The sequence below is a fragment of the Camellia sinensis genome, chromosome 4, assembly GCF_055761805.1.
Source record: "Camellia sinensis isolate YWXY chromosome 4, ASM5576180v1, whole genome shotgun sequence".
NCBI lineage: Eukaryota > Viridiplantae > Streptophyta > Magnoliopsida > Ericales > Theaceae > Camellia > Camellia sinensis.
In genome coordinates, this window is record NC_138964.1 from 102,676,198 (window position 1) to 102,748,286 (window position 72,089).

Genomic DNA, 72,089 nt, shown 5'->3' on the forward strand with positions numbered 1-72,089 from the left:
TAATCTCTTTGGGGTTCATAACACATCTCTCATGCTTAAAACAACACTTGGTTTGGTACTACTTTCCATTAGAGGACTTAAAGCTCACTTTTAGACTCAATGAACTAATCAATGGATGGTAATTAAAATGAAGTAATGAAATTGGGACTAAAAATGATGCAAGATAATAAGTAATTTGGTATTCAATCGGACGCTAATTGAACACATGGAAGCTTAAGGCATTTCATACTTGCTAGTGATAAAATGGTTCAAGTTTCCAAGGTCAACCGCTTCCCTTGATCAATCCATGAAAAGGAGGAGGTTTGAGACTCTTTTATTGTGTATTTATTGAAATTGTACACCTTGGTTCATAGGCCATCATGCAATGAAATTGCATCGATTGATGGCTTGCGAATTGAGCTTGCCACTCCTTTGAGCTGTTTGATGATAAGGAGGGGTAAGGTGTACAAACATCCCCTGAGGATGCTTTGTTTGTGCTCTGTTCGTCCTCTGTTGCAACAAGAGAAACCAAGCTTCAATGGCCGGCCGGCCACTTTTTTTGGCCGGTAGGCCACTTCTTTTAAATGGTAGGCTACCTTTTGTGGCCGGCCGGTCACTACTTCTGGCCTGCCAGCCACTTTTTTCAAATTGAGCATCAATTTTTTGGAGCAGAACAGAGCAGAGGCTGAGGTGAAAAGATGTTCTAACTGTGCAACAGAGGCATTCTAGCAGCAGAATAGTAGGCTTTTCGGGTGGAAATCCACACACGCATGAACATTCCTCGTTCCCCTTAGCCTACTTTTGGTTGTATTCATGTTGTAAATAGTTAGCTAATTAGAATTTGTAACTAATTAGTTAGTGTAATTAATTAGTTAGTTCCATAGAATAGTTAATTCATTAATTGGTTTTGAAATAACTAGCTAGCATAGTTAGTTTATTCTGTTTGTAATAATTGGTTAACTCGTTTTGTGATAGCTAGTTAATTATCTTAGCTAGTTAGTTTATTCAGACCCTCCTGTGCGAGGGCGCAATTGTAATAATCTGTATATCTTCTAAGCCCATGTATTTCTCTCTTTTATCTACCTGCTTATGATGGTTAGTTTCGGGCATCATGTTTCGTTTAACATCTCTCATGCCTTGCATGCATTGGGCTCGACACATCATTCTAACTTGCATTGTTAGTTAAATACTTCTTTGAAAATGTGCTTTACCACATGCTATCAAATTGATTCATGCGCCATATTAGTAGCCGAGCCTAGTAATTGCATATCGCATGTGTTGCATTAGTCACATTGCATAGTTAGGATCATGCATTTTTCTAACTCTTTTATCTTTTTGGCTTGGAGTACTAGGTGAGCTTTTATTTGCTTTAGCATATCGCATGAGTGTGGTTGTTACCATGTCAAAGCATGTTCACCATGAGGCTAAGTGCTTAAGTGATAAACTGTTTGAATGCCTGTGGATGAAGTCTAGTTGCTTGAATTGGAATTGTTTGATTAATGTACATTTGAGCCCACTTTTTCAAGTGGCACATTCACAAACTCTTTTAAAAAACAAACATTAAATCAAATGTTCCAATCTTTGCAAATTAGTCTATACTTGTGTGCGTCACATAGTAAGTTAGCCTAATAAAATCATAACAAGAGCATATAATGTAAATAAGATTCACATCATGATTAGTAGAGGTCAATCTTTGATCGGGCGAGCGGGGTTGCTCAACTCATGACCTTCCCCTCTCGTACCTAAGTTCCCGAGTTGAGAATATCTTGGTGATGACGAACACATGGCCTTTGGTAGAAGTCATGGGTTTCCTAAATTTTTCAAAAACATTTAGGTGGTGACTCTGTATCTGGAAAAACATTCCATTTTTGGCAATTTGATTCAAAATCGATTTTCCAAAAGATTTGCCGGATTGGACTCTTTGGTGTTTATCAATTTCATATTACACTTGTGAGATTAGATTCAGAACTGCGGGAGTCCGAATTGTAGGGCTTATCGTTTTCTGAAAGGAGCACGAAAAAAGCGAGCTACAGTTTATGGCGACTCTGCTGGGGATTTAGAGAACTTGACTTGAAATTCATGATGTGAAATTTTATCTACACTTATATGTTCTTACATTGCATTTACATTGGTGCGCTTAAATCACTGTGTTTGCTATCTGCTATTCCTAGACGGTTTGTCGGAGGCTTGCCCAAAAGCGTGCCAAAAGGCTAACCAGTCGTGGGCTCTACCATGTTGAGAAAACAACCTTTGGATCTGGACTACCACTGTACCACTTGATCCTTCTTTCACTTCTCGGTGTTAGGTGTGAGAGGTATATTAGGCAGTCTTGCTGAGGTACCCCTTTGACCATTTGGCCTAGCTGCATATAGTAAAGCCATAGAGACTGTTCCAAACTAGGACAAGATGCTCTCATATATACAAGATGATGTGATACCACTTGTTTGAATAGTAAAGCTGTAGATCACTCCAAAAGCTAGGACAGGAAAACCCTAACCTCTCATAGGGGCGTTTTGAATGCTTTTGTGCAAAACGTGAAATCTTTGGAAGTGTGTGATGCAATCTTTAGAGAGTCTTAATCTTGAGGCGATTCTTTTCAAAACTTGAGGATCATATCAAACTCAGAATTTGGGTCGAAGTCCAGGGGTTTGTGTTTGATATGGGTGAATTTTTAGCAAGACCAAAACCAAGGCAAAAAATTGTATCTTGCTTTGTTTTGATCAGTATACCTGGTAGGTTTGTTTTAATGGGGCATTTGTTTTAATGCTAGGTTTGTCTGAGCCAAAGAATGAGCAGTACCCAACCTAGCAAAGGCCCAATTTGACTCGGAAAGCCTTAATCCATCCCAGTCCATCCAATCCCAAAAAAAGCCACTTAGCAAAGGTCCAGTCCATCTAATCCCCAAAGGCCAGCTTAGAAAAGATCCATCCACTACCAAAAGACCCATTCAAAAAGCCCAATCTAGTCAAACCTGTCTAGACTAGTCTAGTTTAGATACATCAAGTATAACCGGGTTGAAATCCTTGTTAGTCGACTCTCAGCTTATACCCATCTATTTCCTAATTGCCAACTTAACAGACCCGTGATGACACAGAGTCCGGAAGAAGTTATGGCCATGATAGCGACGTTAAACCAGGGAATTGCTATGCAGGATGAGACCAATACTGAAATGCGACGCCCATCTGGGACATCTACTACACTTCCAGTCCTGGGCCCCTAGCCAAACTTTGGTCCACCTTCGCCAATTGAAGATTTACAGGGGCCAGATCCTCGAAAAGGGTTGGCTCAAGCTTGAGTTTTCAGACCCTTGGTGTAGCCTAATGAGGGGCTTTATCCCTTTGATATTAATGACCTCGACTAGACCTTGTTAAAAATTGCTAACCTTGAGAAGAAATTCAAAAAAGCATAGGGAATTAACTCCATTCCCGACATTGAGGATGGGTACACCGAGGCTCCCAGACAAATTCAAAATGCCACACATTGACCGTTTTGATGGGTCTGGAGATCCTATGGTACATATCTGGCTTTTCTTGGATGTCCTGAAACCGATGGGTTTGACTAAGCCTCAGAAACTCTCTCTGTATGGAAGAACCTTGTCAGGTGTAGCAGCCACTTGGTACTCCAAGTTAGAGGATACAGTGAAGCAGAACTGGGAGGATTTGGCTGAGGCATTTGTCAATTAGTATTCTTACGATACCCAAATAGAAATGACCACTCAAGAGCTTAAAGCAACCCACCAGAATCCTGAAGAACCTTTTGTGGAATTTGTTGCAAGGTGGAGAACAAAGGCAGCACAAATGACAGATCGGCCTTCTGAGAGGGAACCAAGGGCGGATAGTGGTACAGAACCTTTAGCCTGATATGTTACAGAAGTTAATAGTCGCTCCACTGTTCACTTCAAAAATTTGCATGAATTAGGGGTTCAGATTGAGAGTGCATTTAACAAAGAGATTATTTCCAGAACAAATGAACCAACAAGGAGGGTGTTTTTTGGGAGCACTATTCCCAAACCCACTAAAATCAATACCATTGCTGCCACTCCCAAAACTGTTGACCCATTTGCTAATACAAGCCCACAAACAGCCAGCCAACCCGAGCTAAAGGTAGAACTTTCACCGCCCTCTATATAAGCCTAACCAGCACACCAAAAGTCTTGATGAAAATAGGGTATCTCAAACCCCTTGATCCCCAACCCCTTTCTAACCCACTCCCTGCTAGACATAACCCCACCAAATACTGTACGAACCATCAACAGCGTGGTCATGGCACCGATCGTTGCTACCGTCTTTGTCATAAGGCTCAGAATGATAACCAGACGATAGCTCCACCTCAAGACCTCAATGTTACCACCAACCTACTTCTCATCCATGATCAAGTATCTCCTCCTCACCTTAACCTCATCCATACACAACTTCCTACGTTTAACCCTAGCATATACATCACCCCAGCCCATTTACCCAAGCCTAAGGTGTTCATTCCACAAAGTACCGATTTGTGCATGATGGATGCATCCAATCCAATTCGGGTATACCAAGAGCGCCAAATGGCTGAACCCACTACTATTGAGATGTTGGGAATGATTGAAGACCTTTAAGAAATGGTGGAAAATTTAACATTTGGGGTTTCGATCCCGTCATAAAGCTCCCCAATCCCGGGGCGAGCTACAATTGAAAAGGGCCAACCCAAAGCTATCTTAAGTCTGGGTGATGACATATCAACAACAAATGGGTCTTGCTTCGATATAGCCACCCAATCCCTTGGCCAAGCAGAAGCAAGTGGCAAGAACAAAGCTGGGACAAGTATTGATCGCTATGCACAACTTCGGCGGGCTATTAAGACTTTGAAAGTCAAAGGGTTGAACAAGCAGCAAGTGCTTGAAGTTGTTGTAAAGACTGTGGATAACACTTTTGTCGCTTAGGTTGAGAGTATTTTGAATAAGGGGGCAAACAATGGAAAGGGATGCTTTACCAGAAACACCCATCCTAATTTCAGTCCCACGCCCATGAATACCTGGCCAACACCTGCCAATCCCTTTAATAATATTTCTAAACCTAGTGCACCCTGCTCCCAAAAATGAACCTTCACCCAACTCCATATGAGCCTAACCTGTGCATTGAAGGTGCTGATGGAGAAAAGGTATCTCAAACCGCTCAATTCTTGACCTCTCCTTAACCCTCTCCCACCTAAACATGACTCTACCCAATACTGCACATTCCATTAGCAGTACGGTCACCATACTGACCATTGCTTTGGCCTTTTCCATGAAATTCAAGACTTGATTGACAACAAAGTCATCACCCCACCTAAAAATCCCAAAGTTGTCAACAACCCTCTCCTTGACCGCAATAGATTGCCACTCCATAACATAAAACCCACCTACAGCTTGCCAACAACCAACCATTACCCTAGCCAACACATCATACCCACCAATGAGCCCAAACACATTGTGTTCATTCCTGAATCTTCTGATTCTGATATGAGCAAAAGGAACAAAATTTTTGAAGAGATGGAAAGTTTACTTGATCTTGGTGAGTTCAAGCTTGATAAAGCAGTGATGCCAGCACTGGTCGTTGGAATGATGAATCTCAGTCTCAGCTAGGGTAATTGTCGAAAGCACTTGGGAAGGACCTTCTGAACTAGGGGCATGGTGTGAAAAAAACAATTGTTTCGGTTAAGAAGATGTGTGGAGACAACGTAATTGTGAGGTTTAGTCTGTGAGACTTAGTTTAAAAGTCTGAAATCAATCCTTTTGGGTGTGGATGTTAGTATTACTAAATTAAAGGCAAGTCTGGACCTTCTTGTGGGCTTCTTGAAGTTGTTTTGAAATTCTGCATATGGACTTGGATGGACTTGGAGAAGGAAAACCCCTTTTTTGTCTCAGAAATGCTTGTTTTCTTTTGAGTTATGTCCTGCAAATAGTTGTGTTGTGAGTTTTATTTTCTGTCTTCTCTTGTTTTGTTGCGTCAGTTGAGTCTTTCCTTTGAATCGCTCTCGTATACCCTCAGGTCCTCATCTTTATAAGAAAGTGGGAGTCAAATTTTTGATCATTTTCTTATGCCTATAGTGATGCATGTGTGACCCTTTACAAATAGACAAAGGCTTTGAATTTGTTTTTTGAATGAGATTCTATTAATAAGCTCGAATGTTGAGAAGGATCCTCTGAATGGTTTGAGTGAATTCTAACTTATCAGTGCAAAGTTATTCATGATTTCAAAAATTTTAAGCTGTTTTTTTTTGCAAAACTTGCAAAGATAGGTTCAAAATTGTGCGTGGTATTCTACATTGTCTTAGGGATTCTCTTCGCCATTAGGCAATCATGTTGGCAAGCACAAGGTGGCTTTTAGACCTGCAAGTACAAGGCAGATTTTAGACCTCACAAATCAAAGAATTTCTCTCCTGGTGTTTTCATTATTTCAAAGAGAAGGATAAAAAGAAACCAAAAAGAAAGAGAAGGAAAAAAAGAAGAAAGGAAAAAAGGAAAAGAAAAAAAGAAAAGAAAAAGAAGTAAAATCTCAAGCCAGGGGTATCCATTGGAATGAAATCCAAGCAACTGTGAGGAAGGTCACTTTTGTCTAAATCCGAGGAGGCCGATATAAGGAAGTACCACATTGCGAGAAGAATTAACTTAGCAAATGGAACGAAAAGAAAGAAAGAAGGCATGCATAAAAGAATGGAGAACCAAGCTCAAATCAAGGCAAAGCCAGTTCCAGTGTTAGGGTAAGGATGACTATTGATCAAATTCACCACAAGTGTTGTAACGTTATCCTTGAGAGGCTCGCTAGGCCGAAAAGCTGAAAGGGCAACCTAGGCAAAAGTTAGAGTATGAAAAATGAGAAATCAAAAAATATAGCTCGCAGGGTTGAAAACCTTGAAGGGGCGACTTTGGCAAAAGATAGAGCGCAAAAGGAGAGTGTCAATACCCGACTGAACCTCAGCCATGAACGATGTTGACCTGATTACTGCCAATACCTGAGTGAACCTTAGCCATGAACTACGTTGACTTGATTCTCATTTTTGGGATACGTAGGCAACTTCATCTTGAAGTTCGGTTTCAACCATATTTATCTCATTCATCTCGATCCAATCATCTTGCTCAATTTACGTTGTCAACTTTACGTCAATCCATGAGCTACACCGACTGTTGTGCATATCATATACTTGCGTTGGGTAAGAAGGAACTAGCTTCAATCAACAAGTGGAGCGATTTTCAATACTTGAACTTATTAGTAGAATCTCTAACTTGAGCAAAAAAGGGAATCAAAATTGAGTTTTAAAGGAAACATATGTAATAATAGGGGCGCTATGAATGATCAGTCACCTTTAGTCTTTTTTATGCTTTTGGGTCAGTTATGAGTTTTGTTGTATCATGCCTAGTATTTGCTTCAGTATGTGCTCTTTGTTGAGTCACCATAACGTGTTTGTTTTAGTCAGCGCTCTTCTTCGAGTCACCTTAGCGAGTCTATCGCTTAAATTCTAACAGAGTGGCATGGTCAAAATTCCATACACAAATGTTCGCTCTAAACTCAAAAACAAGTCCATGTGTGGAATTCATAAACAAGCTGAAAGTGCCCATACAAGGGGCATCGCATTCTTGATCATTGTAAAGTGTATATGAGGAATCTGTCACTGCTTCGGAGGGGACTAATGTAAGTTCTCAATAGGTCAAAAAAGAAGCATGAGTCTAATTGGTTGGCAACTATTCCAGGATCAGAAGATCCCTATCACACGTGCCTGCATAATGTTGAAAACAGTGGCCAGTGACTGGACACTAGGGGCAATTTTTAGTGCATCTAATTGGATCATCCATTGAACAAGGGGCATGAACCCAACCTTTCCCTCCGTTCACTCAGAGCCATTTGTTGGGCACTTTTCCTTGGATTAGGGTAGTTTAATCCCATGACGATTTTGATATGATTCAGCTTTCGAAAGTTGTCTCCGACCATTTTCAAAACTCTCATGGGATTGTCTTCTTCCCTTTGATTAATTCATGTGCTTTAGATTATGCCTGCATTCTTATACACTCTGGTTGAGTTGAACTGTATGATTGGTTACTCTTGCTCTTGACTTTGTTTTGCACGTAATAGAGTTTTGTCTAGTTGCCTCCCTTTGTGTTACATTTCAATGAGTTGTGGCAAGTTGCCCTACACTTATTTCATAAGGTATATGATGCACTACTCAATGTATTGCTCAATTCCCTCTGCATACCATTCATCTTACATCGCACTATTTTGTGCACCCTGTATTGCACTGTCCTGTGCACTTTGTATCACACTATCTTGTGCATTCTACCCTGTATCGCATGGTTTTGTGCACCTTGCATCGCACTATCTTGTGCATTTCACCTTATATCACACTATTTTGTGCAAACTTGCATCGCACTGTTTTGTGCATTTAACCTATATCGCACCTTCCACAACACTGTCTTGTGCATTCACCTTGTATCGCACTATCCTGTGCACCTTGAGCTTGCACTATCCTGTGCACTTGTATCACACTATCTTATGCACCTTGTATTGCACTATCTTGTGCACTGGCATAGCACTATCTTGTTCACCCTGTATCGCATTGTCTTGTGCATTCGCATGTATTTCCTGCATTCCACTCACATCGCACTGTCTTATGCACCCCTACATCGCACTGTCTTGTGCACCCTCACTCGCACTATCTTGTGCACCTGTATTGCGCTATCCTGCGCATTCACCCATATCACACTGTCTTGTGCACCCATTTAGCACTGTTTTGTACATTCACTTTGTATCGCACTATTTTGTGCATCTTGTATTGCATTGTTTTGTGCACCTTGCATCGCATTGTTTTGTGTATTCACTTTATATCGCATTGTTTTTTGCATCTTCCATCGCATTATTTTTGTGCCTTGTACCGCAGTGTTTTGTGCATTTTACTTGCTTCGCACTATCTTGTGCACTCATTGGGTCTAGGAAACCTTAAATCCTCTAAAGGAACAATTCCTTTGGTGTTTGTCATGCCCCAACGGCTACAGGTGGTTTGGTATAGCCACCTGCCTGTCTTTGCGATGAGTTCCTAGGAGTTTAATTAAGATAGTGGAAACTAGAGTTCGAATAACTGAGGCCTAGAATGCAAAGGTTCGGGATTTCTGAGACTAAACTATAGTTTAAATACCCAAGGGTGTATCCTTGGCTTAAAATTTGTATGGCAGCCCCATAGGTTGAGGTAGCTTGTATGCTCCTCAATTCTGGATATTGAACCAACCTTAGTCTGTCACCCTGTTAGAGAATTGGGAAAGTTGCAAACATGGCCAGGAAGAAAAGTGGTACCTGTGGTTTGGAAACGCAACCAAGAAGAAGAGGAAGATCCACCAGCATAAACTGAGTCATCACCAATTGCCCCTGTAAAGTACTTTCACTTCCTAGCTACTACATTGTATTTTATTATCTATTACATCACCTCTATCACATTGCACATAGACTTTATTGCATACATCTACTGCATTATCCATTTTATCACCTGCACCATTTCCGCGTTAAGCTTAATTTGGCATGTGCTCATACCTTTCCCTCGTTGAAACATGGTTCTGTCATGTGTAAGTACCCATGCTGCGCTGAGGCCAGTATTGAGGGTGTCAACACCTTTTCTGTGTTAGACGTGGTTTGTTTTGTGTCCATACCTTTTCTAGGTAAGATGTGGTTCGGCCTATGCCTTATTCACTGCATCCATTGCATCGACATTTGTCTTGTTACATTCAGCATTTAGGATCATTATCTTTCCTCAGCAGATCATTCATCACTTATATCATACCACCCAATTACTTGTGCTCTTACTCTTATTACGAAAAAAATAGCTTTGCATGTGCTTGCACCCCTTTTATGTTGAAATATGGTTCTGTTATGTGTAAGCATCTATGTTGCTCTGAGGCCAGTATTGAGGGTATAGGCACTTAGCCTGTGTTAGGTGTCGTTTGGCTATGCCCACTTTTTTTCTATATAAAATGTAGTTTGATTTGCATCTCCATTCCTTTATGGTATTCGTGTGTTTTGCACTGCTTGTGGTTTGATGATTTCATTACATTGCATATCATTTGTATTATTTCGCTACATTGTGTATCATTTCGCATTCTGCCCCTGAACTATGTTGTTTGATTCCTTGCAATGGCATACGTAGGCAACCCTTGGGTTCAACCAATTACATTTGCATTTTGTTTGTTTGCCCAAGTCTTACGGCCTTGTCAAAATGGGTCGTCTTCAGGCTTTGACATTCACTCACGTCATTTCATGACTTCGAGCTCTGTTAAAGAAAGGCAACGGTAGACACCCTATTTTTTACCGCTCTTAAGACTTGGGCGCCTCAAGTTGATCACCCGATGATGAAAATTTATGTTGTACAAACGTTCGATTTCTTTAGCAAGAAGAGCTCTAAATCCCAACCTTACACCCAATTTTTGACCAAAACTATTTTAGACCTTAAAACCCTATTTTCCAAAATATTTTTTTTAAATGATTCTACGATGTTCCGAGACTCGCATTTCGTTAAAAATTACACTTTTCGGTAAATCGACTAAGGACAAAGTGAAAATAAATGTAAGGGAGGTGAACTCTTTGAAAAATCTTTAAAAAAATCTTATTAAGAGGTTTGGAGTTGAAGAAAATTGAAAGAGAGAGAAGAAAGCTAGTTGGGGAAGAAGTTGGGCATGAAACCGTTAAGAGAGAACTGAGCAGCCTTCACTAAGATAGGTATATCATTTTTTATAGTTACACTTTAGTTGTGAGGCCACCACCATTGAAAAGTAGACTTCCAAAACTTCAATTTAGACCTAAGAATGACCTAAAATCGAGTCCGGATGATGAAGATATGCCCATTTGAAGTCGGGCCTAGAAGCAGATTTGAAGTCGGGCCTAGAAGCAGATTTTTGTGGCCGGCAGCCCACTAGAGGGGTTAACCACCCTTCTTTAGACCTTGTCTCTTAAGCCTTTGCATTTGTGTTTCCCATCTCTTCCTCAACCTTTTTTTGAGCTTTTTACCACTGAATTTTAAAGTTTTTCAGAGGCTAAAAATCATTTTTTGAGGTCCCAAAAATGGGGAGGTTAGCCTCCCCTCCTTGTGCTTGTTTACTAGCTTAAATTCCTCAATATTGTAGCTAACTTATTCAAGCTTTTCCCAGTGAATTCCAACACCTTTTTTGACTATTTTATCACTGTTTTAGGACTATTTTTAATTGTTCATTACATTTGAGCTTGGTATAGCATGCTTGTAGTGTAATAGTCCTCATAGGTTTGGTGGTTTAGGCCTTAGCCACCAACCTATTTGAGTTGATAGTGTTTATTTCAAGCTTTTCATACTTGTTTTCATCTCTAATCACCTCTGCAACCTCCCTCCTTTCTTGGCTTTTTCTTTGCTTTGAAAGTTGTTTCAAACTAGTTGTTTATTTAAGCTTGAGATAGAGGTATTGTGCTTAATGGTTTAATCCCTTTGGGGTTCATGACACTTCTCTTATGCCTAAAACAACACTTGGTTTGGTACTCCTTTCCATTAGAGGACTTAAAGCTTACTTTTGGACTCAATGAACTAATGAATGGATGGTAATTAAAATGGAGTAATAAAATTGGGACTAAAAATAATGCAAGCTACTAAGCAATTTGGTGTTCAATCAAACGTTAATTAAACACATGGAAACTTGAGGCATTTCATACTTGCTAGTGATGAAATGGTTCAAGTTTCCAAGGTCAACCACTTTCCTTGATCAATCCATGATAGGGAGGAGGTTTGAGAGTCTTTTATTATGCATTTATTGAAATTGTACACCTTGATTCATAGGCCATCATGCAATGAAATTGCATCGATTGATGGCATGCGAATTGAGCTTGCCATTCCTTTGAGTTGTTTGATGATAAGGAGGGGTAAGGTGTACAAACATCCCCTGAGGATGCTTTGTTTGTGCTCTATTGCAGCAAGAGGAACCAAGCTACAGTGGCCAAGAGGCCACCTTTTTTTGGACGGTAGGCTACCTTTTGTGGCCGGTCGGACACTACTTCTGGCTTGCCGGCCACTTTTGTCAAATTGAGCAGCAACTTTTCCGAGCAGAATGGAGCCGAGGCTGAGGTTAAAAATGTTCCAACTGTACAACAGAGGCATTCTGCCAGCAGAGCAGTGGCCTTTTCGGGTGGAAATCCGGGCACACATGAACATTCCTCACTCCCCTTATGTAGAGACCCTAATGTTTGGTAACTGCACGTGAAACCCTAAGCCTTAGGTTAATAGCATTTTCGCCCCTAGTTCCATAAAATTCTGTATAATGGCCCAATAAAGAATAATTTTAAATCCTAGAACACCACTTTATAATTAGAAATACCCTAACACTTGGCTTTTACCTCCTAATTTTTAAATTAATTCATACATTTTTTTTAGCCTAGTTGCATATTTACTAATTCATTGAACCTTTATTATTTATTTGAGCAAATACATAGCTATAAATACATTTTTTTAAAAAAATAGTTTTATTATTTATTTTAATTTTTAGTTGAGCAAATTAGTGGGAAAAATATATAGATATTTATAAGTTGCTTAGGCATTAAGTTAGAAGGGTAGAATGGTCCTTTTAACCCAATTCTCGGCCTATAAAATTGAGAAGCATAGTCTCAATTCTTCTCTCACGTTTTTAGCAGCTTAGGGAGAGGGTGAGAGAGGGAGAGTGTGATCAAGGGAAGTAGAGAAAAAGGGAAAAAAAGAGAAAAAGAAGAAAAAGTGATTCAAGAAGGTAAGAACACCTCTTCCTCTTGTCTTCTCCAATTCTTTCACCATCCCATCCTATTGTTTAGATGCCCTCTTGTGTTGCATATTAATGGGAAATAGAGTGTTTGGTGTTTATAAAAGTGTGGGTTTGAGTTAGTGACATTGTCTTGCAAATCTATCAAATTAGGCACTGCTATAACTTCTCAAATTTAAAAGAAATATCAAATTAATTTTTTTCTCAAATCTGAATTTATTGTAGGCTATTTGGTGTGTTTAGAGCTTGTGATAATTTTATTAGCCCCTAATTATGTGTTTTAGGGCTTGGATATTTTATTAAAAATATGGTCCTGAGTCTCTGAAAAACAGTTCACTTCTTGCAATTTTATAAAATTATAGAAAAATCATCTCATGTTGGTTCTTCTTTTAAATTTATGATTTTGAGTTCGCTTTCCAATGGAATTTATTTGGGTGAAAATCATTGGGTAGATTGAGAGGAAAGCTAGTTTTCCCAAAGGGTAACAAATCTAGACAGGTTTTTGAATATAGCTTGTTGATGAATTTTTGGAGGTGCTGTGCAAATTCTGAGAACTGGAATTGAAACTAGACAGGTTAATTGTTGTTTATGTGCAATTCAGCCCCTAATTTGACCTAGAAGTATTTTTCCCAAAGCATTCTTGTTAGTCCTACAAAACCGAATAGTGCTAGAAATGATGTTTTATTGTGTTATTTGTCTCTAAGTGTTTCAAGCATGCCTAATGTTATTTGCTTGCCTTACCATACCTATGTATGACTATCATGGGCTATATTTCCTCTCTTATGTTTGTCCCATGCCCTTCTATATTACCGAATTACCGAATGTGACTAACTTGCTTGGCAAAAGATCTAATAAATGGGAAATGGAAAGGGGTTGGCAATGGGTGACGTTCACCCTTGTGCTTCAGAATGATTTATGTAATATACATGTGAATGGGATTAATAGCAAATGAGTTAAGTTTTGCGCAAGTAGTCTAAGCAAGCCCCTAGGTTGACACGGATGTATTCAGACTCTATGCGGTGGTTTCATAGTATAAGTGAGCCCTTTGGTATGGTATGTGCAGGGTGTAAGCGAGCCCTAGGCACGATTTGGGTGTAAGTGTGCCCACTTGTTTGGCCGTCCCTTTTGAGGTCCATCAATGTCATTGACAGGTAAATAATCGGAGGGTGGGCATAGGTGGTAAGGTCTGCAAAGCAGCAAAAGAGGGAGTTCTGAATGGTCCGATGTTCAATCCTTGTGGTTGGGTAGAAGGATCTCTTTGTGGGATTCTAGATGTCTAGTCTAATTACTAATTCATAGAACGTATGTTATGTTACCCGATTTGCTATGTAGATGGTTGACTGGTTAATGGAAGATATGGGGGTGTGTGTGTGTTTTTACTGGGCATTCCAAGCTCATGGCGTGTCATGCCAGGTGAGGAAGCAGTTTACGATGGTGAAAGTTATCCCAAAGGTAACCAAGATGAAATGTTAGAGCCGTGATTCACTTGAAGACTTAGACTAGTAGTTTTTTTTTTTTTACTTTGACTTTTGACATGTCAGTGTTTGTAATCCTATTGCGGAACACAAATGAATTAACTATGGTATTAACTTTGCTTATATGTGTATATTAAGATGTTTGGTTATCTATCCTGTTTGAGTCCAATTATGTACTCTGGTTTTTTTTTTGGTCATGAATTCTGGGGCGTTACACCTTAGCCTACTTTTGGTTGTATTCATGTTGTAAATAGTTAGCTAATTAGAATTTGTAATTAATTAATTAGTGTAATTAATTAGTTAGTTCCATAGAATAGTTAATTAATTAATTGGTTTTGTAATAACTAGCTAGCATAGTTAGTTTGTTCGGTTTGTAATAATTAGTTAATTCGTTTTGTAATAGTTAGCTAGTTAGTTTATTCGGACCCTCCTGTGCGAGGTCGCAATTGTAATAATGTGTATGTCTTCTAACCCTACGTCTTTCTCCCTTTTATTTACCTACTTATGATGGTTAGTTTAGGGTATCATGTTTCGTTTAGCATCTCTCATGCCTTGCATCAATTGTCTTGCATGCATTGGGCTCGACACATCATTCTCACTTGCATTGTTAGTTAAATACTTCCTTGAAAATGTGCTTTACCGCATGCTATCAAATTGATTCATACGCCATACTAGTAGCCGAGCCTAGTAATTGCATATCGCATGTGTTGCATTAGTCATATTGCATAGTTAGGATCACGCATTTTTCTAACTCTATTATCTTTTTGACTTGGAATACTAGGTGAGCTTTTATTTGCTTTAGTATATCGCATGAGAGTATATCGCATGAGAGTGGTTGTTACCATGTCAAAGCATGTTCACCATAAGGCTAAATGCTGAAGTGATAAACCGTTTGAATGCCTGTGGATGAAGGCTAGTTGCTTGAACTGGGATAGTTTGATTAATGTACATTTGAGCCCACTTTTTCAAGTGACACATTCACAAACTCTTTTAAAAAACAAACATGAAATCAAATGTTCCTATCTTTGCAAATTAGTCTATACTTGTGTGCGTCACATAGTAAGTTAGCCTAATAAAATCGGAACAAGAGCATATAATGTAAATAAGATTCACATCATGATTAGTAGAGGTCAATCTTTGATCGGGCAAGCGGAGGTGCTCAATTCTTGACCTTCCCCTCTTGTACCAAAGTTCCTGAGCCAAGCCAATCTTGTTGATGACGGACATGTGGCCTTTGGCAGAAGTCATAGGTTTCCTAAATTTTCCAAAAATATTTAGGTAGCGACTCTATATCTGGCAAAGCAGTCCATTTTTTGGAAATTTGATTCAAAATCGATTTTCTAAAAGATTTGCTGGATTTGGACTCTTTGGTGTTTATCTATTTCACATTGCACTTGTGAGATCAGATTCAGAATCTCGGGAGTCCAAACTATAGGGCTTATCGTCTTTCAAAAGGAGCACGAAAAAAGCGAGCTACACCACCCCACCGAGAGATTGAATTCTCCATTAACTTAGTGTCCAGCACAACATCGATTTCCATGGCACCAAATAGATTTGCACCCGTTGAATTGCACAAATTAAAGATTTAGCTCCAAGAATTGTTGGATAAGGGCTTTATCCACCCTAGTACATCACTTTGTGGGGCACAAGTTTTCTTTGCTAAGAAAAAGGATGGCACGTTGCGACTATGCATCGATTACTGGGACTTGAACTATGTAACTATTAAGAACAAGTACCCATTACCCTGAATAGATGATATGTTTGACTAGTTAGAGGGGTTTCATTGTTTTTCTGAGATTGATTTGAGATTGGGGTATCACCAGTTGAGGGTTAAGGATGAGGATATTCAGAAAATGGTATTCTATATGCGGTATGGCCATTATGAGTTCTTAGTGATGCCTTTTGGATTGACCAACGCACCAGCTTTGTTTATGGATTCGATGAATCAAATCTTCTGTGAGTTCTTAGACAAATTCATAGTTGTCTTCATTAATGACATCTTAATCTGCTTACCCTTCGAGGAGGAACACAAAGAACACTTGTGAGTTTTAATTGAGTTGCTTAGAGCACATTAATTATATGTCAAGTTAGGAAGTGTGAGTTTTGGCTAAAAGAAGTTAAATTCTTAGGCCATGTGGTATCTAGGGAAGGGGTGACTATAGACTTATCTAAGATAGATGCAGTGCAAGATTGGGAACAACCAAAGAATGCCTTTGAGATCTGGAGTTTCTAAGGCTTAGCTGGGTATTATCGACGTTTTGTGAAGGATTTCTCTAGACTGGCCTCACCCTTAACTAGATTGATGAGGAAGGGAATTAAATTTGTGTTGAGTCAGACTTCTGAAAAGTCTTTTCAAGAGCTTAAGGTTAGACTCACCATTACTCCAGTATTGATTATTCCGAAGAGGGGTTTGGGTTATTCGGTTTCTTGTGATGCATCTTGGGAAGGTTTGGGTTGTGTATTGATGCAAGAGGTAAAAGTGGTAGCATATGGTTCACGACAATTGAAAACACATGAGAGAAATTATCCTACTTAAGACCTTGAGTTAGATGCGGTGATATTTGCCTTAACAATCTGGAGGCATTACTTATATGGGAAGAGATCTGAGGTGTTTTCCAATCACAAGAGTTTGAAATATCTATTTTCACAAAAAGATTTGAATTTGAGATAGATGAGATGGATGGAGTTTATGGAGGATTATGATTTCGTGTTACACTATCATTCGGGAAAGCCAACGTAGTGGCCGATGCTTTGAGTAAGAAATCCATAAGCAGTGTAGTTGGTATTGTCATCCGAGAATGGGAGATGTTGGGCGCTATTGGCGAGTTTGACTTGCATCTTGGCGAGTCTGTTGAGTTGGTTGTTTTGTTCACTGTAGTGGCATAACCTACTCTAGTGAGCAGAGTTATAGAGGCACAATAGTGTTATCATAAAGTAGAGGCTATCCGAGGGGAGATATCTAGTGGAAAGGTAAAGAAGGGTTTGAATGTGTATTCTGACATGAGTGTGAGGTATCTAGACTATCCTTTGTGCCAGAATCATGTAGGGAGGAGGTTCTTTGAGAGTTCCACCATTCATAGTACACCCAGGAAGCACAAAGATGTACCAAGATCTTAGTCGCCAGTTTTGGTGGAGAATGATGATGAGAGATGTAGCCTTGCTTGTTTCGAGGTGTCTTACTTGTCAAAAAGTGAAGGCAACCAACGGGTTTGTTGCAATCCTTAACTATAGTCGAGTGGAAGTGAGAGCATGTCATGATGGATTTTGTTTTGGGTCCTCCGAGGACTCAACGGGGTAAGGATGCCATATGGATGATAGTCGACCGGTTAACCAAATCAACACATTTTGTACCTATGCGCACGAGTTACTCAATAGATTATCTTGTCAACCTTTATGTTAAGGACATAGTTCGACTTCATAGGGTCCTTATGACTATTGTGTCGAATAAAGATCCATGTTTCACAGCTCGATTGTGGCAAAGCCTACAAAGTGCCTTAGGTACTAGACTGACATTTAGCATCGCCTATTATCCTCAGATTGACGGGCAGTCCGAGTGAACTATTCAAATTTTAGAGGACATGCTTTGGGCTTGCATTCTCCATTTTAAGGAATCGTAGGAGAGGCATTTACCTTTGGTGGAGTTGCCCTATAATAACAATTTTCAAGCGAGTATTGGTATAGTGCCGTTTGAGGCCTTGTATGGCCGACAGTGTAAATCTCCAATGTGTTGGGTAGGTGAGTGACGCACCTCTGTTAGGTCCTAAATTAGTCCAGGAAATGACGAAGAAGGTCACACTTATTCATAAAAGGTTGGTTTCGGCTCATAGTCACCAGAAGAGCTAGGCCGACCGTAGGAGGAGACCTTTATCTTTTGAGATAGGAGACCATGTGCTTCTAAAAATGTTACCAAGATGGGGTTTGATGAGATTCGGGAAGAGCGGGAAGTTGTCTCCTAGATTTATTGGGCCTTTTGAGATTTTACAGCGAATTGGGAAGGTAGCTTATCGTTTGGCCTCCCACCCCAACTTTCTGGGGTTCATGACGTGTTTCATATTTGTATGCTTACGAGCCTGATCCTTCACATGTACTGGATTGTACCGAGTTAGAGGTAGATGATAATGCCTCATATGAAAAGAGACCAGGTCGGGAGTTAGATACTCGAGATTAAGTCTTGAGAGACAAGACTATTCCATTAGTGAAAGTGTTGTGGAGACACCATGGGGTTGAGGAGGTGACTTGGGAGCATGAGACGGAAGTTTGTGAGAAGTATCCAAACCTATTTGTTAGTAATTAAGCTTTGTATTGAAAATTTCATTCATGTTGTAATATGTGAACATTCTAGATGTTTTTAAGACTCAAATTGCATATTATGTGGTAAAAAACATGATTTCTATCATAGTTATTGGTTTGATCGCCATTTGATTTAAATTTTGGGAACGAAATTTCTTAAGGGGTAGATTATAACGGTTTCGGTTTAGACCCGACCCATTTCTTGCTCTTAGATCTGGGATCCCATATCTTTAAATTGTTGTTTATGTCTTTCTCATAGTGTTGGTAGTTGGGTTGAGTGTTGTTTGTGTTCGAAACAAGTTGGGAGTTAGTTTTTCAAAGGAGTTGCTGCCTAGTTTTCTTCTTGTTCGCTCAAGCGGTGTTTCAGTCACTTAAGTGGTCTTTGAGATCTCCCAGTATTTTGTAGGTCTGCAAAACTCCTGGGAGTAGGGTGATCTTTGCTTGAGCGGTGTTTCTCGTGCTTAACCGGTCTTCTGTAGTCTGCAAAACTTCTATGAGAGGGTCATTGTGTGCTCGAGCGGTGTCACTTATTGTGTCTGACGCTCGAGCGCTATTTTGGTTGCTCGAGCAGTATGTGCGTATATCAGATTAGGAAAAGGGAAAATTTAATCACTTTTTCATTCCACTTTCTCTAAACATTCCCAAAATCCTAATTTCTTCACTCTCTCTCTCTCTCTCTCAATTTCTTTCATTAAAGCCCCAAATACTTCTAATCCATTGATTTCTCCACCCTAGTTCCTTGGAGAAAAAGGTAGAGCTCATAGAAAGCTTCATTCTAATCGAAGAGGATATCGTTTTTGGCTATGCCAAACTTCAACTTTTTCTCTCTTCTTCTTCTACTCTTGAGGTAGAGATTTCTTTAACCTTTGGTATGATTTTTAGACTAGTTATTTGCTCATTGACAGGATTTAATGATTTGAGGATTTTGGGTTAAACCTTGGGTTAAGCCTAGGGTTTGATTTTGAAATGTAAAAGATGGGTTTTCAAATGGGTTCTTGAGAAAGATTGTGGGGAGGTGTTTGTGGTTGAGATATGTTGAAATGTGAAATTTCTTTACTTAAATGTGATTTTGAAAGTAAAGGAAGTTTTGCTTAAAAATCATTGATATTTGGTTTATAAAAGTAAAGGAAAAAGATGTTGGGTTTTGAAAGGATGAAATGAATGTATCTGTTGATGATGAGGGTGGAGTTGGATATGTGATATCGCTTCACTTTGAAAATGATGAGATTATATCTTTTGTTAAAAATTATCTGTTGAATAGAAATACCTGTTTGGGCTATCAGTGGATGATAGCTTTGATTGTTGTAGAAATTACGTGAGGATTAGGTGAATTGAAACTAATTACTCATACATTTTGCATTGAGCATTGTTTCATACTTAAGCATTAAAAATATATTGTTTTGAGAAAATAGAGTAAATACCTTAGTGAATCTGGTTAGGAGGTGTGGTTGTGGTTATTATGTTGGCTTGTGTGTCCTTGGTGAAAGTCCAGAAACTCGTGTGGTTAGGTGTCGATCCTTCCAGTTTGTATCGATAAAATGGCTTTGGTAGTGCTTGTATAGCCTATTGGCAAACACATACCTAGAGATTCCCAGTGTTTTGTATCCCCTGCCCTGTTTCCTGATATAAAAGGATTTCTTTCATGAATTGATGTATAATTCTGGCATTGCATTGTTTTGAGATGGAAATGTAAAACATTTGAGAAATGGTATGCATATGCATTCACTTTATAATTTCATTAAGATTTATACATTGTGTTAAAATATCTCAACTGGGATTTAGCTCACCCTATGCGAAAAACAACTTTCAGGTGCTGATGATATGCCTCCACCAAGGACAAAGCTTGGGAGGATAGAAAGCCAAGAGCTTCTTTTTGTTTCTTCTGATGTAATTATTTGTGTACAAGCCTTGGGCTTTAACTGTATTGAGTTGAACTCATTTTGTTGTATCCAAGCATTGACTTGAAAATATGTAGCCATTAGGGAATAAAATTATTTGATTCCCCTTTTGTTTCGATTCATGTATACATGTCATATGCTATAGATTCAGGATCTAGGATTAATGAATGTATATATGCATATGTCATCTTTTGTGTGAACAATGAGTATAAATGGAAATATTAAATACAATGTTATTGATCAATTCTACGAGATATTATGATGTGGGTTATTGTTATTATTTTGGGGCGCTATATGCAGGAGGTGCTACTGGAAAGAGTGACTCTAATGTGGGCTACGCTGACTTTGGTAGCAGAGGCGAGCATGAGGATGAGGATAAGGAGGGCCTCTCTCAGGGTGCTTTGAAGTGCCCTCAAGGGGGTTGACTAAGTCCATGTCCTTTTTCTTTCTTTTCTTTTTGCCTTTTTTTTTGTTTTTTGCATTTTCTTTTTATTTTTAGAAACACATTATAGGATGCTATTAGGGGATGCCCCATATTTTTGTAAAAAATTTTGTACATTTTACATGGTAATGCAATGAAATCCAATTCCTTTTAAAATTTTGAGTATTTCTTTCAAATACCTGGCATTTTGTGTTTATTTTATGTATCTAGTAGAGACTCTTTTGAATAAAACAAAATTATAAGTCAAAACTGCTTGAACAAATAACCTAAGCGACCTAAAAAGTCTCAAACACAGATGCCAAAATGCCGCAACTATATATGGTATGCCATGCCCCTGAATAAGCCCAACTCTTTCACTCGCCGGAGATATGCGCACGCGCCATGCTTATGCGCACATACTAGACATGTGTGCATGCATGAGTGACCAAAATGTCCAGGTTTTAGGGTTTTGTTTCTTAGGCCGCCCTTGCTCTGTTTTATCCAATAAATACCCCACTTTGCTCGAAGGTTTCTCCATTCAAGTCTTTCTATTCAATCCCCGATACCAAATTCTTCATGTTTGGTTTGGAGCCATGTCTTCTTGAGACAACTTGTCGGCCTGGGTGGATAGTCTAGACAGCGCTAAGCGTGTCAACTTTTGCAGCTATGGCCTGAACTCCATATTTTAGCTTAGCTAGTTGAAGAGTGACTTGCCTTTCCTCAATGCCGTAGTTTGGTTCTGGGATCCCCATGTCCATGTCTTCCGATTTGGACAATAAGAGCTTTGTCCCACTTTCGAAGAGGCCATATTGGAGTGTCCTCTAAAGGCGGACTTGGTATGACCAATTCCTCTGACGAACTATCCCAAACTTCTTAGTGAGATTTGTGGGTTGCATCCCAGTGAAGACAAGGCTTGTGCTTGGAATGGTGATCTTTTATTCGTTGCTTTGATTGATAGGTTTACTAGTAGGCAAGATCCAGGGGACTGAAAGTTCCAAGAGATAGGCTGCTTTGTGCATCTGTCTATTAGCGCCATCATTGGTGGTGCCGAGTAATAGGGTAGCCAGTCCTATGTTGGTCAATGTAGCCAAGTAGGTTAGGAACGGAAAGAGCTTGGTTGGGTTGGTCTTGGCAGAAACCTTGATAGGTTTGAATGATGTTAGTGTCGGTAAGATCATGGAGTTTGGCAAGAGTCCATTATTGCTCCAGGTACCACCCATTTTGGTTTCTTATCTCACACATCTCTATTCTTTTATCCCTCTCTTCTATTCTTAGCACATCCCAACTTACTTTTTCCACTCATCTTACACCTCTCTATTCTTTTGTCTCTCTTTTCTTTTTCTCTTTTTTTCCATGTATGGCTGATAGACAAATTGAAGGTGTGGGCAGCTTCTACCCCTTACTCGGCAATTTCATACAATGCTAGGGCCAGTTGGGTGAGGATGGATTCTGTTGAAGACTGGCGTGGTTGGATGAGCTCTCGGACTTATAGAGACATAGCCAGGCATGGAGGCCCCCTTGGATCTTGCAACAATTGGGTAAGAAGATTCTTTGAGTACTACTTTGAGGGTTAAAGTATGGAATCATATCAAGACATAAGAGCATATGAGAAATAAAAGCTGAATGACTCTAACTTGACCCGTAGTTCCCTTAGTTCACAACTTTACCCCCACTTATATTTTTAGGTTTTCAAAGCTTTCTTCTAATGGGATTTAGTTTTTCAATCTTCGATTTGTCATGTACGAAATTATTGTCAATAAAATAACGCAACGAGGGCTTTTATTTTGAAAAATATTTGTGAAAAAAAAAGAAAGAAAAACACAAATCACTCACCCTTCTTGTAAAAAGTGATCTAAATGATAATTTCACTAGCTCACTAATTATATAGTTTCCACCATCGATTCTATAAGTTGTATGACCAAAAGTCACTGGATGCTTGAAAAACCTGGTACTTGATGTTGATGACTAGTGCCAATCTTCGGATTAGGCAAAAGTGGGTGCAATCATTCAACGACCTTCTCCTTTTGTGCCTAAGCTCCCAAACCTAGAATTTTTTGGTTATGACAGATCGGTCCTTTTAAAGGTTTCTTAATTCACCATTAAAAATTAAGTGACAAATCTTTGTTGATTAAAGCAAGTTAGCACAACATTTTGTGTGGCAATAGGCCTTAGACTCGAAAAAGGCACGGCGCTCATAGTTGTGAGGTCAAAATTTAGCATCCACAATTTGGCGTTGTCTGTGGAAACTTAGTCGGAATAGATGGCCAACGTTACACATAATGAGCAAGACCCAGAGGTTGGAGATGAATTGGATAGTGAGGAAGGAGAGCGCGCCGATCTTGACGGAAGAGATGAGCATGATTTGGGGACAACCGGGAGGAAGTTCAAGATGTGAATAATGCCACCAACGACTTAAACCCAATGGAGGAGGACGGCCTGACGAAGGGCAACAGAAGGGCACCAGAAGTTCAGAAAACATTGTATAGGATGCCTTTGGAGGATGCCCCATGCTTTTAGTAAAAATCCATGTTATTGTACATATCCAAAATTTTCATAATATATACAATGAAATCCAACATTCTTTTTGTCAAAATCTTTTATTTCTTTCAAATGCTTGGCCTTTTGTGCTTTTGTCATGAATCTGACAATGACTTTTGAACATGACTAAGAGAATAAAACAAAATTGCAACTCGAAAATGTTGTACATGCAACCTAACAACCTAACATGTCTCTAACATTGATGCCAAAATGCCCCTATTGTCTCTAAAACATCGTGTGTCATGCCTTGAATGAACTAATTGAATTGCCATGCCTGATGAAGATGTGCTTGTGCGCCAGTTGAACTATCTTGGAATTTAACGCTGCTGTGTTAACCTTCCAAGGTGAGTTTTAGGAGTATATGAGGGTTGCTCTATGTATTTTCCTGTTTGCTCAGTTCCTAGTGATGTCGACTAGTGTGATAGTTTAGCCCTATCTTGGTTGATGTGGCCAAGAAGGTTAAGGATGGGAGGAGCTTCGTTGGCTTAGTCTTGGCAGAAACTTTAACAGGTTTGGATATTGTTCACACTGGTAGGACTACGGACTTTACTGGGAGCCCGCTATTGCTTCAAGTACCACCCATCTCACTTGGTTTCTCATCTTTCACTTCTCTATTCTTTTATCTCTCATTTCTGTTTTTTCACACCCTAACTCACTTTTTCCACTTATCTCACACCTCTCTTTTCTTTTTCTCTCGTTTCCCAGATATGGGTTATGGACAAGTTAAACCCGTTACTCCGCGATTTCATATTATATTCGAGCCCAACTTAGTGAAAATGAATTCTGCTGAAGATCGGCATGACTCGATGTGTGCCCAGACTCGCAGAGATATTGCGTGGTGTTGCCTCTAGTTAGCACTTCCAGTTATGACTCGAGAGATGCTCCCTTTTCTAGGCATAGAGGTATTTGACATGACTAATATGATCTACTACGCCCCTCATCAAATTTTGTGGCAATTCGGGTCATTTGGGTTCCCCTTCATACCCTTCTTCTTTTGTTTTCCAAGCTTCACACTTGAAGGCCAATGCCAAAGCTTGGCAAGATAGGACGTTCATGGTGGTAGAAGTGGGTTCCAACCGCAAGCTATCAGGAGCATTCATCCAGTGATTTGAACACGAGATTTAGTGGGTCAAGATGCACAATGAGAGACTATTCAAGAGTATAAAGACTAAGTGATTCCTGACTTACGGTGCCCCTTTTTCCACTTTTGTTTAGTTTAGCATTTCCAAGACTTTTTTGAATGGGAATTAGTTAAATATGTTTTCATTTGTTATGTCTAGGATTATTATCAATAAAAAGTGCAATGAAGTTTATTCCCTTATTTTCAAAATTTTGTGTAATTGGTCAACCGAAAAGGAACACAAATCACTTACTTTTCTCTTTAAAAACAACTCAAAATACAATTTTGCAAACTCACAAATTAGATATTTCCACAATCGAATCCATGAGATGTACAACTAAAAATCCCCCAAATACTTAGTAGTTCCATGCTAGATGCTGATGACTGGTGCTGACAAGCTGATGGAATTTGGATGAGATAGGGCTGAACGTCAAAAGGAGGTTGCCTACGTATCCCGATGGTGGGAATTAGGCCATTCGTAGTTCAGGTTGAGATTCACTCAAGTGTTAACTCTTTCCTTTTACGCTCTTACTTTTGCCAAGGCCGCCTTTTAAGGTTTTCAACCTTGCGAGCTTCTATTCTTTTTTTTTATTTATTATTTTTATTTTATTTTATATATGCTCTAAATTTTGCTTAGGGCCTTTCGAATTTTCGGCCTAACGAGCTCTTTCAAGAATAGTACTTCTTTAGCTTGCCAAGTTAATAGGTTGTGTAAATTCTAACCCATCCCGATCCATCAGTACAACTGCTCTTGTTTTTTTTTTTTTTTTTTTGATAATATACGGCCCCATTCAGTTTGGCTTGTATTTTCCCCTTGGGTCATGCACCGGTGCTCGGTTCCTCTTTGAGCACTAAGTCTCCATCTTTCAGATTCTTGTCCTTCATCTTCTTGTTAAATGCATGGGCAATTCTGTGCTGATAATCTTGGACATGATACAATCCTTGAAGCCTCATTTCATCCAATAGTATCAATTCCTTTTTTCCATTTAGCCTTTTCAATTTGACGTTTAACCAACACTCACGGTGAAGAGATTTCGATCTTGAGGGGTTGGACAACTTCCATCCCAAAGGGCCAAGGAATAAGGAGTTACCCCAATTGAAGTCTTGACTGATGTTTGGTATCCCTATAGTGCAAATGGTAGCTTGTCTGGCCAATCTTTGTATTCCTCAATTGTCTTTTGCAGAATGGATGGCCTTCTTGTTCTTCTTCGTTGCCCGTTGTAGATAAACCTCTTTCTCTATGAAATTCCAAATGTCATAGAACCAAGGATGTCCATCTTGGGCTTAATCCACTACAGCAATCAACTCGTAGGCTGGTGCATACCTTTACTTTATGATGGTTACTCTCATTTTAATACCTTCAGGGATGTCAACAATAGAAGCCGAGGTAGCTAAGGCATCGGCGACCTGGTTATTCTCCTTCAACATGTGGGTGAATGTGACTTTCTCAAATTTGGGTAGCAAACAATCCAGAGCCTGGTAATATACTTTTATCATCTCTTTTTTTACTTTCCAATCTCATCTAGCTCGTGAGACTATGAAATTCGAGTCACTAACAACATCCCACCACTTAGCCCCTAGTTCAAGAGTTGCTTCTAATCCAGCAATACAAGCTTCATACTTTGCTTGATTATTTGAAACTTCAAAGTGAGACTTGAAGGACAAAGGCATATGGGATTCATCGGGGCAATAAGGAAGACCTCTATTCCATAGCCGGTTTGGTTTGAACCTCTGTCAAAGTACAATTTCTAGGTTTCCTTCACTATCTGCATGATTGCTTCATCGTGGAATAGGTATTTTGAACTTCCTTTTCCACTGACCAGTTGATTTGTCAGGAACTCTATCACTACTTTGCCTTTCACTGATTTTCTAGTGATGTGCTTCAAATCAAATTAAGCCAGAAGCAACAACCATCATGCTAACCTACCACTTAGTTCTGGTTTCTCAAATAGGGTCTAATCTTGAAACCAACACCATTGAGTGGGTGAGCAAGTAATGTCGTAACTTCCGAGTGGTCCACACTAGTGCGAGACAGGTCTTCTCTAGTGGTGTGTACCAAGTTTCATAGTCTAACATCTTCTTGCCAAGGTAGTAGATGGCCTTTTTACCTTTGCTTTTAACTCTTGTGCTAGAACACATCCCATGGTATAGTGAATAATGTTTTCTCTCTATGTTCTAGTGCCATCATAATCTGATTGTAGCCTAAAAACCCATCTACAAACAACAAAAGTGCATGTTCTACGGTGAAGTTTACTAACTCATCAATGTGCGGTAGCGAAAAATAGTCTTTTCGAACTAGCCTTGTTCAATTCCCTGAAGTCAATCACAGACTTTGATTCTTTAATCTTTCTTAGGGACCGATACAAGGACTCAACATTGATTTGTTTAGTTACCACTTGTTTTGATTTTAAGTGCCCAGTCAGGGCAAACTTTTCTCAATTTTTGCTTTATAGGTTTAGCCTCAGGGTAGAGGGATTTCATGCTATACAATCTCAAGATTAATTCCAGGCATGTCTTCATAAGACTACGCAAAAGCATGTTCTTTCATAAGAGCGACAAAGCACTCGCGTTCCTTTGAAGACAGCTTGATTCCAATCTAGGTCATTCGAGGATTTTCCTCATCTCCTTAGTGTATTGAAATTATCTCATCCACTACAGGTTTAGCTCGTCTTTCCTCTTCCCATTCAATTAAATCTTTTATGCTTTGAGGAATATCTTTCTCGAAATCAATTTCATTTGCCTTTTCAAAATTAGTAGGATTAAAACTATTAACTATTGGCACAACGAAGTATTCAGAATCACTCATTACTCTATGAAGTTGGGGGCCTTACATCTGACTCAAACTCAAAATAAAAGAATATTTGATTCCTACTCCTAGATTTATAAGCTTCGGGCCACTCGAATTTTGACGATGCGTGAAAATCCACGGATCGGATTCTGACTCACTAGACTCAAACTCACTATTAGATTCAGGCAAGACATTTTTCAATAGTCCAGTTTTGAGGTTGGTTGTTCATTGTGTCCACTATGTACTTGGTGACATCCTCTTCCAATACTCTGTTTTCCAGTATCATCACAGAAATGAAATTTCTCAAGCCAATGTGTTCAATCTCAGTACTCAAGTCACTCTCAAAGTTAACCTATGTTGGTCTGTCTTGCCCATTTTATAATTCAGTTGGACTTGGCTTTCTTTTGGATTGGATCATGCTTTTTATGTACTAGATGGGAAAAAGATTAGAAAAGTTGTTAAAGTATAAGATGTTGGTTTAAAGTGAATTGAAGTTTGGGATCCAAGGTTTGGGCGCTTACCCTTATCTCTTCCTAAGAGCCTTCTAGGCAAGGAGTAGAGGTGATGGGTGTCCCCCTTAAAGAATTCCCAATTTCCTGAGACAATAAGGAACTCGTCCCTAGAACCCTTGTTGGAATTTGGGATATTTGAAATCATTTTGAATGCTGTGGATCTGGGTTTGAAGTAGTAGGTGGTGGCACTCTTGGTGTTGAGGCTGCACATGGTCTAACAGTACTGGACGTCCCTAAGGGTTAGACAGTCATTATGTGGGCGACACAACTGGGCTATACCGTTAATGATCTTGAAGGTGTTGAAGGCTAATTACATCAGGCTCAGCCTATAGTAATGCATCATTTCTTGAAATAGAGTGCTGCGGGGGAACTTGACACTGCCCTTCAGGATGGAGACTACAGAGAAAGGCAAATAGTCATCCTTAGGTATGGTGGAGTCATTCTTAGTAGCTAACCTAATTTGTACATCGTTTGGGATGTTGAATTCTCTGTGAAAATTCTCTAGTTTGGTAGGGTGTCTACCATACATTTGTGCATCCCCATTGTTGATAAATGGTGTGTTTTTGGTGTTGTTAGCCTAAGGTTTTTAATGAAGAGTTCTAAAAATCCCACTAAAGTTCTGGAAATCTCTAAGTTTTTATGTTTATTCAAGATGACTCAATGGCTAGACTCAAATTTCAAGTTCAATATTATGCGAGAATTATAGTAAATTCAAAGAAAACTAGAATTATGAAGAACACGAAGCACAAAATTCAAGAACTCAATGAACCAAAATGGAAAACTCAAGAATGGATGGCTTACAGATGGATTTAGGTGAAACGGAGGATGGATTCAAGTTCGCCGATGTTAGGCGAGTTGATTGATCGGAGTAAAATGTTGATTCAGTCGCCAGGAGTGATGATCGGAGGGAGTTACAGTGGTAGGAACTTGAACATGCAGCAATGTGGGTTTTTGAAAGTTAGAGAGAGAGAGTTTGAGAATAAAGAGAGGTTGAATGAGAAAGTGAAGAGACAGAGGGATGGAAGAGAGGGTTGTGGGAGATGAAATGGCAGCAAAGATATCATTTCAAATTCTTGGAAAATGTATAATGGTTGACGTCAGATGAGGCAACGAGGGTCAATAAGGGGACATGTTGGAAGCCTATGAGAAGGTGACACATCATGGTGTTGGTATGATGGTGGGTTTGTTTTGAGATGACAAATTTCGAATCTTGGTGTTCTTGAACTAGCTAGTTGTGATCACGACTAATGTTGTGGTCATGGTGATGTGTTCTGATCTCGGTTGAGATGTTGAACTTGGACAAGAAGAAATATATAGCTTCTTGGTTCTTGGTTTTTGGTTCTTAATGAAAGAAAGTGATTGGGTTCTTGTTTATTTGAAACCAATGAGTCATGATCTCGATCAGAGGAGTATCTTTAAGCATGTTGTTTGGTTGATATGTTAGGATGTCAGATGATGTAGGCTGTGTCACCTCAGTATCGTCGAGGTAATATAACTTATGGACCAGTTGTGGGGACATACTTTTGAGTTATCCACGTGGCCTCGGTTGTTAACTGAGGTGCTACATGGGTGCCGAGGTGTTGTAAGATCGCACATGTATCCAAGATAATTGGATGAGATTTGAGAGTCCTAGATGATGACAAACTCTCTATTTGGATAAGTGAGGATTCTTGAGAGAGTTAATCCTGATCCAAATAGAATGAGTCCAAGATAAGTGTTATCCCTGAAAAGGTATAGAGTCTTATGAAGTAAGACTTCTAAGGGAAAGTAGGCATTGATCATTATATAAGGAAAGTGCACCCATAGGTCTAAGGTACATTTTTAGTTGAGAGTTTTCTACTTGAGCCAATATATTCGTGAGATTTGTTGATTAACTTGATTATCAAAGTGCCCCCGAATGGATGGGCCACCAGTCTTATTGTCTTTCTGTGTGCAGGTGTTAGGCTTCTCTATTCTTGTATGTGCTTTACGATTTAGTTTCGAAAATCTCAAGAAGGAGATCTGATTTAGTTGTGAAGTCAAAATTCAACATCGGCAATACCAACAATGTTATTACTAGGTTCGAGTCTGGCATTGTCTTCCTTATACGTATAACACAAATCAAATATATTATTATGTTTAGGGTTTTTGTACCATATAAAATTGAAAAAGGTGTATCATAGGTAAGTTATGCTATTTTTTGATATTAATATTATAAAGAGTCTATTTGGTGCAACTTCTTATAAATTGAAAATTGATAATTAAAAGGTAGAAGCCAAATGCATTCCTCCCTTAGCATCTGATGTTTTTTATTTTATTTTTTTGAACTTATTAAAGCTATTTCTATCTAATAAACTATAATTAGTTCCTTTAAGCTGCAACAAACAGTCTCAAAGTGCAATAACCAAATCAGTTTAAGTCAAAACTAAAAATAAGTGACAATGCATCATAACTAAACACTACTTGAAATATAATTAAAAACTTGTTCAATTATAATCAAAATAATAACCACATGTCATAATTAATATTATAGTAAATTATAACTAAAAGTCATAACCAAATAACACTTGACGTTTAGAGGTTGTTTGGGGTGTCTTAAATAAGTGCACTTTTTGTCTTTTTGGACTAAAAAATTGAGGAAGAAAATATGGATGTTTGGGTTAACTTTTTGACTTTTTATGGAAAAATGTGTAATAAAATATTGTAAAAATTGATTTGTAGGGAAAAATTAGAATTGGGAGTTGTGCAGCCGTAATTGTTGACTTTTGATAAATAGTGTTAACTTTTTAACTTTTTGAGTAACTTTTTAACTTTTTTACAATATGCCAAACTTGACCTTAGTTATAACCAAAATAATAACCACAAAAAATCACAACTAAGTGAACCCATTCTTTATTTATGTAATATTTTTGAATGTTTATCAGTAAAGATAACTTGGAAAAAAAAAAAAAAAAAACCAACGCCACGATGAAATCAGAAAAATTATAAATAGAACGTATGATGTACACTTTTTTCCCTATCAATATGTAGGTATATATAAAGGACAGATAAAAGATACACGTAGGACGACATAGGCCTTGTTTGGTTTATTTTGAGAAATAAATTTTGGAGAAAATTTTTTAAAATTTTGTTTGATTTAGTGATTTTAGAAAAAAAATTTCAAAATCACTTTCTATCTTCTACGCATCAATCAATCACTTTTTCTCTCTCTTCTCTCATTCTTAATTATTTTTTTCTCACACACATCTACTCAACTACAACAAAATATCAAATCATCCTAAACTCCCCCACTCCAAAACTATTTTCAAAATATACAACCAAAAAAATTCTAAATTCTTTTCCCAAATTTTTTTTAAAAAATGTATCTCCCAAAATCAATCCAAAAACACCCATAAAGATTTGTAATATATTGATTTGTCTTTTGAATAAGTGTGCAAGTGAAGCTGCACATTTATGCCTTTTCTGAGTCTAGAAAATTCAACTTCCATGTTGTCGAGTCCCCATGGAAATGAATTCCATGTTGAATTTTCAGCGAAGGAAAGGACCTCTCTCTGTCATTCCCACTTTCCGCCGGAGTCGGCAGGCAAAGTAGAAGATAGTATTATCATTTCCTTATCGTCATCCCCACTTTGCGCCGGAGTCGGCAGGCAAGGTAGAAGCTCATTTCCTTATCGTTATGAGAGCACATCTTTAAAAAATATAAAACAAATAAAACAAAACAAAACAAAAAATTAAATTAAATTTAAAAAAAAAAAAAGAAATTCATTTGAAGTATAAACCTGTGATTTACCTGAAAGTGTTTTTTATAAAAATAAAAATACAAAAAAATAAGAAAAGTTAAATCATCCTTTATAACATTTTTGTATAAAAATTCAATACGTATAGCATTTACCCTACAAAAAATATTTTAAAAAGTTTTGAAAAATAATAAACTTATTTTCGTGAAGTTTTGTTTTCAAAGTGAAATACCTCATATTAGCCACATCAACAAGTGTATATAATTTTTGGGAAGGGTTTCCTTGCCGTCTAGATGTGGTTGTTCTGATCCATGAAATTCACCACGAGTTCTGTTTTAATCAACTAAACAATTATTTTTGAAGGGCCATTAACGTATATGACTTATAAAAATATTAGATTTATTAAATAATTGTAATCTGTTCAATTTATCTCATTTATTTCTAAAAAATTAGATGGTCTATTTTATAAATAATAATAAAAAAAACACTTATCTTCTATTTTATTGGAGATAGAGGTGATATATTGAGCATACTAAGATTATTAGTTCAACCTAATTATTATTATTATTGTTATTATTAATATTCTTATTATTATTTTTATGTGGATAATATACACACAAAGCCTCTACAAAATGAGATATTTGAATTATCAAAATGAGACCTCATGTGGGCCACATGGGCCTAGATAGTACCGTTTAATCTAGATCTTGGACCGAAAAGGAACCAAATCTTTTATTTATTGATATGACATTAGACCATCTCCAACGGTGCATCAAAGTTGACATCAAATTTAAAATTTGGTTAAAAAGTTACTGTTTGGTGCTCCAACGGTTGCACCAAATCGATATCAAAATGAGATTTCACCAAACAATTCATCAAACTGAGGACAGAATACTGATTTCATCAAAACACTGTTTGTGACCGTTGGGGGAGACCAACCGGTCAACCAGCCGGTTGCCCGGCCAGTTGACCAACCGATCGACTACCAAAAGGTTCAAACAGTTCCAAAAAAAGGTTCAAACAGTAAAAAAAAATAAATAAATATTTTGTCTTACCAGTCGACCAGCCGGTCGACCACTAAAAGGTTCAAAAAGTTCAAAAAAAAAAAAAAAAATTCGCCTAACTAGTCGACCAACCGATTGTCCCAGCGCAAATTTGATGAAAGTTCATCGTTGGGGCGAGTGATATCAGATTTGGTAAAATGTTTCATTTTTTACTCAGATTTGATGAAAAAAAAAATGCACCGTTGGAGATGCTCTTACTTCAAATAAAATGATCTCATGCAAAGTAGTACTATAACATACAATTGTGAAGGAGTTATGCTATATAATAGAATCATGTGTTTATACAAAACAAACACTCAATTTTATGATTCATTATTTTATAAATATCATGTCATATTATTTTTAATAAAATTTATGTATAAACAAAGAAACACGATATACATAAATGATTTTTCTTATCATAGACAAAATAAATAAATAATAAGTTTCTCATATTTACATTTAGGACAAATTATACTAACAGTCCTTAAGTTTTGTACTACTTTGGTTTCTGACTTTTCAATTGTGACACATTTGACCATAAATTTTGAATCTTGTTCTAAATAAGGACAATTGAAAATATCATTGCTCAATTTCAAAGGCAAAGTCGTCAATTTGATAAAATATAAACTAATTTAATAAAATAAATGTTGAAAAATATTTTTGAATTTTTAAAAATTATGTAAAATTGATAAATCTTTTAGACATTTATATATTCTTTTATCACAATAATTTTTATTATGTATTTGGATAATGATTATATAATGGGTGCTTGTTTTTATTTTCATTAAATTAGTTTTTATTTTTCTAAAAGTCAAATATGACGACAATTTTGATATCATTATTAAACTAATTCATTAAATCAAAAATCAAAAACTAAAAACATTTTATATATCAAATATATTGATTACATATTAAAAGCCTAACAACCACCAATTACATAATCATCATACAAAAACGTAATAAAAATTAATTTGGTAAAAAAAGATAAATGTCTAGAAAATTTATCAATTTTATATAATTTTATCTTTGATATGTAGAAATTATTTTTAAAAATTTAAAAATATTTTTTGACATTTATTGTTATCAAATTAGTTTATATTTTATCAAATTAACGATTTTGCCCTTAAAATTGAGTAATGGTATCTTCAATTGTCATTATTTGGAACAAGATTTAAAATTTAAAATCAAATATGTCACAATTAAAAAGTTAAGATCAAAATAACATGAGTCCAAAATTATAAGGACTGTAATTCGCCCTTATATATTATTAATGTGAACTTGAATAAAAATTTTGTTTATATTCAAAGTAACACTCTAAATATTATGTATTGTACCATTTAAAGTTTTCATTAAGGACAAGATCAAAAGATTTCATTAAGGACAAATACCAAAATATAATTAAAATATGAAAAAATATATATATATATATATTCTAAGTAAATTCTACAAAACCCCAAGGGTAGTGACCGAGCGGTAAAGCTTGGAGGATAAAATTCACAGGTCTCGAGTTCGAACCACCCCTTAGGGGCCACTGGAGGTTGTCCTGGTCGGTAACTCCAGGGCCCCGGGATTAGTCGGGTCTACAATCGGAGCCCGGAAACCCGGTATCAAAAAAAAAAAAAAGTAAATTCTACAAGCCTTCCCTTTCCATCTCAACTAATCACCGCCTCACAACAACATCACCAATGCTGCTAGCCACTAGTCATTGGTGGCCACTACCCCCGGCGGTTAACAGTTGTCTCCAATAATTGTTTTCTAACCGGCAATCACTAGCAACAGACAATCATTTTTCAACAACCACCAACACCGCTACTGCAAAACTTACAGTCAGCAAATAAAAATAGTAATAAAAACTATTCAAAATTCACTATTTGGCAGACAATAAAATTTTAATGTTTGAATTTTGTTTTTAAACAGTAAATTTTCACTATTACCATCACTAACCACCATACTTATTATGATTTTATCATTATTAGTAGAAATATTAAATTAAAAAAAAAATTTACCAAAACATTGAACTAATAGTATTATCAGAGTAAAATTTTCTTTGTAAGGATTGTAAAAGAAATTATTGTCCGCTAAAGAGAGAATTGACAACTCTCTCTGGTGGCCTTCTTTTTGCAAATCTTAGGCTATTACTCTCAAATTTGAGACCACAGTAAAATGAGCAACTATGATGCTATTTTTTTTTCCCCCCTCAACCTGGAAGGGTAGCCCAGTTAGTGAGAGATGGAGTCTTTGGGACACGTCCGTAAACCCGGACGTCCTGAATTCAAACCTCACTCCCAGCTGGGTTATTACAGGCCACTGCATGTGTTGCCTGATCGATTGGCTCAAGGTCTTAAGATTAGTCGAGATGTGACATTCCGAAGGAATGCTAGCCTGAATACTCGGTTATCAAAAAAAAAAGAAAAATGATGCTATTTTTCTCACAAATTGGAGGTTGTTGGTCTCAGATCTGTTTATCGTTTGGAGATCTGAGTGTCACGACCCAAACCCGGCCCTATGGGTTTAGCACCATAACCGGCCAGTAATCCGAGATTACCGAAGGCCTGCCTAACAGTAATCCAGTAAAACAGAGTACAGGGCCTGGCGGAAGCCAATACAGTAAATAAACAATGTCCAATGAGCTGTGACAGTCTACACATACAAATACAATCATTCTGAACAGGGATCTAATCCCTAATAAACGGTACAGTAATAGTCTATACAGTCTATACTGTAAACAAAACAGTTACAGGGACAGACGAGGAATATTAAAACACCCCAAAGCCGAAGCTTGAACGGCTTAGAACCTCACAGTGAGGCACAGTGGTTGGCTGACAAAACAAAAACTTGCCTGACGCTCCTAGCAGCGGTCCAGTGCCTGAACACCTACATATATATATGAGCAGTGAGCTAAAGCCCAGTGAATAACATAATACGTAAAAAGGTTTAGGATGAATGTCTTTTCAATATTTAAACAGTTCATTGATTCAATATATCGGCCAGTCAATTTGTGGCTCATATTGATGCCGTAACAGTCATTTAGAAATCATAATAATCGTACGTAGCACATCCGTTAGCAGTACTGGTAGCAGTGTCAGTACAGTAGCAGTAACGGTAACAATAAAGTAGCAGTAACAGTAACAGTAACAGTGCAGTAGCAGTACAGTAACAGTAACAGTACAGTAGCAGTACAGTAACAGTAACAGTACAGTAGCAGTACAGTAACAGTAACAGTACAGTAGCAGTACAGTAACAGTAACAGTAACAGTAACAGTACAGTAGCAGTACAGTAACAGTAACAGTAACAGTACAGTAACATTTCAGAAAACAGTACAGTTCTTATGGATTCAAGAGGTGTCTCGCACAGACTCTAGAGGTGGCTCACTCTGTAGCACTTAGTTCCGTGCAACACTTTGCTCCAAGTTTCACAGATTATAACAGTCATATGTGGTACATCCAATAGCTAAATAGTGCAGTAGGTCTTAACAGACCAGGTCTTAATAGACTAAACAGTGAATGATGGCCATCATATCAGTAAACAGTAGTGGTTCCAACATGGGAACCGACAGAGATCTCTGTAATAGTAACAGTAAGCAGTAGTTGCTAAGGATGCCACAATACAATTCAGAATATAGGTCATACATTCATTCATTCAGTTAACAATACCGTTCAGAAACAGTTCAGTTTAATTGTTCAGAAGATAATCAGTTTGAACATATCTTTACACAAATGTTACTCATAGAGTTCTGGGCTATAGTAAGCTAGAGCGTCTCCTCGGAAGTCAACCCTACACAGTCAACAGATCAAACACACACTAAGCTACATAGTTGGGAAAGATAATAACTTAACTCCTAATTTGCCTTGGTGTGCTCTACATCTATATCCTCATTAAGATGTCTTAAACTAGGCCTATGAATGCCTAGAATGGGATGAGGATGTAAAGATGCACTCAGAAAATATTTTCAGAAAATCAGAGTTCCCGCTCGAGCGTGGGTTTCCCCGCTCGAGCGGACATACTGACAAAGGTCTCCGCTCGAGCGTACATTAATCCGCTCGAGCGGACTGTAAAACAGTGCAAGATGCTGGGAGCTCGAATTCCCCGCTCGAGCTTCACTTTCCCCGCTCGAGCGGGAGACCAAAATCTGGAAAATCCAGATTTGAACTCCAATGCTCAAATCAAGTTCCAATGCATCAAATTCGATCATTTTGGGCTAATTTTCTGGAAAACACTTTAAAACTCATAGTATAACATGTTTCAAAGATCAATTTGAGAAATCAAAGCCCAAAGGTAGTTCAATTAAACATGATTTCAAACCAAGTTTCAAGAACAACAACTCAAATGTGACATGCATGGCTTTAATCAACTTCAAAGCTCCAAAGTAAGTTCAAATGAGTCTAAACTTCCAAAAACATGATGAATTCATGATCTACTCTCAAGACATGAACATGCATGTGAGGAATTATGAACTACAACCTCAAAACTTAGCGATATAGACATGCATGCAACAATTAAGCTTCATTTCAACAACTTAAGCTAGTTCTATGCTCAAATCACTACTTTTGACATGAATCATGCAAGAACAGGCTCAATTCATAACAAGAGGGTAATTACACTACCTTAGGTCTTGTAGTTCAAGAAATGAAGCTCAAATGGGCAATCTACACTTCAAATCTTCAAGTTCTCTAAGCCAAATCACAATGAAATCAAGTTATCTCCTCTCTCTCTCTAGTTCGGTTATGCTCTCAAAATGAGCTGAGGAAATGTTTTGAATGAAGTGTAATGAGGCTCAAATATGTTATATTCTAAGTGTGGCAATTTGGTAATTAAGTCCAACTCTTTAATTAGCTTATTTTAATCTAATTTAATCATACCTAATCAGTTTTTCAGGTAAATACACCATAAAATCACATTAATCATGACGATCATAAAACATTAATCGGTTTCTAATTCGGCCGCCGATAAGGCCTTCAATTAGCAGTTTAAACATATAAGCATGAACAGATAATCATACAGTCAAACAGATAGAATGCAATTTAACTAACATATATTCAATCAATTCGGTTTCCAATTTCAGTCAGTCAGTTCAGTACTTTTACCAGTCCAATTATCAGTCATAATCAATTCAGTTTAACGGTAATCAGTGTTTATCGGTAAACAGTAACGAGGGTTGTTACACTGAGATAGTGGAAGTTGACAATGAAGACGATGGTTGGCGATTGTGTTAGAAATGGGTTTTGAAGGATTGGAAAAATAGAATTTTTCTTCAACTTTGGTCTAATTTTTTTGTGGGACCTATGCGCCAAAGTTGGCGGGTCTAAGTGGTAACGCGTTCTATGCCGCGTTGTGATTCACGTAGTATATTTGGTTGCTCAAAACCATTATTTAGTGAATGGGAAATTGAAGCCAAAGTGAGCTCCATGAAAATAGAGTTTTTAGTGGAAATTTCTTAAGGTTTAGTTTAAGGCTTGTCCTATATTGATTTGGTAGGCAAACTTTGAGTGGGTTTATAAGGCTTGAGTTTGGAACTTGGGGGTAGGCCTCAAGGGACACCCAAGTTTTGTAGAGAGGAAAGTTATGGGAAAATTGAGCTAGACCCATTGGACCCAAAATAAACACACGCGTCGCCGCCATCCGTTCGGTCGGGCGGGCTGGGCTGGGCTAGTGTGGGTGCGTGGTGTGAGGTTGGGTTGGGTTTGTCCGGCCCAATACTTATCTTTTTGGGCAAAAAATATTTAAATTTATTTTATTTATTTAGAAATAAAATATGTCTGGTTTTTTATTTCAAATTCTGGTTGGAAATAAAATTCAAATTTTGGTTTGCACCTATTCAGAAATTCTATACAGTTTCGTATCTGTTCAATTCAAATCCATCCAAAACAGGTTTTTAACTGTTTGAAATTCAAACCAAATAGTGCCTTACCTGTTCAAACAGGTTTGTATCTGTTTAATTTAAATTGAATAGGTACTGTACCTGTGTAATTCAAACCAAACAGCCACCACTCCACCTATATAAATAGGCAGTTTCTCATTTGGATTTTCACTCAAAATTTTCATTCCTAATTCTGTCAATACTCTCTACATATTTTACTGCATTAATTTTCTGTGAGAAAGAGTATCTACACAAAGTGTGTTCGTTGTGTGAATAGTGTGTAGTGCTGCTACCATTCACTATTGATCATTTTATCCTGTGAGATAGACGTCCATAATCTGAAAGTACCGTGGATAGGACAAGTCTGTCTTAAGAACACAGTGTTAAACACTAGACTTGATCAAAAATTTGTTCAAGAAATTAATTTGGTAAGTAATTAATTAATTTTCTATTTTTATTATTTTCATGTTTCAGATTTTGATTTTGTTTTTGTAACAAAATAAAAATCTGTTTTTATTTATTTATTTTATATTTTGGTTTGATTTTTGTAATCAAACAATCTCTCTCATTTTCTTTATTTCTTCTATTTGTTGTTAAGTGCACAAACGTAATTTATTCGTAATACAGTGAAGATTGTCCAACAATCTTAAGACAGATCATTTTTTGGTGTCTTCATTGTATTTAATTTTCTGTGATTTCACAAAGTGATATTCTGGTTGGAAAATACAAATAGTAGTAATATACTGTTTGACAAATAGTAGTAATATACTGTTTATTTTCTTTGACAACTAGTAGTAATATACTGGTGTCATTAACAATTATAGAATATTAATTTGTGATACAGAAAATTATTGTGGTATTTTATTTTTCTAGTTTTAGTAACAAGGAAAATAAAATTATTTTGTATTATAATTTATTTTCTGATTTTTGTAATCAGATATTATGGCTGTTGAAAGTAGTACTCCAAATCCGATCGTTACAACGACTCTGGTCCATATCCAAAACCATGTTCAAATTCCGATAAATCATGGAGAAAAATCAAAATTTTTTAATGGCACTGAGTTTAGGAGATGGCAGCAGAAAATGCTGTTCTATCTTACAACTCTAAATTTGGCCCAGTTTCTCCGTGAAGAGGCTCCAGCACTTAGAGAGGATGAAAGTGATCGACAAGTTGTTGCCGCTGTAGATGCTTGGAAACATTCTGATTTCCTGTGCAGAAACTACATCCTCAATGGCCTTGACAACATGCTGTATAATGTTTATAGCTCTCTGAAAACAGCAAAAGAATTATGGGATTCTTTGGAGAAAAAATACAAGACAGAGGGTGCCGATACAAAGAAATTTGTTGTCGGTAAATTTATGGACTTTGTTATGGTAGACTTCCAAACGGTAATTTCTCAAGTTCAAAATTTTCAATTAACACTACAACAAGTTGGGTCTTGAATGACGAAATTTTTTTGTCTCCAAAGAGCTAATTTCGTCACTATAGATATTTGTGAGGAAATATTTTCGTCACCGGTTTCGTCATTGAATGTTTGTCACTAAAAACCAACGTGACGAAAAATAATTTCGTCACCAATGAAATTACTTCAGTGATGAAATTTTTTGTCACCAATAAAACAACATTTTGTCGCCAAAAATTCTCATTTTCGTCACCAAATAGTTATTCAATACCATATTTATGACTTTAGTTGACAAATAAATTTGTCACGCATGTTGATCATTGATGAGGAAATAATTTCGTCAAAATAAGATGTAAAGATGACAAAATTTTTCGTCTTCAAAAGTCATAATTTTTTGTCACCAATAAAACAAAATTTTGTCGCCAAAAGTTCTCATTTTTGTCACCAAATAGTTGTTCAGTACCATATTTATAACTTTAGTTGACGAATAAATTTGTCACGCATGTTAATCATTGATGAGGAAATAATTGTCACAATAAGATGTAAAGGTGACACAATTTTTTGTCTTCAAAAGTCATACATGGGTGACAAAATATATTTCGTCATAAATATATATACACGTGACAAAATTTTTAATCACCAAACAACAAAATAAATAAAAACTTTCATATATAAACTGCAGTAAATTTTGTCACAAAATTTTTTTTATTAGTGACGAATAATCAATTTGTCATAATAAGAAGTACAAATGACGAAAAAATTCGTCACTAAAGTTGTTCCATATTTTATATTCAATTTAAGTTATTATTTCACAAATATCCCTGCTCAGATCCCAATAGCCTTTTAATTGTACTAAGAAATCCACTAGCTATTATACTCCACTCCACACAAAAATTCACTAAACCATTATATTATAAATCAAAATGTATCCATCAAACAACTTTAATAATAATCCATTATGTATAACAAAAAAATCATCAAAGCAAATCCCAAAATGAACTAATGTGGAGTCCACAAAAAAAATCAACACTCAATCTTGATTTGCAACTACAACTAAGTATCAGTTCAGGAAATAAATAAATAATTCAACACTTGATCTTGATTTGCAAATATGCTTCCAAACGTCATCAAAAACCAATCTGCAAAGAAAATAAATAAGGAAGACATTAATATATTATTAATTACATCTAAAATCATATTTAATTATTCCAAGATCCCCCAAACTATTAGTGAGAACTAGATCAACAAATGATGAGGATTAAGATGGTACAATGTCGTCAAAGCCTCTAGGCTTGTATGCCATGGATGATCAGCTGATGAATTGAAACTATTGTTGTTCATGTCCCTGCATACCATCATCTTATGGTCAAAAAATGCAAATAGATTTCACATGCATTGCTAACAAAATTGAATATCGAAGGAAATTGCAAGAACTTACAGAGAGTTGAGAAAGTTCATCCCTGTGAGATTGGGCGAAGGTCCATTCAAATTATTGTTCGACAAGTACCTCAAAAGGCATAACCAAAACACTTTCTTAATGACACAACTTGAATTCTACATGAAGTTGGAAAATTTTCTGTGTGTGTACTTACAGCTCCCTGACACTTGTAAGGTTGTTGAGGTTTGAAGGAACAGGCCCATTTAATGAATTCCAATTGAAGCATCTGTTTGCAAGGCAAAAGTTTCAATCCAAAACAAGAAACCAAATTTGTTACTATAGGAACATGAAAGCCAATCACAGAATGGTTTCTGTAAGAAGCTTAGTAAGAAGTTTCTAGAGTACATGACATAGATACTCACATGGCCTCCAAAGTCTGCGCATATCCTAGTGTGTCAGGGATGCTTCCAGTGAGTTTGTTGACATAAAAAATCTTGCTCAATATAAAATTATAATTATTTATTAGAGACTATAACAAGATAATGTCTAAATTGGCATTAGTTGGAACATAGGATCGCCTACTGTCACAACAACTGAATCAAATGCTCCACATGAAGTCAAAATATGCTAATTAATGACTAAGTTTTGTCGTTCATAACATCAAAGATTACAATTTGGAAACTTATGCATGTATCAGATTCATGTTCAAGTGGAAAAGTTTAGATGGAATGCTGCCGAATAGCTGATTCATTCCTAGATGACTGTGAATAATGGGCAGAAATTTGCTTAAATTTAAATAACAATAATACTAAAACATGTTATCTTCAAAAGAATTTGAAAAAAATAAAATAAAATTGAAGTTTGATATTTCAAAGAGGTGAGACATACAAGTGCCTTGCTTTAACTAGCATATCCAGACCAGTTGTGCTCCCACTAGAGACTGGAATTGTTCCATTAAGCTGGTTCTCAGTTAAATCTAGCCATGAAAGATTAGACAAATTACCAATGGAAGGCGGGATTGGTCCACTGAAGTTGTTCGCATTCAGAGCTCTGCAGACAATGCTAATAAAAGTTTAATATATTTACTGTACCATAATTAAAAAGACCAAAGACATGAGACTAGACATATACACTGGACTTGAAATTCTTACAAGAAGACCAGTTGCTGCAGAGATCCTATTGAGTCTGGAATTGGACCAAAGAAACTGCAACCAATGAGGATTCTGTATGTAACAAAGAGCAAATGATTCAATGTAAGGAGTGAAATTTCACGAGTTGTTGATACTAAGAAATAGATAGAATTTTCTTACAAGGTTGTAAGCTGATTCAAATTCCCGATCAATGATGGAAGAGTTCCAGTCAGACCCTTGTTGTTAGATAGATCCCTGTATGCAAAAGTTAATAATGAGAAATTATCTCTCTTTTTTCTATCAAGAATGAAGAATATAAAAAATAATGCAGCTAATTAAGCAAGGAACTAAAAATAGTCTTATGGAAGTAATGTTATTTAAGATATCCAAAATAATAATTCAACAATTATGTCTATGATGAATCAAGCTATTGAAAATGCCAAGGATATCCAATTCCAAGCACTATAGTCTACAAAGATGATGGTAACGAAAATTGAATATGCCATTTATATTACATCTAAATGGATTAAAAGCAAAAGAAAAATTAGAAAACCTACAGATATTGCAATTCAGATAATGATAGGATGTCACTGGAAAGGGAACCCGTCAAATCCATGCCTGCTAGTATCCTGAAATTGAAAGTTAACTGGTTCAAGATCAAAGATTGTCAAGTTTTTTAAAATAGTAGAACATGATTGCATTACATGGAGGTCACTTGGGAATTGGTGCAAGAAATTCCTTAATTAAAAAGTGACAAAAAATAAATACTATCACACTTAATTAAATTAGGTGTGATTAAAATATTAATTTGATTTTTTTAATCACATTTTCATTAAAAGTTTCATGTTTTAGTTTCTTAAGTATGATCTTTAAGCATTTTGTAGTAGTGCTGTCAAAACAAAGATTCTTATCAAATCGAAGCCACAATATGAGACTTGCAAAATGGCACTCTTAACATTTAAAGACCAAAGATTCATAGCTCGCAAAAAAGGTTTACTCGAGATGATTCGCCATAAATTATTTTCCAATTTCTTAAAAAAGAATGCCATCGTAGAAGACAAAAATCGCTAATAAAGCATTTAGTTGAACCAGACGAAAAATAAACAACATAAATTACAAAAATCTAACCAAGGAAACACTTAGTTTAACAATGTTTGCATTTGATGTGTTATGTACATTAAAAAATGATGAAACATGCATATTTTGCACCATAAAGGATCAAAATCTACGTGAAAGTCCTCCAAACAGAAAAGAAGAAATATATTTCACATAGGTAAGGTGATATATTTCATGGAGGTAAGGTGCACTATTGGTATATTAGTTGTGCTATGTAAGAAATGGCTTATCAACACTACTATAAATGTCAATAAGACATGCAATTGGCACAGATATGTATAGATTTTCAAAACAAAATAAAATTATTTTAAACATGAATTGGTAGGATGATAGCAAGAATTGTCAGTAATTAATTCCAGTTTTAAGCTGCTAACCTCCCGGAAGTTCCACAACTGATTATGCAAGCAACTCCAAAATGGGGATGAACAGAAATATGAACGTGTTTAAGTGTTAAACCATCCACAAGCACATTTCAAAATCATAGAACAATCTTTCTTATTACTAGCACAAGCTAATACTCTGTTGCAACTCAATCTAGTGTTAGATCTATTATTTCCAAAGCAAGCAATGCTAATGCTGATCTCTTTGTTGAGCTTGGTGATAAAATATGTTTTGGTGATCTTTTCTTGGAGGTACTGCATTATTAGGTAGGGTAGTTCTGTATAATAATGGTGAAATGTGAACCTGATGTTGTTGAATTCAATCCTCAAGGGATGCAATTACATTTTTTATTTGAACTGAATGATATGTGGTGTGTATTCTTGGAAAGGAAAGACTGTTTTCATCATCAAAAGGAAGGGTGCCACAAAGAAGCGCATACAAGATAACCCCACAGCTCCATACATCTACCATAGGAGCATACAATTTCCCAGATATAACCTATGAAAATAGATGAATTTATTAAACTTGGAAATTCAACAGTTACTTTAGATACAAATAGCATTCAATTGAAAAATCTCACTGACTTGTTTCACTGTCTTAAATTATTCCATAGATACCATAACATGTTTTCAGAAAATGACCATCCCACATGATATTGCTCAGACCAAAATCAGCAATCTTCACATTGCACTTGGAATCCAAAAGCAGGTTCTCAGGCTTAAGATCTCTGTGAACCACCATATTGTTTTGGTTTCCTTAAGAATTCGGTATGATTTCCTTAAACAATTTACTTCTTACTTCTTAGCAAAAGAGAAGATAACCACAGAGGTCTTATACAAGTTTTATGGTTAAAAATATTTGATATTTGCACCTGAAAGATCTCAAAAGTCAAATTTTATGATCTAGAGGAGGATTTGTGAAAGTGGAGACAGTTCCAAACCATGTTCTTTCTTTGTCAGGAGAGGAAGAAGGCATTATTCACCCAAAAAGGAAAAAGGCATTGTTGTTTGCTAGTGGCAGACACAATTCAGTTTCTGATTCTTTCTTCCACGTTAAATTTTTTTTTTTCTTTTCTTATTCTCTCATTACTTCATATATGTCTATGTAAGCCCCCAAAAAAGGTTGAGATAGAAATAATAATTTCCTCAATTGAAATAGTTACAAAGTGGTATTATAGTTTTGTTATGAACGTTAGAAAATTATTATGAATAATTATAATGTAGTTAAAAAAAAATGCATATGTATTTTTTAATAGAGCACAATTTTCCTATAGAAACACAGATAAATGGTGTTGGGGAAAACATTAGACAAGCTTTAAAAAAGTGAATTATGGAGTAGGTGCTGACCCATTAATTATCTAACCATATCTACATTTAGTGAAAAAGGCAAAACCTAGATCTAAGTTTTTCATAATATATAGATGATATAGCTAAATCTACACAAATGCAAATAAAAGCTTGATAATATTAAAGTTGGTGCAAGTTATGATTTCTTTTGGAATTCCACTTTCGAAACCAGTATAAAAAGTAACATATATGCAAGAGCAATATTATTTTTCCAAGAAGATCATAATTTCTAGTCCATGAAGTGCAGATAGAAGTGTAAATGTGTCGGCTTTACAAACAATAAAAAAACATCAATATTTTATTTATATTTGTTCATATAAACTTTGTTAGGTTTTTTTTCTTGGCAATCCCGTTTGACAAAACTCCTTTGAGTTGTAATTTTATTCGCATTTTTATTTCAGTGAGGCTATGAGTTGTTAGATGCGAATCCAACCCGAATCAAGCATTTCAGAGAAGTTTGTGATGATAAAGCTTTCAAGATTGCCACTTCGCTGATTATGACGGGGATCGAGCTGCCCGGTCAGCTCGCGGGGGTCCAGGGGCAGCGCCCCTTGGCGGGTCCGGGGCAGCGCCACGGCGGGGTTGAGGGGCAGCGCCCCCGAAGCAAAATGCAAAAATGCATTCAAAGTTGCCATTCGATCATGTTTTATTTTTCCAGATTTTCCAGTTTTGGCCTGTCCGCTCGAGCGGGACATCGGGCGCTCGAGCGTGGATTGGAAGCTCTCAGCATCTCTGCAGTCGCCTGCAAAAGTACTGGATAGTGTGGTTTACCGCTCGAGCGGCAAAACCGACGCTCGAGCGTGGAGCCTGTATGAAATCACAGAATTTGAAGTCTCCGCTCGAGCGGGGAAAAGGGCGCTCGAGCGGACCGCGCGAATCCAGATTTCCAGATTTGATAAAGAGTTCGCTTTCGGCCCAATCTAGGATTACTTTTTGGTTCCCTATAAAAACTTGGTTTTCTCCCAAAACTAGGTGATTGATTATAACTGCTCCAGATCTTCTTTTTGGTTTCTAGGGTTTATATCTGGGGATACTTTGGGAGTTTTCTTTGATGTTTTTATCGAGTATTCAACTCATGATCTAAAGAGAGTACATCAAAGGTTTGTTTGTTATACACAAAAGAGAGAGTTATTCTTCAGTTGTGGATTCTGAAGAATTCGAGCCTGAAGCTTTGGTGGAATCCGGAGTGGCTCATCAGAAAGACAATTCCGTGGTGAAGATGGGGTTGGAAGAGGCACATAGAGGTTGGTTCAATTAGGCGTTGTGGATTCGCTAGGTAATTGAGAGTATACCTGTGTAATTCCTTTAATTCTTCTTAGTGGATTGTTCTTGTGGCTGTTGCCCGTGGTTTTTTGATCACAGTTGGAGGTGTCCAATTGTGGTTTTTTCCACGTTAAATCGCTGTGTCTCTTTGTCTTGATTGTTTGATTGTTTGATTGGGATTGTTATATTCTGCTTAAAATTGATACGTAATCACAAATCAACATCTAGGGGATTTCTAGATTTTTCAATTGGTATCAGAGCGGGTCGTTCTATTTTTTTAAAAAAAATATTTTCTTTTAGAACGAGATCTTGTTTGATTTGTGATAATGGATACAATTCGTGAAGGAAATTCTATGGTTCGACCACCCCTACTTGACGGATCCAATTATCCTTTTTGGAAAGCTCGGATGAGATCTTTTTTAAAATCTATTGATGAAAAAGTTTGGCAATCCGTCATGAATGGGTGGACTGAACCAACAATTACTGTTGATGGAGTTACAATCCCCAAACCAATTGATCAGTGGGACACAATTGATTACCAAAATAGTAGCTGGAATAGTAAAGCTATCAATTCTCTCTTTTGCGCCGTCACACCTGAAGAATTTAGTCGTATTTGTTATTGTGAAGTCGCAAAAGAGGCTTGGGATATCTTACAAACTATTCATGAGGGCACTCCTTCTGTTAAACGCTCAAAACTTCAAAGGCTCACATCTAGTTTCGAAAACCTTTCAATGAAAGATAGTGAGACCTTTGATGAATTTTATGCGAAGTTGAGTGACATTGTAAATTCCAGCTTCAATTTAGGTGAAAAAATTCCAGAATCCAAAGTTGTGGGAAAAATTTTGAGATCCTTGCCCGATCGGTTCCAACCAAAAGTTACGGCTATTGAGGAGGCTCAAGATGTTGACAACCTCAAGCTGGATCAGTTGGTTGGAAACCTTCAAACTTATGAAGCACATAGGAATTTCAAAAAGAAACAAAAAGATATTGCTTTTAGTAGTGCTCATAAAGTTAGAGAGGATTCTGATGAGGATTGTGATATAGATTCCAAGATTATGGCTGCTTTTGTTAAACAATTTAAAAAATCTTTTTTGAAAAAGAATCCTAATCTTTTGGAATCTACTCATTCTCATAAATCTAAAGGCAAAGATAAACTCAAAATTAATTCTATAGCCAAGAAGGAGAAAGGAAAGATACAAGGAAACTCTGAAAGACTCCAATGCTATGAGTGCCAAGGATTTGGCCATTTTGCTCAAGAATGCCCCACTCGTTTGAAGAAGAAGAAAGCCCTTGCCATCACTTGGGATGATGAATCTGAATCTGATGAAGATGAAAGTGACAATGAAGGTCAAGGCGAAGAGGGTCATAATCAATTTCTGGCTTTCATGGCGGCTTCCGAAGCTGAAGGACAAACAGATTCTCCAAAGAGGTCAGTTGAGAATATCACTGATGATGAATCCTCGGAGAGCGATCATGAAGAGCTTGAGCAAGCTTATGAAAAGTTGTATAAGGAGTCTCTTAAGTTATTCAAATTGAATGACAAACTCACAAAGAAACTCAAAGCATGTGAATGTGAGAATGTCAAACTTAAGGAGGAGATATCCGAGGCCAGGATTAATGCCATCAAGGTAGCTGATGATCGACAAGTTCTTTCTGCAAAACTGTTGACTTGTGAGACAGAGAGGAATGAGCTACTGCAAACCCATGCCATGTATGAAGAAAAGATTGAATCTCTCGAGATATCACAAGTTGCTTTGGAAGAACTAATAATCAAGAAAGAGGAAGAGCTCAAGTGTGCTATGGCTACCATTGGTCTTTGGAACAAAGGATCAAAGACTTTGGAGGATATCATTGGGTCTCAACAAATGAGTTGTGACAAGAGTGGCATTGGCTTTGGTGTTAAGAAAGAACAAAAACAGAGTGCTTCAACATCTCATGATACAAGAACTCAAGGAAAGGGGGAACAAAAATTTCAACATAAGGATGGACTTCTCAAACTTCCTAGAGTTGGTAAGGTAAAAGAAAAGAAGGTACACCCTGTTTTTATTTGTCATCATTGTGGTATGCATGGTCATATTCGCCCCTACTGTTATAAGTTGCATGGGAGAGTGTCACAAAAGGGTAGAAATTCGAATACTTTTTGGGTTAGGAGACAACCTTACATGTCCAGGCAGAATACCAAGATTCATGAGGGTGTTCACTACACCACGACTCTTACCAAGACCGCTAGACCTGATTTTGTTAAGACCAAAAAGATTTGGGTGAGAAAACTTGATTTGTGTTAATTTGTTTATTTGTTTTAGTTTTTGGTTTTTTGTGTGTTTTTTTTTCGGGTCTTTTAATGTGTGCTTGTTTGTTTTTTATCTTGCTTTGGTTAAGAAAAAAAAAATTGAAAAAAAAAAAAAAAAAAATCCCAAAAAGATTTTCTCAGTATGGTTTTGCAAGCTTGAAATTTTTGAGTGGTCCTTGGTACATATTGGAATTGATGAGAAAATCCATTACATGTTAATATGTGTGTGCTTTCTGTGGTCATTACTCGTTTTGGAGTGTGTGTTCTTTGATTAGTATGTCTCATTCTGTACACATTCTTGGATTAGCAAATTCTGGAGTCATCCGCCCTAGTGATTATTTTTTATCTATGGACTTCTGTCATTGATCTTTTGTGTTTCTAGAGGAATTGACCTATACTAGCATATCATGGGTGATGTTGAGTCTCTTAACCACCTACCATCTTTTTTGCACCTCCATGGCTTTCCCCTTAATTCTTTGCAATCTAGCTATGAGGAAAAGGCTACCTCAGAGTCACCAACCAGGCCATCATTATTATATCCATGCTTCTCTGGTTTGGTTTCCATACTCTTGAGCGTGTCAGCCACCAATGATTGTGCAAAAGAAAAAGAAAAAGAAAGAGAAGAAGACAAAATATACAAAAAAAAAAAAAAATGTGCAAAAGAAAGAAAAAAGAAAAAGAAAAAGAAAAAAAAATTCATTGATTGAGGGGGAGCCTCCGCCTTTACTCACCAAATACCCCTTGATTCCTAGTGGTTTGACTTTCCTTTGTCGTGCTTAAGATTCTGTTGTCGGAGGTCCAGCTTTCATATCACTACTAGGATTGAATCTAGTGTTTGTCGAACTCCAAGAGTCACACACACACTTTTTATCATGGGATCTATGCTTTTCACATAATGCATCACTTTCTTTCATGAGGAATTTTCTACAGACTGTGCCCATTGTGTTTACTAGTAATGGTGCTTCTTGGATAATCTTATGTGTTTTAAGGTACTAATCTGAAATTCCTTACTTGCTCCACCATATTATTTTTATCATTCTCTTCTTGTTCACTGTTTTTCAGTGTTTGTGGTTGCTTTTAGTGAGGGGGAGTTTGATTCATCTTGATTTGGGTTGGTAAGGGAATTTGGTTTTGCATTGCAAGCGTTGTTTAGCATGAACACTTTGTTATGTTTGATAAGGGAGATTGGCTATATTGTTTTTCATGTTGCTATGCACTATTTGCCCTTCTTGTATGTTCCTGGTTTTTACATCGTCATATCATTGCTTGTGTGGTTTATGATCTTGCTTGTGTTGTTTGAGAGTTGTTTTTCATGAGTCTTAGTTTTCATCTATTCATGTTTTCCATCTCATGTTTCAAGATAATCGTGTCATATGTCTCTTGCTCTTTCATATACTCTTGTGGGACTAATAGTTGTTTTGGAGATTGTGGCACTAATAACTGTTTTGCAGATCATGACCTTAAGAAAGAAGTTGGCTTTTGTTGGCTGTAATGGGTTGGGGTGTTTAGGATTTTATTTGTTAGGTGTGTTTTGTCACGGCATTGCCAAAGGGGGAGATTGTTAGGTTTTTTTTCTTGGCAATCCCGTTTGACAAAACTCCTTTGAGTTGTAATTTTATTCGCATTTTTATTTCAGTGAGGCTATGAGTTGTTAGATGCGAATCCAACCCGAATCAAGCATTTCAGAGAAGTTTGTGATGATAAAGCTTTCAAGATTGCCACTTCGCTGATTATGACGGGGATCGAGCTGCCCGGTCAGCTCGCGGGGGTCCAGGGGCAGCGCCCCTTGGCGGGTCCGGGGCAGCGCCACGGCGGGGTTGAGGGGCAGCGCCCCCGAAGCAAAATGCAAAAATGCATTCAAAGTTGCCATTCGATCATGTTTTATTTTTCCAGATTTTCCAGTTTTGGCCTGTCCGCTCGAGCGGGACATCGGGCGCTCGAGCGTGGATTGGAAGCTCTCAGCATCTCTGCAGTCGCCTGCAAAAGTACTGGATAGTGTGGTTTACCGCTCGAGCGGCAAAACCGACGCTCGAGCGTGGAGCCTGTATGAAATCACAGAATTTGAAGTCTCCGCTCGAGCGGGGAAAAGGGCGCTCGAGCGGACCGCGCGAATCCAGATTTCCAGATTTGATAAAGAGTTCGCTTTCGGCCCAATCTAGGATTACTTTTTGGTTCCCTATAAAAACTTGGTTTTCTCCCAAAACTAGGTGATTGATTATAACTGCTCCAGATCTTCTTTTTGGTTTCTAGGGTTTATATCTGGGGATACTTTGGGAGTTTTCTTTGATGTTTTTATCGAGTATTCAACTCATGATCTAAAGAGAGTACATCAAAGGTTTGTTTGTTATACACAAAAGAGAGAGTTATTCTTCAGTTGTGGATTCTGAAGAATTCGAGCCTGAAGCTTTGGTGGAATCCGGAGTGGCTCATCAGAAAGACAATTCCGTGGTGAAGATGGGGTTGGAAGAGGCACATAGAGGTTGGTTCAATTAGGCGTTGTGGATTCGCTAGGTAATTGAGAGTATACCTGTGTAATTCCTTTAATTCTTCTTAGTGGATTGTTCTTGTGGCTGTTGCCCGTGGTTTTTTGATCACAGTTGGAGGTGTCCAATTGTGGTTTTTTCCACGTTAAATCGCTGTGTCTCTTTGTCTTGATTGTTTGATTGTTTGATTGGGATTGTTATATTCTGCTTAAAATTGATACGTAATCACAAATCAACATCTAGGGGATTTCTAGATTTTTCATTATAACTTGGTCACTGAAATTTAACCTGAAACATGATTTCCTTGCTGGAAGCACTTTCAACTCTTCAAATGAGTCCAAATCTAATATTGAGTGGATGAAGAAAAGGATTGAATGAATTAGTCTTTCAGTTCAACACTTCCATAGAAGACAGAAAAGCGAAAGACAAGAATTTTACATACCTTGTTGTCCGGATTCGCAGCAAATCAATCACCAACATAAAAATACAAAAGTGAATGGAATTACAAATATTAGCAGAACATAGAGAAAAGGGGGTACAAAACACACACAAATGAAGAACAAACAAATAAAAAATCATGTACTAAATAAAAAAGCAAAAAATCCATAAATTTCATATAAACAATACTTAATCACTTCCTTACCAAAACTATACAAATTGCAATCCCTAATAAGTAATTAAATCAATGCACAATAAATCCAGAAATTGCAACACCCAGACTCGTAGATTCAACTAATTCCTACAAAATTAACTCAAATTCCAATGCTAATACCTATATGTACATTCACATATATAAAAAATGAGTATGGTGGGAATCGATTGAATTACCCGTAGCTCTCTAGGGTTTGGTCGTCCTTCAAGATCTGCCATTGCCGGCACTGAGGTGATGGTTCTGCGGCAGAATGAGGTGTTGCACGACGGGCAACAACGGTGGATCGGTGATGGTAGATCTAACACTGATGGTGATTGTTGTTGTTGGGGAAGGGAGTTTCAACGCTAGGGTTTCTATAAGGGGAGAGGAAGATAATAAAACCCTAGCTATTGCTGAGTGGTGAGAGGGAGAGGGGGAGACGGCGAGAGAGATGGTTTGATTTGTTTGTGTTTCACTGTGGATACTATACATATATATATATATATATATAAATAAATAAAATATAATCACACTTAATTAAAAATATACATATAATCAAAGTGTGATTAAAAAAATATATATAATCACACTTAATTAAAAAATATGATTAAAAATATATATATAACCACACTTACTTAAAAAGTGTGATTAAAAAAATATATATATAATCGCACTTAATTAAAAAGTGACATAAAAAATAAATATTATCACACTCAATCAAATTAAGTGTGATTAAAATATCAATCTAATTTTTTTTTATCACACTTCTAATAAAAGTGAGATATTTTCATTTATCAAAGTGTGATCTTTAATTGTTTTTGTAGTAGTGTTTCGTTCCTAGAAGCAAAATACACAATTTTGCTGAAGAAGTTTTTGGCAACATTCTAACAGATACAAGCAATGGAGGTTATAGGGTAATAAACTATCCTGGTCAATTAGATTTATAGGGTAATAAACTATCCTGGCAACATTCTATTAGAAAGAAAAAAAACATTGACCAATTAGATTTATAGGGTAATAAACTATCCTGGCCATAAAATCTAGAAATAATACATGTATATATACATATGTTTTATATAAGCACATGTTCTTTAGAAAGAATAAAATGAAGGCAACACATCTATAGAAAGAGGTCCAAAAACAAAATAGCTTCAAGCTTCCAGCTATGCAATCGAGGTTATCTTCTGGATGTAAGTAGATGTAAATAATAAATACAAATCTTTATGCCAACAGTTTAAATATAATTGTCATAGCCCTACAGTTCTCCAAACAAGTTCATCTACTTCCAAAAAGAGAAAAAAAAAAATATATATATATATATATAGAGAGTACAAACCAATAAACCAACTTCAATAAAACATACCAAAATACCCCACACCCTACGAGAAGCAGCAGAGTCCACACCCTGGGGATCATCAATGAATAGTTCCAGAGATTTTCAGCTACAACAAAAATGTATCTCGGAACATTGTTTGTGACAACACAAACACCATAAAACAATAAAAACTACAAAGAATGCTAACAACCAAGGCACTAACTCTCCACCAGGTACAACTGGCAAAATCAATTTCAGTATATAAACAAAAATATAATTTCTGATCTAAAATTAATCATCTAATTGTCTCAAATCAATTAGGATGTAATAAATAATTTTAGACCCAACCACACTAAATAACTAATTCACTAAGATGTAACAATCATCCTAGGACACAACCACACTGAATAATTAACTAAGTTGTATAAAAAACACACCCACACGGGATAAAATCTGTCTTCTTCTTCAAAGAATAGAATGAAACCAAAGCAAAATTCAATTCTCTCTCTCTCTCACTCTCTCTCGGTTTTCTTCATCAAATCTTCATCATTTTCTTTCATTTTTGTTTCATTGTACTCACAAAATCAATGTCTTTCACTTTCTTAACTCAAAAATAAAGTAAACCCAAATATATTTTAGAAATTTCTGTTCAAATAAAATAGCAAATTTTTTTATTCCAGAATTTCTTTTCCCCCCAAATCTTTGTTCAATATGAGGAAACGAAGCACAAATCACCAGAATTGAATCCCTATTTTATAAATCTAATCCCTAAGCAGAGCATTGATGGCTAACAATCAACTACCAAGAAAAACCCAAAAAATACATATAAACTTGAAAACCCAAATGATAAATCAAAGCTTTTAAATCGCTCAATGAAGAAAACAATTCCAAATTTATTACCAAATCAACAATAAAGCCAGATTATAAGCTAAAAAAAATGTGCAGATTGAAACCCGTAAAATTTTTGAAACAACTCAATTAAATCGATGCACTACAAGGAAAAAATAGAGAAAAAAGAACCTGGGTTTGATGCAAAAAGTGGAGCCCTATTCATACAGGAAGGGCCGACGGTAGCAAGGGAAAGAGCAATGGTGGAGAGGTATTACGTGTGTGTTTTGAGAGAGAGAGAGAGAGAGAGAGTTGATAAACAGAGAGAGGGCAACAAAATTAATACCCTATTTTGAGAGAGAGAGAGAGATGGTAAACAGAAAAGGATAAAAAAAAAATTAACTTTTTGGTTCCAGTTTTTAGAGATGAGTTTTCAGAAAATTCTATTTATTTATTTTTGATCATATTTTAATATTTTTAATTAATTTTTTAATATTTTAAGTTTTTTTTTTTAATTTAGACACACCTAATATAAATATACTTAAAAAGTATAATACATGTGAAAAAAATATTTAAAAAATACACTAAATTCCAAAAAATATAAAAAAAAATATATGAAAATTCATTACATTTTTCATATTTTTGTGTATTTATTAATTTTTTAAAATATTTTTTCACAAATATTTTACTATTTAGATACATCTAAATAAGGTGCATCTAAAAAAGTAAAAAATTACTTAAAATTTTAAAAATATTAACTAAAACCTAAAAAATACGAAAAATAAAACACACTATTTTTAGAAAACTGAAATCAAACACACTGATATATATATATATATATATATTTTATTGTTGCTCAATACATTAAAATTTTTCTACCAAAATTGGTGACAACATTATTTTCTCACCAAAAGATCTCAAAAATATTTGGTGACGAAACTTATTTTTTTTCTCACCTAAAAGTAAGTATTTAGTGACGGAAATAAATTTCGTCACCTATTATTTTTATATTTTTATTATACGTGACAAAATTATAATTCCTCATGGATTATTCCTATTTAGTGACGAAATTTGTTTTCTTCACTAATTTTCGCCACCATACCAATACAGAGAATAAGAGAAAGAGACACCAGAAAAAGAGGAAAGAGAAATCACATACCAAATCACCAAGCAAAGAAGATGTGGCGGTTACCGGCAAGGCTACTAGTGGCGGCAACTATAGGCAAGGCTAATAGAGGCGACGATGGCGATCAGCGTGGTGGAGGAGCAAGAGGTAAGACAAATTAATACCCTATTTTGAGAGAGAGAGAGATAGAGATGATAAACAGAAAAGGGGTAAAAAAAATTAATACCCTATATTTTTTTTAATTGCCGCTCAATATATCAAAAAAATTTCACCAAAATTGGTGACGATATTATTTCCTCACCAAAAGATATCAAAAATATTAAAACGTTTTGGTGACGAAAATATATTCCTCACAAATAATTTTATAATTAGTGACAAATTTTTTTCTCACCAAAAGTCCCAAAATTTTGGCGCCACCAAAAAAAAGTAGCGGGAAAATTTTTGGTGACGAAACTTAATTTTTCCTCACTTAAAATGAAGTATTTATTGACGAAAATAAATTTTATCACCTATCATTTTCATTTTTTTATTATATGTGACAAAATTTATAAATTCCTCACGAATTATTTTTATTTAGTGACGAATCTTATTTTCTTCACTAGTTTTCGTCACCATAGGTTACTTTTGTTGTAGTGTAATTTTGCATGATATTCATTCTGAAGGTATGTCTCTTAGCGAGTGTTTCCAAGTCGTTACTTTAGTGGAAAAGTTACCATTGGCTTGGAAATATTTCAAAAATTATTTAAAACATAAACGCAAGGAGATGGCCATGGATAAATTGATTGTAAGACTAAGAATTGAGGAACATAATCAAAAGGCTAAAAAGAGAATGGTAAAAATCTCATTGAGTCCAAAGCTAATGTGATTGAACAAGTGTACAAACCATATAACAAAAAGAAGAAGTTTACTGGAGATGGTCCTAAACGAGGCGACAACAATGACAATAAGAAGTTCAAAAGAAAATGCTACATCTGTGGCAAGACTAGACATCAAGCTTCTGATTGCCGCCGCCCTAAGAAGGATCGCGGAAGTACAAGCAAGAATACCAACAATCAAGCTAATGTGGCAGAATTAGATTACATCTTTGATGGGGTAAATGACGTCAATCTCTCTACTGTGGTGTCTGAGGCTAATTTGGTTGGAAATCTCAAAGAATGGTAGGTTGACACTGGGGCAAATCGACACATTTGCGCGGATAAAAAGATGTTCACTACTTATAATGAGGCTACAAATGGTGAAAAACTTTTCATGGAAAATCATTCTACTTCTACTATGGCTGGACGAGGAAATGTGATCTTGAAGATGACATCAGGGAAGGAACTTACCCTCAACAATGTACTGCATGTACCAGACATCCGGAAGAATTTAGTTTATGGTTCTTTTGTTAAGTAAAAATGGTTTTAGGCTTATTTTTTAGTTAGATAAATTTGTATTAACAAAGAGTGGTATGTATGTTTGTAAGGGATACATGGGCGATGGTCTCTTCAAATTGAATGTAATGATGGTTGTACCAAAACTTGCTATTAATAAGGATAACACATCTTTTGCTTATATTCTTGAGTCGAATTTATGGCATGGTAGATTAGGACATGTAAATTTTGATGCTTTGCGTAGATTAATTGGTTTGGATTATATACCAAAGTTTGAAATTAATCCTAATCACAAATGTGAGATTTGTGTAGAAGCGAAACTAACTAAGGCTCCATTTAAATCGGTTGAAAGAAAAACCGAACCTCTAGAATTAATTCATACTGATGTGTGTGATCTTAAATTTGTTCATACTAGAGGAGGCAAAAAGTATTTCATAACATTTATCGATGATTGCGCAAGATATTGTTATGTATATTTACTTAGAAGTAAAGATGAAGCCTTGGAAATATTTAAACTCTACAAAACTGAAGTTGAAAATCAACTTGGTAAAACCATTAAAATGGTTAGAAGTGATAGAGGTGGTGAATATGATGCACCTTTAAATGAATTTTGTGCACAACATGGCATTATTTACCAAACTACAGCACCCTATTCTCCACAGCAAAATGAAATTGCTGAAAGAAAGAATAGAACCATAAAAGAAATGATGAATGTCATGTTACTAAGTTCAGGCTTACGTAGAACTTGTGGGGGGAAGCAATATTGTCTGCTAATTATGTTCTTAACAGAATACCCCACAAGAAAACCAGTAACACTCCTTATGAATTATGGAAAGGTCGACCACCTTTCTACAAATACTTAAAAGTGTGGGGGTGTTTGGCAAAGGTATAGAAGTTCCTGTTCCTAAAAAGACTAAGATAAGACCAAAAACAGTGGATTGTGTGTTTATTGGTTATGCTCAGAATAGTAGTGCATATCGGTTTCTGACTTATAAATCAGAAATACCTTATATAAATGTGAACACTATTATAGAGGTAAGGAATGCTGTATTTTTTTGAACATGTCTTTCCTTACAAGAGAGGACATGAATTAAGTTCACAGAAAAGAACTTATGATTGTACACAAAGTCAAGAGACTAATGGCAATCAAACACAAGAGACTAGTAATGGTCTCGACCAACAGAATTTAACTAATGATGAACCAAGACGAAGTAAGAGAGCAAGAACATCAAAATCCTTTGGTCCAGATTTTCTGACATACTTGTTAGAAAATGAATCTTAAAGCTTTAAGGAAGCAATGAAAAGTCCTGAAGCACCTTTGTCGAAAGTGGCTATTAATAATGAAATTGAATCCATTATGCAAAATCATACTTGGGAATTTGTGGATCTTCCACCTGGTTCTAAACCTCTAGGATATAAGTGGATATTCAAGAGAAAAATGAAAGCAGATGGTTCAATAGACAAGTATAAAGCAAGACTTGTAGTAAAAGGTTACAGACAAAAAGAAGGTCTGGACTATTTTGACACATATTCTCCTGTGACAAGAATGACATCTATCCGCATGCTTATTGCCATAGCAGCGTTGTATAATTTAGAGATACATCAAATGGATGTTAAGAAAGCTTTCTTAAATGGTGATCTGAATGAAGAGATCTATATGGAGCAACCCGAAGGGGTTGTAGTGCCAGGGCAAGAAAAGAAAGTTTGTCAGCTTGTAAAATCTCTTTATAGATTAAAACAAGCACCTAAACAATGGTAAGAAAAATTTGATCATGCTTTGCTTACTAATGGGTTTAAGATAAACGAATGTGACAAGTGCGTCTATGTTAAAAACACTGTCAAAGGTTATGTCGTCGTTTGTCTTTATGTGGATGTCATGCTTATCATTGGAAGCAGTCAAAACATGATCAAATCGACTAAGCAAATGCTGAACAAAAGATTTGATATGAAAGCTTTAGGGGTCACAGATGTAATAGTAGGAATGAAAATTACTAAAATATCTGACGGATATGTATTATCTCAATCACATCATATTGAGAAAATTCTTGGTAAATTTATCAAGGATGATATGAATGCAGCTAGAACACTTGTTGACATAAGTCTTTATTTATTGAAAAATAAAGGGGATGCGGTGTCTCAGTTAAAATATTCCCAAATCATTGGAAGTCTAATGCACCTAATGAATTGTACTTATCCTGATATAGCTTATGCTGTCAGTAAATTGAGTAGGTACACTAGTAACCCCGCAGAAGACTATTGGAGAGCGATCATTCGGGTTCTTAGATATCTAAGATTTACCCGTGATTATGGTTTGAACTTTACTCGATATCTAGTAGTACTCGAAGGTTATTGTGATGCCAATTGGATATTGGCTACTAAAGATTCAAAATCCATTAGTGGATATGTCTTTACTTTGGGAGGCACTGTTGTTTCTTAGAAATCCACGAAACAAACATGCATCACACGATCCACGATGAAATCTGAGTTCATTGCTATAGACAAAGCATGAAAAGAAGCAGAATGACTTCATCACTTCTTAGAAGACATTCCAATGTGGCCTAAACTTGTGCCAGCTATTTGTATTCATTGTGATAGTCAATCTGCAATAGGCAGGGCACAAAATCATATGTATAACAGTAAGTCACGACATATTCGCCATCGACATAATACCGTAAGGCAATTTCTCTCAAATAGAATAATCTCAATAGATTATATAAAATCTAAAGAGAATATTGCGGATCCGTTAACAAAAGTTTGACAAAAGAGCAAGTGTATAGTTCATCGAAGGGGTTAGGATTAAAGCCTATTACATAAGAGTCATCATAATAGTAACCCTACTTATATCGCTGGAGATCCCAAGAACTAAGTTCAAAGGGTGTGGCTCGCCAGAAATCACCAAGGGATTAAAATTCCCTATCCATTCCTATGGTGAGAGTGATATCTACAACATGTGTTGTATACAGTGGTTTAAGGATAAACTTTGCTTTTAATGATTACTTATATCTTGATTTAGGCATAAAATTAAGACGAATATAAGAGATACTCACAATAAGAATCACCTATATGAGTGTCGAACTAGGGCCGATTCTATGAGAATGAAGAGGCTAAATTCGCTAGAAAGTACTCATGAAAACCATGAGCGTTTAAGGCCAAAATGAACACAATCGTGAGAACCACGATGTGTCAGAAGATATTTTGTGTGAATCTATTGTCTTGGATTACACAAACGGCTGAACAATTCAAGGCATCGTGTCCATTGGTTAGCTAGTAAGTCCGATAGGTTATCACTAGGGAATGTTCAAGGCCGAAAGCTACCTATCCTGATGGAAGATATTTTCGATTTATACTCTTTCAACAAATTTTGCATATTGTTGTATTTCTGTTGTCATCAAATTCCATTCTTGTGGGAGATTGTTAGAAATGAGTTTTGAAGTTTTGGAAAAACATAATTTTTCTTCAATTTTGGTCTAATTTTTAGGTAGGACCCATGCGCCAAAGTTGGCGGGTCTAAGTGGTAACACATTATATGCCGCGTTGTGATTCACGTAGTATATTTGGTTGCTCAAAACCATTATCGGGTGAATGGAAAATTGAAGCCAAAGTGAGCTCCATGGAAATAGAGTTTTTGGTGGAAATTCCTTAAGGTTTGGTTTAAGGCTTGTCCCATATTGATTTGGTGGGCAACTTTGAGTGGGTTTATAAGGGTTGAGTTTGGAACTTGGGGTAGGTCCCAAGGGGCACCCAAGTTTTGTAGAGAGGGAGGTTATGGGCAAATTTGGCTAGACCCATTGGACCCAAAATAAACACATGCGTGCCGCCACCGTCCGTCCGGTTGGTCAGGCTGGGCTGGGCTGGGTTTAGGCTTGGGCGCAGGTGTGTGGTGTGTTGTTGGGTTGGGCTTGTCCGACCCAATACTTATCTTTTTGGGCAAAAAATATTTGAATTTATTTTGTTTATTTAGAAATAAAATCTGTTAGTTTTTTAATTTCAAATTCTGGTTGGAAATAAAATTTAAATTTTGGTTTGCACCTCTTCAGAAATTCTGTACAGTTTCATATCTATCCAAACCGAATCTGTTTAAATTCAAATCCACGCAAAACAGGTTTTTAACTGTTTGAAATTCAAACCAAACAGTGCCTTACCTGTTCAAACAGATTTGTATCTGTTTAATTTAAATTAAACATGTACTGTACTTGTTTAATTCAAACCAAACAACCACCACTTTACCTATATAAATAGGCAGTCTCTCATTTGGATTTTCACTCAAAATTTTCGTCCCTAATTTTGTTAATACTCTCTGCATGTTTTGCTGCATTAATTTTCTGTGAGAAAGAGTGTATATATAATGTGTGTTCGTTGTGTGAATAGTGTGTAGTGTTGCTATTATTCATTGTTGATCATTTTATCCTGAGAGATAGACGTCCACAATCTGCAAGTACTGTGGAGAGGACGAATCTGTCTTAAGGACACAATGTTAAACACTGAACTTGATCAAAAATTTGTTCAAGAAATTAATTTGGTAAGTAATTAATTTATTTTCTGTTTTTATTATTTTCCTCTTTCAGATTTTTATTTTGTTATTTGTTTTTATAACAAAATAAAAATCTGTTTTTATTTATTTATTTTATATTTTGGTTTGATTTTTGTAATCAAACAATCTCTCTTATTTTCTTTATTTCTTCTATTTGTTATTAAATATACAAATATAATTTATTCGTAATACAGTGAAAATTGTCGAACAGATTATAGATATGAGACGATGACAACTTGTGGAGCTGAAGAGGAACGGCAGTGGCGACAAATGGTGGACATGGTTGAGACGTTAAACAACGACAGCGAATAGTGAAGATGATAGAGACAATGATGAGCAATGAGAGAGACAGAGTGTGCGCTACAGAAATATAGGTAAAATGTCTAGGTTGTGTTTGGCACCAGTGTTACTTACAAAATTACATAATCAAGGCATAATTAAGGCTTACACTGGCTCTTACGCTAAAAACCAAATGCAACTTATTTACACAAATGAATTTTTATGTGAGTTACAATGTCATCAATTGATCTAGTGTTTGAAATACCTTTTTCCATAATATCCTTTACACAGTGTTTAAATAATAAATTTAATTATAAATTTTGAAAAGAAAAAAAAAAAAGAGGTGAGGATAATATCAATGAAATATAGACTTTTTGTTTAATTTTTTTTTCTTCTCATTCCCTTTACAAATTCTCATCTAAATTCATAATCGAAACACAACATTAGGAAAATGTTTAAGACTCCAAAAATTGCTGTCACAATTTGACCCACAATGATATGATATAGTAAGTGTCAATTTTTAATAAGAGACTTACGTATATGTCCTAATAAGTGGAATCATTGTTCAATAGGTTCTATAACAATTAATGACGTTTTTCATCAAACACTATTAGAAAAACGTCACTAATTGCTAATTTTCAGTGACAATTTAAAAATTGTGACAAAAAATGTCATTAATTATAAGTTTTAGTGACAGTTTATAAAAATTGTCATAAAAAAGTCCCTCATTTTTAACTTTCAGCGACAATTCGAAAAATTTGTCACAGAAAAATGTCACAAATTGTAGGTTTTAATGACAATTTATAAAAATTGTGATAAAAAAATCACTAATTGTCAATTTTTAACAATATATGTAAAAAATCGCCACAAAAAATTAATTCTAGCGACGATTTTATTAAAATTTATTTTCAATAGGACTTGATGAGAATTAAGTCTAATTATTAATACCTATTGATAATTTATCTATTTTTAATTTATAACATACTCAAATACGTAGGTCTAATTTCTTTGTCACACGATTATAAGTGAATTTGTTGACCTAAAATTTAAGGCCTCTGTCATTTATCTTTTGGGCACTCTCACAGGTCTATTTTTTCAAACTTTGGACTAACACATCCAATCTTTCGTCTTTCGGAGCCAAAATGATATTAATGGCTTGTTTGGAATGTTTTAAATAAGTGTATTTTTTAATTTTTTATAAAAAAATGTATAAAAATGTAAAAAAGAGATATTAATTGATGTGACTTAAAAAAGATAAAAAATATGATCTTATTTAGGCCAAGTTTGGCTAAACTAAAAAAGTGCACTTATTTCATCTTTTTATCTTTTTTGGATCACATCAATCAACATCTCCTCTCTATTTTTTCTACATATAATACAAGAAAAATAAAAAAATACACTTAGTTAGCCTTCCCAAACTTGACCTTAGCCTTTCCAAACTAAGCCTTATTTATTCAAAAATACACTTATCTGTCATGATCCTATATATTTATTTATCTGTCTAAATCTCATTTAAATCATATTCACATAAATGTCCGTCTCACTTACGCTAGTAGTCAGCGAGTCTTTTAGACAATTTTCCAACGAGTTTTCGACACGTCTCTTTATCGGTTAAAAATAAAAATAAAAATAAAAAAATCCTTGGATCTAGTGACATATTATGAACTTTTGAATAATAAATCCTTTTATTTTTCTTATATGCAACCTTGTTGATATAATTTGGGACAATTAGACTGCAGTGGAGGCAGTAAGGCCAAGTTTGATATGATTGAAAAAAAGATAAAAAGTCAAAAAGTCACTATTCTATTTAAGTCACATCACTTCTCTAACACATCACTTCAAACCCAACCAAAACTCAACTCATGTTTCATAAAAAATTAAAAAATATATTTATTTAGTCTTCCCAAACTAGGCCTAAAACTTATTTATAAATTAATAAAAAAATTATAATTATAATTATTATTTATAATATTTTTTTATTTTTTTTTTGTAATTACTCCAATGTCAGGTAATTTTCCCATATAATTTCACCAACTTTCCACTCTCCCTCAAATAAGAGCGGGAACGCCGACAATGAAAATAGACTGAACAAAAAAGAAAACACCCTCCCTAAGTAAATAAATGAAGAATAATTCGACTCACAACAAGCAAAGGGAGGTCAAACTACAATAAAAAAAATGGCTCCCTCCGAGGGTCTCCTCTCTCTACACCTCCCTCATATTTTGTGGACAATCCAAACGCAAGACGACACCGTTTTGACACAGCGGTGGATGGATAGTTGTTGATCCGGAGCCCTAAAAAGGTTCATACGGATACGGTGTACCTTCTCTTCTCTACAGTGTGCCATACGGTGAACATATGCGGCAAACAGGTTCAAGCCAGGCAAACCCAACGCCCACCCCATCATCTGTATATCGATTTACGGCTGTATATATTCTGTATCTCTCTCTCTCTCTCTCTCTCTCTCTAAACTTTAATGTATTGTTTCTTTTGTGTATGTATATAATGATCTAATTGGATTTTTATCCCCTTCTTTTTGGGTTTTTTTTTTTTTTTCATTTCTCTTTGTTTGTGTGTGTTTTGCTGGGTTTCATTCACATTTTTCATTGACCTTAGATCATCTTTGTATCGTCTTTGGAGCAGTATTGGGTTTAAGTCATCTCTGATGATTGTCCATTTTCTACAATTTATGGTGCTTCTAGTTTGATCTTGTTTTCTGTTCTATTTTAGCCTCCTTTGGCATTTGGGTAAAATAAGTTATTACTATTTTTTTTTGCGAAAGATAAAATATTAGCATATTAATAAAGTTAAGTCACAAATTAACGGGACCACCGATCAGTCCGAACCTTAGATTTTTCACTCACTGCACTCTTAGGCCCCGTTTGTTTTGGGCTATAGGGAGGGTATTGGGACTAGTAATACCAAGGTATTACTAAAGTCCCTGTTTGTTTGCAGAGAAAGGGTTGGGACTATTAGTCCCTTGGTATTGCTAATACCCTTGGAAGGGGGATTGGTTAGGAGGAGGTAGAGATGGTATTAGAAAATAGTGAGGGGATTAGAAATTTTTTTATTTTTTATATATTGGGAATTTTTTTTAAATATAATGTTTAATTTTTTATATTTTTTTATTTGTTTTATTATTTTATATAAAAATAATTTAACAATTCCTCATTATTAATCCCCTCACTATCAATCCCCTCACTATTAATCCCCTCACTATCAATCCCCTCACTAACAATCCCCTCACTATTAATCCCCTCACTATCAATCCCCTCCATTCTATCTCCCAAAACAAACGGGCCCTTAAGTTGTAGCTACAAGGGCCTCGGTATTTGGCTAAAATAATTAAAAATCTAAAATGTCATTATAATTTAACATATCATTTTTTCTATTTCTTTTATAATATTTTTTATAAAAAATTAAAAAATTAATTAAAATAATCAATTACCAAATCACACCTAATTTTTGTTTTGTCTTTATTTGATTCCACGTAATTAATCTTTTTCGAATTATTTTTTTTTAATTTTTTTTTATCTATTTTATATTAGACTTTTAATGGGTTTTAATTTGTTTTTCACATGATGAAAAAGAAACAATATCCCTAAAATAAAAATTTTATTGTAAAAGATATTGGGAAATTTGGTTAAAACACACTCATAATATAATGGGCACTAAAGCCAAAAATTCAAATTTGAATTTTTTTTATCCGTAGCTGCAGGCATTAAAACAATTTGTCCATAAGGACAAGGTAGTGTAAAAAGACCAAACTGCCCATATATATATATAAATATATATAATATTATACGGGTCATTTAGACCTTATTTTTCGATCCTCTCTCTCTTAACTCTCGCTCTTTCCTCTACTCTCTCTATCTTTTTTTTTTTTTCTCTCTCTCTCTCTCTCTCTCTACCTCACTGTTGCAGCAGAGCCGTTGCCTCCACCACTCGTCTTCCCTCTCCTCCCTCTCTCGACTGCTCCACCACTTCCTCCGCCTCTTGCCTCTCATCATCACTCTCTCGCCGCCGCTCTCTCTCTTTCTCTCTCACCGCCATCAAAAAACAAAACCCTTTTGATTTTTCTTCTCTATTTCTTTTTATTCTCTATCTCTCTAGCTTGTTATGGCAATCTTTCTTTGACTTTGTTGTTAATTTTTTTTTTTTTACACCTAAATCTAATAAAATCTCCATCTAAGTGTAAAAGAGACAAAAACCCTTTTGATTTTTATTCTCTTTTTCCTTTTGTTTTTTTTTCTCTCTCTCTCTAGCTTGTTCTGGCAATTTTTCTATGAATTTGTTGTTAATTTTTTTACACTTGAATCTAATAAAATGTCCATTTGAGTGTAAAAGAGACAAAACCCTCTTGATTTTTCCTCTATTTTTTATTCTCTCTCTCTCTCTCCCCCCTCTCTCTAGCTTGTTCTAGCAATCTTTCTCTGAATTTGTTAATTTTTTTTACACTTGAATCTAATAAAATCTCCATCTAAATGTAAAAGAAACAAAACCCTTTTGATTTTTCTTCTCTTTTTCTTTTTATTCTCTCTCTATCTAGCTTGTTCTAACAATCTTTCTCTAAATTTGTTGTTAATTTTTTTATACTTGAATCTAATAAAATCTCTATCTAAGTGTAAAAGAAACAAAACCCTTTTGATTTTCTTTTCTTTGTTTTATATGACTCATACATATATATGTAAATGTATATCTTGAGTGTATGTATATCAGTGAGTGTGTGTATATATGTTTATCTTCAGTGTATGCTTGTATATCTGTGAGTATGTGTATGTATGAGATAGATTTGGAAAAAAAAAATTGATGATGATGATTGCAGTAAATAAACAAAAAAGTTGACACAAATTTTCAACAGATAGAAAAAAAATTGAATAGATAAATATAAAATTGAACAGATAAATAGAATTTAAGGGAAAAAGAAATTGAACATATAGATAGAATTTAGGAGAAAAATTAAACAGATAGAGGAAAAATTGAACAGATAGTAAAAAAAATTGAACAAATAGATATAAATTTGAACAAATAGTAATTGAAAACTCAAATATATATATATATATATACATATAAAGTCAATGAGTAAAATTGAAAACAAAATATTTTATAGGACTTCTCATCAAACTATTTTACAAAGCATGGATTTCTCACCAACAAAAAAATATTCACTAGACCTAATGCCTTTTTTGATGAAGATAACATACAAAATATGGAATTACATCAATAAAGATAAGGTAAGAGCAAAAAGCATCCAAGGGAACTTTCCAAATCCCAACTAGGTTGGCACTAGGAAAGACATCTTATCATTTGCAAGCTCAAGCCAAAGTTGGTGAGAGACCAATATAGCAAAAAAGGAAAAAAAACAAACAAGGACGCCAAGACATCCTATCATTAGCATAGAATGGTAGCCCAAGCATATCAGCATAACAAACATGATAGCAGAATCTGAGGCAAGGGCAACCAAGTATGCACCCTATTCCCTTGCACCAAAACACCTCAGCAGACCAGTAGAGAATAGATCTTCTCCCTTACTTCCATCAAAAGACCAGCACTTAGCAGCAGAACCATCAGCAAAGCAACACTTAGTAGCACGAGCAAACCAGCAATTAGCAGCAGACCCTTTCAACACACAGCCATAGGCAACTATGCAATTACTTTCACTTTCCTTTATTCAATATGCATACAGAGTACAAACTCCCCTCTGTTTGCTAAGCCTCAACTACTTGAGCATCACCTGATGAAGAACTCTACAGAAGCAAACCAAAGAAAACTGCCCCTTGTTGCCCAATGCACTCTATCATATTCCAGCCAAAATGCCCAAATTTACTCCTAGTGACAAATCCCAATCTCAGTACCACAGCAGCACACAACAGCATTTAGGAAATTAGAATCTGCTTGTTTACTACCAAGTAAAAGTGCAATTCTTGATATTGTGATTTGATGATGAAGTAATTGATACAATACAAAGATTTGCACCAACCAGTAGTAGACAGTTTTGCAACCTTAGACCAAATTTACAAACCTTCCCCTGTTACTGCCCAAAACAAAACAAAAAGACAGAGCACCAACTGGACTGAGCACTCAACTGCACTGCTAACTCCCCAAGCACATCCTGATCAGATCCACCACAGAGCACAACAGCATGCAGATCAAAGTAGAACACACCAAACAAATCATGCACCAAAAATCCACAGCAGCAGCCCAGAAATCCATAGCCCAGAAATTTACTTGAACCAACAACAGCAACAGCATCAGAACTACCCTTTACAAACACAACCTAATCTGCTGAAAATTGAATAAGAAATCATGCACAGAATATTGCAGACCTGACACACAACTCTTGGCCCAAAAAACTACTCTAAGTTTTACAACTTCTACCAAATCTATAAAATTTGCCTGCCCATTATTAAAAACAATCTCATTTCGAAATTTCCAAATTGACCAAAATACAACCAATGGCACAATCTTCCAGATGCACAAAACTTTTTTCTTGAATCTAGCTCCAGTCCACCATTATAGCAGAGCTTCAATAGAACTCGGAGTTGCCCAACACACATCCCACTAGCTCAATATTGTAGCCCACACTTTCCAAACCAGTGGGCAATGGAGGAGAACATGACTAACTGACTCTACTTCATTTCTACAGAAAACACACAAAATACTAGCATTAGCTGGCAACACCCCAATCCAATAAAGGAAAGTTGCTGTTTTTACTCTGCCGCGCTATGCTAGCCACCCAAAAAATTACAGTTTTGGAGGGACAACTATCTTCCACGCAACATTCAAGTCCGGACCCCTAGCTGCTTGTAACCACAACCGAGCAGCGGGCACAGTGAATTGACCCGAAGCATTCAACTCCCAAGACAGATAGTCGTCCATTTGTCCACTATTAACAGAGGCATCAACCAACCAGGCATGGGGCGACTTGCCTCCTCCTCCTCCCACACCCTAAGTAGTCTTCTAAACCTTAAATTCCAATCCCCTGAACTCCCCCTTCTCTGTTTGAACTGCATAACAGAACCATCTCTGTCTTCAGATAAACAAAACAGGAAATTGCTCACTGAGCTTACTGTTATTACGCCAAATATCAATCCAAAATTTGACTCTCTCTCCATTCCCAACCCTTATCCTTATATTATCCAAATAAAACTCTACTAACCGAGGATGACCCTTAGCAATATCAAGAATACCTTGCCAAATTGGAGACACTCTCCTTACAGCCCTCAGCTCTGGCCACCACCCCCCACTAACCCTCCCATAAATGCTACAAATAACTGACTTCCACAAGGCCCTATCCTCTGCCCCAAACCTCCACCACCACTTTAGTATCAAACAAACACTCATAACTTCTATACTACTGACCCCTAAACCACCTTGGCTTTTAGATGTAGTTAGTTCCTACCATTTTACTAAATAGACTTTTCTCCTCAACTCATTGCCCCCCTAAAGAAATGTAGCCTGTAATTTTTCAATCAACCTGACCACTCCCTTAGGCATTTTGAAGACCAAAATATAATATAATGGTAAACAAGACATAACTGACTTGATCAACGTTAAACGTCCAGCGAAAGACAACACCTTTCTCTTCCAAAGAGACAACTTCTTCCTCACTTTATCGACCACTGGCTGCCAAGTAGACTTCCTTTTCGGATTAGCTCCTAAAAGGAGGCCCAAATACATCAAAGGCAGCTTCTGAACTTTGCAATTCAGCACATCACTTAAATTTGATACCTCATTATCTGATATACCCACCCCACAAACAATGCTTTTGTGGAAATTAATTTTGAGATCTGACATAACTTCAAAACACCTTAACATCCTTTTAATTGAGAGTAACTCCAAAACCTCAGCTTTGCAAAAAATAATTGTATCATCTGCAAACTGCAGATGCGAGATGTTCATGTTAGTAGAACCCACTGTAGCACCCTTAAACAAACCCAGCTACTTAGGTCTACTTAGAAGCAAATTAAGACCCTCAACCACAATATTAAATAAGAAGGGGGATAGGGGATCACCTTGTCTAAGACCCCTTTGTGGTGTAAACTCATCAGTGGGTGATCCATTCACCAGAACAGAGATCCTAGAAGAGGATAGACGCTCCATAATCCAACATAGCCACTTCTCATCAAAACCAAAATTGCACACCATTGAAAATAAAAAATTCCAATTCACAGAGTCGTACACCTTCTCAAAATCGATCTTCAAAATCACTCCTTTACTCTTTGAGCATTTTCACCAATCAATAACTTCATTTGCTATCATGACCCCATCTAAAATACAACGACCCCCAATAAACGCTGTTTGAACCTCATTAATTATTGCAGGAATCACCCATTTTTAGCCTCCTAGATAGGACCTTTGCCAAAATTTTGTAAATAGAATTCACTAGACTAATCGGCCTAAAATCCCCCAGCTCCACAACATTCTCCTTTTTAGGCACAAGGACAATGAATGAACTGTTCAGCTCTTTGACCAATTTCCCATTTAAATGGAACTCTTGCATGAACTGCATAGCATCATTCTTCATAACTTTCCAATTTTTCTAAATACATGCTAAATTAAAACCGTCGGGCTCTGGAGCTTTGTTTCCATCACATTCCTTCACAGGCGCCGACACCTCTTCCTCAGAAAACTCCGCCACTAACTCCACTAAATCCCATCCCTGCCAATAGTGGCAAATGGCCCTTCTAACTTTGTTCTACCTCTCCACACCTAAGAATACAAATATTTGAAATGCCTAAATACAGCTTGTTTGACCTAATCTGGATCACCAACTCTAACCCCATCCATAATAACAGAATCAAGCACATTCTTACTCTGCCTTCTACTAGCCACCACATGAAAGAAACGTGTATTTTTGTCCCCCTCTTGAGCCCACTTCAGCCTAGATTTCTGACGCCACAACCATTCTAACCTTCTATTGTAATTCCAAACTAGAGATCTCAACTCGCGTCTTCTATCACTAACAGTCTCCAGCAATGGCCCATTTTCAACTAGCAAATCAATCTCATGTAATTCCTCTTCAGCTACTTTTAACTGGTGCTCCACATTGTCGAACACATCCACATTCCATTTCTTGAGATCTGAATTAAGCTTGGCCAATTTATCTTTCAATCTATACCCTGCCCACCTAAGAGCATTAGCCTCTTCCCAAGACTTCTTAACCACTGACTTAAAATTAGGACGAAGGAACTAGACATTTATAAACCTAAATGGCCTAGGTCCCCAATTCCTAACATCTTCCATGAGCAATAAAGGACAATGATCAGACACATTGCTTGGCAATCCCCATTGCTTAAGCCAAAAAACCTTCAACCATTTCGGATCCACCACAAGCCGAGCAATCCTACTCCATCTCTCGCCTTCAACAGAGTTGCACCAGGTGAACCTCCTTCCTAACAGAGCAGATTACACAGCTCCATTTTTTCTAAAAACTCATTAAATTCAGACATGTCTGTCACGCTGCAAACAACCCTTTCTCTCGCCCATACTTCTGACTTCATTAAAATCCCCTCCAATGCACCAAGGTTGTTGGAAAGATAGCTTCAACCTAAATAAAACTTCCCATAACTGACCCCTCTGCCTACTATCATTCAGTGCATATATGTTGACTACCACACACCCAAATGACTGATTATATGTACCTGACAATAGAATGAAAGAGCTTTCACTGCAACACTCAGCAAGGTTAAATACCTTTGGGTTCCAAACACATAATAAACCCCCGGCACTCCCCTCCGAATCCACAACCATAAACTGCAAGGACTCCCAGGGCCACATAGACTTCACAAAACTACCATCCACGTTACTCCTCTTGGACTCCTGTAATAAGAGAATATCAATCTTCCTCTCTTGGACCAGCTTCTTAATCTTCACCCTTTTGTTTTTTCTCCCCAAACCCCTAATATTCCAGGACATCAACTTCATAATCATAACAAAAACCCCAAAAAACCCCTTACGGATACCCATTCAAAATGGGACATCCCTTCTACCATCTCTCACCTGGCCCAGATCCTTGGCTTCCATCTCCACAATGCAAATTATGATCTCCTCCTCCTTACCCATACAGTTCATCCCAAATATCTTGCCTACCTACATCGTAGCTCGAGCTTCCTTGAACAACGAATTCTTCCGGACAGCCTCAACCTTCTGAGAAGAGAAGACCGACAATGCAGTAGGTGCAGCTCGAAAAATAGCTCATCTCGAAAAGCTACAAGAAGTACCCGAGCCAAACCTTTAAACACCCTTCCTCACTGCTAATCTTTGCCTAATCTTGTTACTCTCCACCCTACCTTGTTTACCCTTATCCTTCCTAAATCCAGCCTGTGAAGCGATTAATTTAAAACCAGGCCCAACAGAATTAAAAGAGCTGCCCTTTACAGTTGGGTCAACCCCTTTGCTACCTATTACCCCCTCATGGGCCTTTTTCAGCAGAACCTCCAAATTAATACTAGGCCTATCCTTTTCCAGCCCACTAACACTTCTTAAAAAGCCCTAGGTCACTACCTCCTCATCCACCTTTTGCGATCTACCCGTTTCCTCAACCCACAACTCTTCCCCTTCTCCCACTACTGCCCCACTCAAGCAACCTTCCTCACAAACTTTTCTCATCCCCGACACAGCCTCATTAGTTATAGAATGCAGCAAACCATCATTACAAATGCCCACAGCAGGCAGTACGTCATTAATGTTTACCACCCCATTGACATGCTCTGATACCTACACCAAATCCTTGTTGTCCACCTATCCCTGTGGCTCCACCTCAGCACTTGTGTTTGCCTCCTCTCTCACCTCACCTACTGATGCTGCGCCACCATTAACAGAGGACTTATCAAGGTC

The 72,089-nt window shown here is 36.4% G+C and overlaps 2 protein-coding genes across 18 annotated transcripts; both read right to left on the reverse strand.

Annotated features, from left to right (window-relative positions):
• Nucleotides 1-40,677: 40,677 nt before the first annotated feature.
• Nucleotides 40,678-54,269, reverse strand: LOC114323065 (leucine-rich repeat receptor protein kinase HPCA1). Of its 17 annotated transcripts, none has more exons than XM_082925430.1 (12): nucleotides 54,137-54,261; nucleotides 53,165-53,206; nucleotides 51,459-51,513; nucleotides 42,849-42,920; nucleotides 42,472-42,546; nucleotides 42,313-42,384; nucleotides 42,050-42,223; nucleotides 41,584-41,625; nucleotides 41,376-41,447; nucleotides 41,222-41,290; nucleotides 41,054-41,128; nucleotides 40,678-40,922 (listed from the first exon to the last, which is right to left on the reverse strand). In XM_082925430.1, exons 4-12 carry the CDS (start codon nucleotides 42,905-42,907, stop codon nucleotides 40,844-40,846), a joined length of 717 nt encoding a protein of 238 aa, XP_082781556.1. In that variant the 5' UTR covers nucleotides 42,908-42,920; nucleotides 51,459-51,513; nucleotides 53,165-53,206; nucleotides 54,137-54,261; the 3' UTR covers nucleotides 40,678-40,843. The 17 variants fall into 17 exon arrangements, 13 of the variants coding, with proteins under 13 accessions (XP_082781556.1, XP_082781557.1, XP_082781561.1 ...); XM_082925431.1 differs by having other exon boundaries at nucleotides 53,165-53,243; nucleotides 54,137-54,226; XR_014366788.1 differs by lacking the exon at nucleotides 53,165-53,206 and having other exon boundaries at nucleotides 41,222-41,243; nucleotides 41,584-41,608; nucleotides 42,165-42,223; nucleotides 54,137-54,268.
• A 15,738-nt stretch (nucleotides 54,270-70,007) lies between these two features.
• On the reverse strand, nucleotides 70,008-71,315 carry LOC145823934 (uncharacterized). Its single transcript, XM_082923504.1, has 4 exons — nucleotides 71,253-71,315; nucleotides 70,742-71,171; nucleotides 70,560-70,645; nucleotides 70,008-70,421 (listed from the first exon to the last, which is right to left on the reverse strand). Exons 1-4 carry the CDS (start codon nucleotides 71,313-71,315, stop codon nucleotides 70,008-70,010), a joined length of 993 nt encoding a protein of 330 aa, XP_082779630.1.
• Nucleotides 71,316-72,089: the final 774 nt, after the last annotated feature.

What these genes read in the sequence shown, in the direction of transcription:
- LOC114323065 (XM_082925425.1), bottom strand. Translation starts at nt 54,170, where the DNA reads ATGAATAGGGCTCCACTTTTTGCATCAAACCCAG. An exon ending in GCAAGGAAATCATGTTTCAG is followed by an intron (nt 42,921 to 51,458) that starts GTTAAATTTCAG and finishes TTTCAATTTCAG; the next exon opens with GATACTAGCAGGCATGGATT. An exon ending in GCGCAGACTTTGGAGGCCAT is followed by an intron (nt 41,448 to 41,583) that starts GTGAGTATCTAT and finishes CCTTGCAAACAG; the next exon opens with ATGCTTCAATTGGAATTCAT.
- LOC145823934 (XM_082923504.1), bottom strand. Translation starts at nt 71,315, where the DNA reads ATGGGTAAGGAGGAGGAGATCATAATTTGCATTGTGGAGATGGAAGCC. An exon ending in AAGCCAAGGATCTGGGCCAG is followed by an intron (nt 71,172 to 71,252) that starts GTGAGAGATGGT and finishes ATGATTATGAAG; the next exon opens with TTGATGTCCTGGAATATTAG. An exon ending in TGGATCCGAAATGGTTGAAG is followed by an intron (nt 70,422 to 70,559) that starts GTTTTTTGGCTT and finishes CCTAATTTTAAG; the next exon opens with TCAGTGGTTAAGAAGTCTTG.